The 72,089-nt window shown below is 37.8% G+C and overlaps 2 protein-coding genes and 1 pseudogene across 4 annotated transcripts; 1 reads left to right on the top strand and 2 right to left on the bottom strand.

The window, feature by feature from the left end:
* LOC109241360 (mediator of RNA polymerase II transcription subunit 12) lies at positions 17,498 to 36,916 on the top strand. 3 transcript variants are annotated; one of them, XM_019408237.1, is made up of 13 exons: positions 17,498 to 17,887; positions 20,707 to 20,848; positions 23,143 to 23,202; positions 23,272 to 23,377; positions 24,259 to 24,327; positions 24,489 to 24,542; positions 24,769 to 24,876; positions 26,884 to 27,033; positions 27,128 to 27,475; positions 27,591 to 29,992; positions 31,131 to 33,734; positions 34,120 to 34,447; positions 36,043 to 36,916. In XM_019408237.1, exons 2-13 carry the CDS (start codon positions 20,730 to 20,732, stop codon positions 36,499 to 36,501), a joined length of 6,807 nt encoding a protein of 2,268 aa, XP_019263782.1. In that variant the 5' UTR covers positions 17,498 to 17,887; positions 20,707 to 20,729; the 3' UTR covers positions 36,502 to 36,916. The 3 variants fall into 3 exon arrangements, with proteins under 3 accessions (XP_019263782.1, XP_019263730.1, XP_019263673.1); XM_019408185.1 differs by having other exon boundaries at positions 20,664 to 20,848; XM_019408128.1 differs by having other exon boundaries at positions 20,655 to 20,848.
* On the bottom strand, positions 43,725 to 46,574 carry LOC109241292 (rop guanine nucleotide exchange factor 2-like). Its single transcript, XM_019408045.1, has 8 exons — positions 46,319 to 46,574; positions 45,629 to 45,977; positions 45,432 to 45,548; positions 45,190 to 45,344; positions 45,031 to 45,105; positions 44,626 to 44,934; positions 44,207 to 44,548; positions 43,725 to 44,097 (listed from the first exon to the last, which is right to left on the bottom strand). Exons 2-8 carry the CDS (start codon positions 45,939 to 45,941, stop codon positions 43,975 to 43,977), a joined length of 1,434 nt encoding a protein of 477 aa, XP_019263590.1. The 5' UTR covers positions 45,942 to 45,977; positions 46,319 to 46,574; the 3' UTR covers positions 43,725 to 43,974.
* On the bottom strand, positions 60,737 to 61,101 carry LOC109233139 (annotated as a pseudogene).

The raw sequence follows: 72,089 nt of genomic DNA, 5'->3' as shown, positions 1-72,089 counted from the left end.
AATACACATTCGGGTCAAAATGCACATCCCACCATAATAATACGAAAAATTATTTTAGGATCCGGATGTCACGGAGTACATGAGCATCTATGCAATAATGCGGTCTGACAACTAAAACACTGTCTAGGAAGATAGAACAGTATAAACCAAAACTAAAAGATAGAGAAGGAGATTCGAAGCCTTCGGACGCCAAGGCAGCTACCTCGATGATCTCCGAACTTATGAAACTCCAGAAATCAACAACCACCATGCCTGGAGATACCTGGATGTGCACACGAGGTGCAGAGTGTAGCGTGAGTACAACCAACTCAATAAGTGACAAGATTAACCTTTAGGCTGAAAGTAGTGACGAGCTCAACCAATACAGTACAAATACAGAGTTTAATAGTACAAAAATGTAGACATGCTTACAGGTTTAACAATTAAGTTCAACACGGATAAAATATGTCAAGTGTGACTGATATGAGGAATATGACATCTCTACGTCTATATGCCAATATACATGTCGTGTGTGATGCAACAACAAAAATCTCACGTAATCACACTCTCAGAGTACTCAATTGACTACCTCAATTATCGCTCGTCACACTCAGTCACTCAACACTATACGGTACCTGCTACGGCGTGCAGCCCGATCCACATATAGCCCTAAGGCCAGTTGCGACGTACAACCCGTTCCATATATAGACATAAGGCTCGTTGCAGCGTTCAACCCGATCCATATATATATATATATTCATAAGGCTTGTTGCGGCGTGCAACCCGATCCATATATAGTCATAAGACTTGTTGCGGCGTGCAAACCGATCCACATATAGCCATAAGGCTTGTTGCGGCGTACAACCCGATCCATACATCTCACTCACAACACGGCTCTCGCGCCCCAACTCAGTCATCAATCTCTCCAGTCTCTCAGTCTCATAACTCTCGTGCCAATTAGCCCAAACAATGATATATGACACAACAATAATAGTAACAGAGACTAAGATATGATATGCAAATGATGGATGTGACTGAGTATAAAATTGCTATATAAGCAAATAATTTAACAATAGAAATAACCACAGTGGGTCCCAACAGGATTAGCATATAGCCCAACATGATTCCTTACATGAATTTGCAGCTCAATTAATCTAACACACGGAGATCACATGAATGGCTACAAGGTCTGATGACTACACAATACCATGCAATCAACCGAAATACAATTTCAATGGTGCACGCTTACACGCCCATCATCTAGCATGTGTGTCACCTCAACATCAATCACATAATACGTAATTCAGAGATTCGTACCCTAGAACCAAGTTTAGAAGTGTTACTTACCTCAAATCGTGCAAATCTCTACTCTAATAAGCCCTTGTCTCGCGAATTGGTCTCCGAACACCTCGAATCTAGTCACAAACAATTTTATACAATCAACACGAGCTATAGGAATCAATTCCATATGAAAATGATAAGTTCTTAATCAAAAGTCAAAAGTCAACTCAAAAAGTCAACCCCAGGTCCACGACTCAGAACCCAACAAAAGTTACAAAATCCGAAAACACATTCGACCACGAGTCCAACCATACTAAATTTACCAAATTCCGACACCAAATCGCCACTAAAATTTCCAAATTTCACTCTCCAATCCCAAGCCCAAACTCCCAAAAATTCCACCTCAAAAACACATAAACTAGGTGGGAAATTCAATGGGTGTCACGACCCGAAATTTCCACATTCGGGACCATGATGGCGCCTAACATTCTACTCGCTAGACAAGCCAACGTTAGTGTAAATCATTTGCCATTTCAAACATTTCAAGAAATTAAACCCATTTAAACTGAAATAAAGCTGAAATGATGTGCGAAAAGGTAGAACAACCAAAAACGTCTAAGTACAATCCCGTACCTGGAGTCACAAGTGCACGAGCTACTAGAAATTCTACAAATAGAGTGTGAAATAAGTACAACTATTTCGAATAAAATGAACAATAAATAAGGAAAGAGGAAGGGGACTTCAAGTTCTACGAGCGCTACCAGATCTACCTCGAGTCTCCAAATATGCCAATCTGAGCTGATGCACCTCACCTACGAGCCCGGTTATGTAATTTGTTTCGAAATACGACCTCAATTCGAGGTCTAAATTTCTTTTACAAAAATCCCTAATTATACCCAAATCTCCAATTTCTACCATAAACATCCTAGATTTAAGGTTAAAATCTTACGAAATGTAGTGGATAATTGAAAGGAAGTAGGTTAGAGTCACTTACCAATAAATTGAGGAAGAGAAACTCTTGGGAAAATTGCCTCTAAGGTTTTTAGGGTTGAGAATATGGAAATAGGAGCTAAAATCTCGTTTTCCCTTTTTATGTCCAGGCGCAGATGTCGCAATTGCGACATGGGGTTCGCAGCTGCAAACCCTGCAAATGCGAAAAAATCCTTCGTAAATACGAAGACTTTACACTTCTACTGCCATCGCAATTGCGAACTTGGACTTCTCACAATTGCGACCATTTTGACCCAACCCCAGCCTCACTTCGCAATTGTGAAGTAATTGTTCGCAATTGCGAACCTGACAGAGGCACTGTAACATCGAAAATGCAGAATGCGAGGTCTGAGACCTGCACCAGAAACAGATTTGCACCAGCTATTTTCAATAAAACATAAGAACTTTCATTTTAACAATCGCACGTCTGAATCACGTCAAATCAACTCTGTCGTGCACCAAATTTTGCACACAAGTCGTAAAATACAGTAATAAACCTATACCAAACTCCGAAACCTATATCCGGACACGGTAGCAAGGAAGTCAAACTTCGATCAAATTTAAAAAAATTTTAAACCTTTAAACTTCAAATTTTCATCAAATCATGATAACTTGAGCTAGGGATATCCGAGTTCGATTTCAGGTTTACGACCAGTCCCAAATCACGATATGGACCCACCGAGACCGTCCAAATACGGGTCTGGATCCGTTTGCTTAAAACGTTGACCGAAGTCAACTCAAATGAATTTTAAATCACAAATTCACATTTTAATCAATTTTTCACATAAAAGCCTCCCGGAAAAAAAAACGAAGTGCGCATGCAAATCGAGGAAGGCTAAAAGGAGCTATTTAAGGTCTCGAAACACATAATTAAGGGTTAAAGCTCTAGATGACCTATCTGCTCATTACATTCTCCATCTCTAAAACAAATGTTTGTCCTCAAACGGACATAAAAAAGTACCTGGACTGGTGAAAAGGTGTGGATATCTACTCCGCATGTCCGACTTAGACTCCCAGGTGGCTACCTCGACCGGCTGACCTCTCCACTGCACTCGAACTGAAGGATAACTCTTTGACCTCAACTATCGGACCTGCCGGGCTAGAATAACCACCGGCTCCTCCTCATAAGTCAAATCCTTGTCCAACTGGACTGAGATGAAATCTAACACATGGGATGGATCACCGTGATACTTCCGGAACATGGACACATAGAATACCGGATGGACTGCTGATAAACTAGGTGGCAATGCGAGCATGTAGTCCATCTCACCCACTCTCTCAAGAATCTCAAAAGGTCCGAGATACCTAGGGCTCAACTTACCCTTCTTTCCGAACCTCATCACACCCTTCATGGGTGAAACCCGGATCAGCACTCTCTCTCCAACCATGAATGCAACATCTCGAACTCTACGATCGGGATAACTCTTTTACCTAGACTAAGCTATGTAAAGTCGATTCTGAATAATTTTTGACCTTATTCAAGACATCCGGTACCAAATCTGTATCCAACAGTCGAGCCTCCCCTAGCTCGAACCATCCAATTGGCGAACGACACCACCTCCTGTATAATGCCTCATAGGGAGGCATATAAATGCTCGACTGGTAGTTGTTATTATAGGCAAACTCCACAAGCGGCAGGAACTGATCCCAAGAACCCCTAAAATCCATAACACAAGTGCAAAGCATGTCCTCCAATATCTGAATAGTGCGCCCAGACTGTTCGTCCGTCTGGGAAATGAAATGATATGCTCAACTCAACCTGCATGCGCAACTCACGCTGTACTACCCTCCAGAAGTGCGAGGTGAACTGTGTACCTCAATCAAAAATGATAGACATGGGCACATCGTGAAGACGGACGATCTCACAGATGTAGATCTCAGCCAATCGCTTTGAAGAATAGGTAACTGCCATAAAAATGAAATGCGCTGGCTTGGTCAGCCCGTCGACAATGACTCATACCGCATTGAACTTCCTCCGAGTCCGTGGGAGTCCAACAACAAAATCCATAGTGATACGCTCCCACTTCCACTCAAGAATCTCTAACTTCTGAAGCAAACCACTAGGTCTTTGATGCTCATACTTTACTTGCTGGCAATTTAGACACCGAGCTACATATGTAACTACATCCTTCTTTACCTTCTCCACCAATATGCTACCGCAAGTCCTGATACATCTTGACGGCACCCAGATGAATAGAATACCGGGAACTGTGGGCCTCTTTAAGAATCAACTCACGAAGTCCATACACATTGGGCACACAAATACGACCCTGCATCCTCAAAACTCTATCATCTCTAACAGTAACCTGCTTGGCACCATCGTGCCGCACTGTGTCCCTAAGGACAAGCAAATAAGGGTCATCATACTCATACAAGGAAGACCGAACGACTATACAATCTAGAATACGGCTGGGCTCTAAGACATCTAACCTAGTGAACCGATTGGCCAAATCCTGAACATCTACTGCAAGCGGTCTCTCACCGACTGGAACGTACACAAGGGTGACCATACTCACTGCCTTTCTACTCATGGCATCGACCACCACATTAGACTTTCCGAGATGAAACAAAATGGTGATATCATAGTCTTTCAACAGCTCCAACCACCTCATCTGCCTCAAGTTGAGATCCTTTTGCTTGAACAAATACTGTAGACTCCGATGATCCGTGAATACCTCGCACACACGCCGTAAAGATAGTGCCTCCAAATCTTCAGCGCATGAACAATGGCTGCCAACTCTAAGTCATGAACAAGGTAATTTTTCTCAGGAACCTTCAACTGCCGCGACGCATATGCTATCACCATGTCATCCTGCATCAGTACTGCACCGAGCCTAATACGATATGCATCACAATACACCGTGTAAGATCCTGAACATGTGGGCAACACCAACACTGGTGCCTTAGTCAAAGCAGTCTCGAGCTTTTGAAAGCTCAACTCGCACTCGTCTGACCATCTGAACAGGGTACCCTTATAGGTCAATCTGGTCAATGGGGCTGTTATAGATGAAAACCCCTCCATGAACCAGTGGTAATAACCCGCCAAACCCACGAAACTTCCGATCTCTGTAGCTGAAGTGGGTCTAGGCTAGTTCTGAACTGCCTCAATCTTCTAAGGATCCACTTTTATGCCATCTACCGATACAACATGCCCCAAAAAGGTGACTGGGTCCAATCGAAACTCGCACTTTGAAAACTTGGCATATAACTGGCTATCTCTCAGAGTCTGGGAGTACAATCCGAAGATACTGCTCGTACTCCTCTCGTTTGCGGGAGTAGATCAAGATATCATTAGTAAATACAATCACGAAGAAATCCAAGTAGGGCTTGAACACCCGGCTCATCAAATCCATAAATGTTGCTGGGGCATTTGTCAACCCAAATGGCATCACTAGAAACTCATAATGCCCATACCGAGTCTGAAAAGTTGTCTTAGGGACATCAGATGCCCTAATCTTCAATTGATGTTAGCCAGACCTCAAATCAATCTTCGAAAACACCTTGGCGCCCTAAAGCTGATCAAATAAGTCATCAGTCTTCGGCAATGGATACTTGTTCTTGATGGTGGCTTTGTTCAACTGCCGATAATCTATGCACATCCTCATCGACCCATATTTCTTCTTTACGAACAACACGAGCGCACCCCAGGGCGAGACACTAGGTCTAACAAAGCCCTTATCAAGCAAATCTCGCAACTGCTCCTTAAATTCTTTCAACTCTAGTGGGGCCATACGGTATGGCAGAATGAAAATGGGCTGAGTGCCCGTAGCCAAAAAAAATACAAAAATCAATATCTCTATCGGGGTGGCATCCCCGGCAGATCTGCAGGAAACAACTCTGGAAACTCACGAACAACTGGTACTGAATCCATGGAAGAAACCTCTACACAAGAATCACAGACATAAACCAAATATGCTAGACACCCCTTCTCTACCATATGTCGAGCCTTCACATAAGAGATAACCCTGCCAGTATAATGGCCAAGAGTCCCCCTCCATTCTAATCGAGGCAACCCCGGCAAAGCTAAGGTCAAATGTAATGATCCGACTGGTCGTTTTGCTTTCTAGAACCTCGTTCCCCTAAATAAGACTTCCCGTAGTTGCTTTTACTGATTTATGACTTGCGGGGATGGTTGGTTCGAGATTTGGAAGAGTTTGGGTTGAAATGGGAATACTTGGTTCCTTAAGGTTGGCTTAAAAGGCCAAGTTTGACTTCGGTCAACATTTTGAGTAAACGACCTCGGAATCGGGGTTTAAAGGTTCCAACAGGTTTGTATGATGATATAGGATTTGGGCGTATGCTCGGATCGGGTTTTGGGTGACTCGGGACCGCTTTGGCGCCTAATAGTGAAAATTGGTTCTTGAAGGTTTTTAGAAGTTTTTTAAATTTGGTTTGGAGCGGGTTTTAGTGATATCGAGGTCTGAATGGAATTTCGAGACCAATAATAGTTCCGTAATGTCATTTAAGACTTACACGCAAAATTTGGTGTCAATCCGAGTAGTCTAAGTACGATTCGACGCGTTCAGAGCGATTTAGAAACTTGAAGTTCAAAGTTTGATTCAATTTGGTTTTGGGGTGTGATTCTTGGTTTTGTTGTTGTTTTACGCGTTTTGAGAGTTTGAGCAAGTCCGTATTATGTTTATAGACTTGTTGGAGTTGTTGGACGGGGTTCCGAGGGTCTCGGGTGTGTTTCGGACCACCCGGAGTTGAGATGAAACACCAGATTTGTTGCTTTTGGTTTCCTTCTTCGTGAACGCGATCGCACCCTCGCGTTCGCAGTGAAGGATTTGGGTTGCTGTGGCTGGGAAGATTTTTTCCTTCGCGTTCGCGTGGCCTGGCTCGCGTTCGCGTAGAGGAGGCTTAGTTGGTGGCCGCTGTTGACTCTTCGCGTTCGCGAAGTAGCCCTCGTGTTTGCGTAGGGTAGGCCATGTGAGCCTCCGCGTTCGCGAGTCTTCTGTTGCGTTCGCGTTGAGTAAGCTTCCTGGGCCTCGACCATTTGCCTACGCGATCGCGAGACCTCTTCTGCGATCGCGAGAATACAGACCTGGCAGTGAACTTTTTAAAAACGGGACTTAGGCCATTTTAGCTCATTTCTTCCATTGTGGTGCGATTTTTGGAGCTTTTGGATAGGGGATTTCACTTAGCACTTTGAGGTAAGTAATTTCTACACCATGTGAGTTAAATACATAGTTTATGGGTAGATTATAATATGTAAATTAGTGAAAAATCATGGGTTTAGGTGAAAACCTAGGGTTTTGCTAAAAATGAGATTTAACCACGAAATTTGTTATGGAATTTAGTAGAAATCATATACTTATATTCCTTAGGTTATGGGTAACAACTTCCTTTAAAAATTTCCGGAATCCGAGCATGTGGGCCCGGGGGTAAATTTTAGGAATCTTGCAATTTAGGTTGGGTAATCACTTAAATGGGGGAAATGTGAACTTTTGAGCATAAATTGATTAGTTTATGTAATATTTGACTAGTTTCGAGTCGTTCGGCGTCAAAACTTGAGATTTGGGTGCGCTCTTGAATTGGGAAGTAGGCTTGAGACGAGGTAAGTCTCCTTTCTAACCTTGTAAGAGGGAAATTTCCCCATAGGTGAATTTGATTATAAATATGAGTAATTGTGGGGGCTACGTACGCACGAAGTGACGAGAGTCCGAACGTAGCTACTATTCCTGCTATGTCCGGGTAGTTTAGGATTACACCATGCTTTGTGAACACCATTATCTGATGATACTTGCTATTTGTAATAAATGAAATTAAGTTGAGAATTTCTAAGGATTTAAAGCTTCAAGTTGAATTGCCTTTTTCTTAAAGAAAAGAATTTGATTTAAATGATTAAATATATGTTTGACCGCGTCGCATGAATGATTCGCGAGGGGGGTAAATAGATGCATTTATGATTCGCGTCATTCGACCCTCCGACAGTGCACATTTTATTATTATATTGGATCGGACCGTACGACCTCGGCATAACTTGCGCATGTTATTTATTTAGAACTTCCCGTGATTTGTACTGCTTTAATGCCTTGAATGTAAATTGTTAAATGACATGACTGAAATTGACATTTTTATGAAAGAAGAACTTGTCACTTCCTGATATTTACTGTCGGTATTTTTCTTTATCATATACATGCTTAGCATAACACTTTAATTATATTATTGTTGGCCCTAGTAAGTTTCAAGTCGACCCCCGTCACTACTTCTTCGAGGTTAGACTGGATACTTATTGGGTACATATTGTTTATGTACTCATACTACGCTTCTGTACTTAATTGTACAGGATATGAGGCAGGCGCATCTAGTTATCCACCAGGCGCGCATACTTGATTCGGACTGAGACTTACGGTGAGCTGCCCCCACCCTAGCCTTCAGCAGCATACTGGAGTTTCTCTTTTTCTTGTATCTGTCTACTTATTTAAGACATTATAGTAGTCTTCTTTTGTATATTCTACTAGTTGCCCACACACTTGTGACACTTGATCCTTGTCACATATTAGTAGACTTGATTTTGGGTTGTATTCCTACAATTATGATTTCTTTTAGTTGTTTCCGTTTTTGTTGCCTTAAAAATCCGTTATATATTTCAAATGATTTAAATTTAAGTAAAGTTAAATGTTGGGATTGTTTAATAAAAATGGGAAACTCCTAAGTTGTTCGCTGTTGGCTTGTCTAGCAACGGTGCTGGACGCCATCACGGCCTGATATGAAGTTGGGTCGTGACAACCGTCTTGGTGTGACAATCTAATATAACATGATAAGGTGACAACCAATCCACACCCAAGATGACAATAAAATCTACCATATCAAGAAGTAAGAGATCTACGCTAGTCTCAAGACTCCCAATAGTAACCACGCACGAGCGATAGACACGATTTACAACAATAGAATCTCCCACAGGTGTGGACACATACACAGGAACACTCAAAGAATCACGAGGCACAACCAGATATGAAGCAAAATAGGATGACGCGTAGGAATAAGTAGAGCCCGGATCAAAAAGAACTGAAGCATCTCTATGGAAAACTAGAACAATATCTGTGATAACAACGTTAGATGACTCAGCCTCAGGCCTAGCTGTGAAAGCATAACATCGGGACTGGGCCCCACCACTCTGAACTTTGTCTCTAGTATGGGCCCTAGCTGGCTGGCCTCCACCTCTAATGGCCTGACCTCCACCTCTGGCTGTCTGACCCCTACCTCTAGCTGGCTGAGCGGGCGGTGGAGCAACCGGTGCCGGAACCATGGCACGAGAACCCTGTTGTTGTGCCACCAGCAATCGGAGCAATCAGTGCCACCAGAAATGTACCGGCATGGGCTACACTCTCTATAAGGCCCACCAAACGGACTACAACGTCCTGAAGTACTAGAGTGGCTATGAACCCCTCCGGGACTTGAGTTGGTCCAACAGGCACGGTGTGTGCTGGAAACTCCTCATCAGCATTTACCTGAGGCTCCACTACTGGTGCTACTGCTCGAGCTTTAGGATCAGCTCTGCCTCTGCCTCGGCCTCTGGCGCAACCTCGGCCTCGACCTCTGGCGCGACCTCGGCCTCGACCTCTGCCCCTCGTAGGAGCTGCCACTGGGGCTCTGGCCGCTGTCCAGCTGTAGATACACTAAGTGTTCTTGCCATCTATGAGAGAACAAGAATAGACAAGTTCAATTGTCAATTATAAAATAAAATCGCACGATAGAGAAGAATAAAAGTGAAATTGTTCCTAAACTCCATTGCCTCTGAAAGATAAGTACAGGCGTCTCCGTACCAATCCTCCAGACTCTACTAAGCCTGCTCGTGACTCGTGAGACCTAGGCAGCCTAGTGCTTTGATACCCACTTGTCACGACCCGGAATTCCCACCTTTGGGACCGTGATGGCGCCTAACATTTCACTAGGCAAGCCAACATTAGTGTAAATCATTTTCCATTTTAAACATTTCAAGAAATTAAACCCATTTAAACTGAAATAAAGCTGAAATGATGTGCGAAAAGGTAAAACAACCAAAAATGTCTAAGCACAATCCCGAACCTGGAGTCACAAGTGCACAAGCTACTAGAAGTTCTGCAGATACAATCTGAAATAAGTACAACTATTTTGACTAAAATGAACAGTAAATAAGAAAAGAGGAAAGGGACTTCAAGGTCTGCGGATGCCACCAAATCTACCTCGAGTCTCCAAATATGCCAATTCGAGCTGATGCACCTCGCGTACAACTGGGACCAGTACCAAATCTCCACAAGAAATGCAAAGTGTAGTATGAGTACAACCGACCCAATCCACACCGTAAGGGATCGAGCCTAACCTCGACGAGGTAGTGACGAGGCTATGACAGTACACTCACGTAAGTTAGCCTGTACAAACACAGATATATGTACCAAACAACAATAAATAGAGATTTAGTATGGACAGATGGGAGGGGACATGCGAAAGGGGAACAAGATACGATAATTACAACAGGAATGACAACATAAGACAGTCAAATAAATCCTTAACCAATGAAAACGGATAAACATAATGAATAAAGACGACACGACATCACCTATCGTGCTTTTACTCTCAACCTCACCATGAAACAATAATAATGGCACGACATCACCCTTCGTGTTTTTACTCTCTTCCTCACTGTGTATTAATCATTAAACGAAGCAATAGACGGCACGACATCACCCTTCGTGCTTTAACACTCTCCCTTACCATGTAGTAATAAATATAAGAATAAACAAGAATAAACCTTACGTCAATAATGGTTCCAAGATACCAAACCTCAACTTCCAAGAGTACTCAACCATCACAAATAGCTCATAAATACGAAAAGAACGATCAAGTAAGTAATGAACTAAGCTAAGCATAGATATCATAATTAAAGAAGGTAATAAATTACAAGGAAACAAGTCTCACCCGCCTGCTTTAACCCAACAACAACGCATAAGTACTCGTCACCTCACATATACGTTGTACCCAAGTCTAATAGGAAAACAAGTCCTAATACCTCAAATCAAGGTTAACCACGACACTTACCTCGCTTCGGAATCGACTCGAGGTCCAACCACGGCCTTGCCTTTCGAACAAGCCTCCAAACCAACCAAATCTAGAAAATTATTAACCAAATGATTCAAAATAAGCCTTAAGAACTACCGACAAATGAAAGAGGTTCAATTTATGTCATTATTGAAAAGGTAAACAAAAGTCAACCCCGGGCTTGCTTGGTCAAAACCCAAAATTCGGACAAAAATCCAATTATCCATTCACCCCCGAGCCCGGTTATGTAATTTATTTCAAAATCTGACTTCAATTCGAGGTCTAAATTATAATTTTACAAAAATCCCTAATTTTACCCAAATCCCCAATTTCTACCATGAAATCCTAGATTTAAGGTTGAAATCTTATGAAATGTAGTGGTTAACTGAAAGAAAGTAGGTTAGAGTCGCTTACCAATGAATTGAGAAAGAAAAGCTCTTGGGAAAATCGCCTCTAAGATTTTTAGGGTTGATAATTTTGACGAATGAGCTAAAATTCCGTTTTCCCCTTCTTATGTCCAGGCGCAGATGTCGCAATTGCGACATGTGGTTTGCAATTGCGAACCCCGCAAATGCGAGAACTTCACACTTCTGCTGCCATCACAATTTGCGATGCTTTTTTTGCAAATGCGAACTTGGACTTCTCGCAAGTACGACCATTTTGATCGCAAATGTGAGCTCTGTTGACCTGGCCCCACTTCGCAATTGCGAATCTGACAGAGGCAATGTAACATCGCAAATGCCAAACCAGACCTCGCAAATGCGAGGTCTGAGGCGTGCACCATAAACAGATTTGCACCAGCTATTTTCTTAAGTCTAAATCAAAATTGTGAACCTGACAGAGGCACTGTAACATTGCAAATGCAAAAAGCAGACCTCGCAAATGCGAGGTTTGAGGCCTGCACCAGAAACAAATTTGCACCAGCTATTTTCTTAAGTCTAAACCACTCCGAAGCCTATCCGAAACTCACCCGAGCCCTCGGGGCTCCAAACCAAATATGCACACGAGTTCAAAAATATTATACGAACTCGCTCGCGTGATCAAAATATTAAAATAACACATAGAATTATGAATCGGACACCAAAACGAATAATTTTTTTAATAAAACTTTATGACTTTCATTTTAACAATCGGACGTCCGAGTCACGTCAAATCAACTCTGTTGTACACCAAATTTTGCAGACAAGTCGTAAATATAGTAATGAACATATACCAAGCCCCGGAACCGAAATCCGCATCCGGTAACAACGAAGTCAAACTTTGGTCAAATTTATAAATTCTTTAAACCTTTAAACTTCAAATTTTTATCAAATTGCGATAACTCGAGTTAGGGACCTTCGAATTCGATTCCGGGCTTATGCCCAAGTCTCAAATCATGATACAGATCCACCGGGACAGTCAAAATACGGGTGTGAACTCGTTTGCTCAAAACGTTGACCGAAGTCAACTCAAATAAATTTTAATGCACGAATTCACATTTTAATTAATTTTTCACATAAAATCTTTCGGAAAAAAAACACGGGCTGCACACGTAAATCGAGAAAGGCTAAAGGGAGCTATTGGAGGTTTAAACACAGAATTAAGGGTTAAATCTCTAGATGACCTACCGGGTCATCACAACGGGTAAACAATATCTTTGCATGAAAATGATCAAAAGTGGCTTACCTCCAGAAATCACTCGAAACTTCTCTGAAAATTCGCCTTAATCCGAGCTTGCAAGGTCCAAAAATGATAAAAACATCAGAACCCTTCGGCCTATATTCTGCCCAGTGCTTTCGCACCTGCGGGCCTAAACTCCGCACCTGCGGAATCGCTTATGCGATAAAAATTCCCGCTTCTGCGGAAGTCACTTAAGTCCACAAAGTCCGCACCTGCGCTCCAAGTTCCGCACCCGCGGAAGCGCTCCTGCGATCATCCAACCGCTTCTGAGAAGACAACTCACTCCCCCATTCTCCGCATCTGCGGGCTCTCATATGCGGAAGACCTCTCACACCTGCGACACACTCCAGGCCAGCCAAGCTCTGCTTCTACGCCTCATAAGCCGCACATGCGACATCACACATGCAACTAATCCCGTCGTAGGTGCGATCACACCAGAAGGCAAAATCCATAAATGCTTTAAGTCCAATTTTTGATCCGTTAACCATCCGGAATTCACCCGAGACCCCTGTGACCTCAACCAATTATATCAACAAGTCCTAAAACATCATACAAACTCTCTCGAAGCGTCAAATCACATCAAACAACACTAAAACCACGAACCGCGCATCGCTTCAAGCCTAACGAACTTGTGAATTTCTAACTTTTACATTTGATGTCGAAACCTATCAAATCAAGTCTGATTGACCTCAAATTTTGCACACAAGTCATAAACGAAACAACAGACCTATTTCAACTTTCTAAACCAAGATCCGAGCCCGGTAACCACAAAGTCAACTCTCGGCCAAACCTCTCAACTTTCCAAACTTTTAATTTTCCAACTTTCTCCATTTCAAGCCCAAATCAACTACGGACCTCCTAATCAATATCCAGACACAAAGTCAAAAATCACCATACGGAGCTTTCAGAACCGTCAAAACTCTATTCATGAATCTTTTACACATAAGTCAGCATCCGGTCAACTCTTTCAACTTAAGCTTCCAACCATGGAATTAAGTGTCCCGATTCATTCCGAAATATTCTAAAACCAAACCAACTACCCGGACAAGTGACATAACAGTAACCGAACATAGAATAAGTAGCAAATGCGGGAACAGGACGACAACACTCAAAGTGACCAGCCGGATCGTTACATCAGGTTCACCATATATTTACCTCCACCACTATTAATATCAAACTCAGCTAGGGGTGTATAAAGAAAACCGATAAATCGTACCAAATCAATAATGAAAGTCAAATCGAGAAAAAAATTCGATTGCGTTTTAGTTTGAGTTGGTTTGGTAATGGAAAAAACCCCGATCATACTTGGTTTGGTTTGGTTTAACTAAAAAAATGTCAAACCGAAATCAAACAAACCCGATATTATATTTATACAAATAAATATTTATTGTAATATAGTTTACAAATATTTCTTAAACTTTTTCACAGTTTTATTTTTTAACTTTTTATTGCAAGTTTAAACTTAACATTTTATGAATGGTAAATAAATTTTATAGTCCATAAATATTGTAACTTAAACAAAGTTCAAATCAATACTAATGCTAACAAAAGAAATTTAATTCAACAATAGGAATGACAATAATGTTGAAATCTATTTTTCAGTTTTGTATTGGTTTATAATGAAAATAGATAACTTAGTCTATCTTTTTCTTTAGTGCTTCGTTATGTGATTAATAGTAATTATTAGCTATACTTATTTTAGCATGACCTATATAGTACTTTTAGATTATGTTATTTTTTATTATGACTTATTAATTAGCAATTGCTTTATGCAATTTTATTATCCTTGTTATTGAAAATTTTAGTACAATGCTATGATTCATCTCATATTATTGTGTTATTTTTCTTGAAAAATACATTATATAACTGTATCTTGCTAGGACTAAAGAAATATCTGGAGTACAAGTTACATATTTTGTGCTATGAAGACTTTACTAGAAAAAATCCGAAACCTCGAAAAAATTGAAAAATCCGAGAAAAACCGTGATTAAAATATCCGACTTTGCTGCTTTGATTTGGTTTGATTTATAGATTTAAAAATCCGATACTGTTGGTTTGGTAATTGAAAAATCCGAACCAACCTGACCTATATACACCCTAACCCCGAACTTACCTCTTTGATTCAACCCCACCTTATTATTTTTCGCGCGTTTGGTCTTATGGATATAAGTATTCACGAGATACACTTATATAATTGTATTCAGAAATAGTCACTATGATAGTCTATACGTTTAATTGACAAGTCACGCCAAGTTTGAGAGGCTATTGGATATCTCGATCTAGTAATTATCTAATACTAGGTAATTTCTAAATTAATTATCTATTTTCTTCTTAAACAAAAAAGAGAAATTGAATCATGTGTTAAGATTGAGAGTCCGAGACCAACCATACATTGCTAAACTATTAGCACTAAGTGGGCGTTTGGATATAAGAATTGTAAAATTTCAAAAAAAATGAAAAAAAATTTCAAGTAAAAATGGTATTTGAAATTCAAAGTTGTGTTTGGACATGAATATAATTTTGAGTTGTTTTTGAAGTTTTGTGAGTGATCTAAGCGAAAATTTTGAAAAACGGTTTTTTGAAGTTTTTGAAATTTTCGAAAAATTCTAAAATGCATCTTCAAGTAAAAATTTAAAATTTTATGGACAAACGCTGATTTCGAAAAAAAAAATTCGAAAAAAGGGAAAAATTTTCTTATGTCCAAACGGGCTCTAAAATGAGCCCGGGTTAAAAAATAATAATTTGATGTGTGAATATATTTTATTCTCAAGATTTTTTTTGGCTACTCGATTTAGTATGTGTACTGTGTAAAACTCTTGTTTACAAGGCTATGTTACAAGCATTATTCTCCATATAAGGAAAAATACGAGGTCAATACTTCTGAAGACATGGCAAAAAATTTCAATGAATATTTAATAAACTGAAAAGGAAATATTTTAATTATATCCTTGAAATATTAAGCACGAAATCAAGAAAAATTGAATTAATTACTGAAATCACAAATTGAAAAAAGAAACAGAATGGAATGCCAAAAACAAAAGCTAAGATAGAAGCGTGAATGAAGTAAATATTGAAAATTCATTTTGGAATGGAAGACTAAAGGCAAATGTGACTTTGTTATCGTATGGTCGTGACCGTTACTTTCGTGGCATTAGTTTGTATTATTGCCTTTTGATGATATAATTTAATTTAAATTACTTTTTAATAATATATGGTCTATATTCTTTACATTGAGAGTTTTTCAATCACGTATTAATATGAATTTCATTTTTAGTAGATGTTGTTAAGTGTACGCTTGAATTTCATGAGAAATAAAAATGTTAAGTTTCATGAGTTATATATTTTAGTTCTGTTGAAATTTATATAAGCTTATGAGTTATTGACTATACAACATCTAAAACTCTAACTTGCATAACAAAGAAATGAGATTTTATTGTTTAAAGTATAATAATAGAGTATAGTTATTTGAATATATTACGATAAAATGGTGATTTTAAAGAAAAATAACCATAAATATATGGTTAGGTAATAAATAACTGCACTTATTTGAATAAATATAGTATATAATTGATGTAGTTAATCTTAACAAATAAACTCTAACTTAACTAAAAGATTTGAACTTTCACGCGTCAAAAGTTCAAAGTATGTTTCAAGGCGAGAATGCTTCAACTATGAGAAGTCGAGTTCAATTCTGATAAAATTGCCAACGAATTAATATGTAAATTATAAAGATGACATACTATATTTGAATTGGATATCTTTGTTTTAGATAATAATTTAAAATATATCCCTATGAAATAATCAATAAAAATTTCAAAAAATGGATAGTGTTAAAAGTATCAATCCATTTTCTAAAAATATATTTAAAAAATTCATGTAAATTTCATTTTGTGTTATTTAGCTTTTTGAAGTTTAATTTGTATACATCGGTAACATTATTCAAATGTTTAGATTGCTAAATTATAGCTATTTCATTTCCGTTTGTGTGCATTTTACTTGAGCAAAACCCCATTGCTTAATTTGCACATAAGACATAAATCAAACTTGACAAATAATATGGGAATTTCCACTTCATGTAGATTAGGCATAATATTAAATTTAGAGGGTCTTAAGCTCTACACAAAATCCTATTTTAACTAAAAGCTTATAACCATAAAAATTAAAATGGTAATATTTTTCATATTTTAAGTTTTTAACTAACTTAGTTGTCTCGGATATATCTTTTTGTCTTTCATCTCTTCTTCTAGCTATTAAAAATTATATATTTACGTTAATCTTGGAAGTAAAATACGTAAGAACATTATATATCTAAATTTCCTGATTTGATCATTCTAGGAAGATCAAAATCAAATTATATATAATTTATCCGGAAAAGAAATCCTATCTTATCTAAAGAATTCTAAAATTTAAAAATCTTGTTATAGTAATATTCTTGATTTTTTTTTACGAGTTAAATTCTTAAAATTACCAATAATAGAAGTACAACAAAGAAAACACAAGTGCACACCATCGTCATCATCAGCAAAACTAAAGAGTCAAAACCCCCACCCCCCACGCATTCCTCAAATCCAAGAGCCTTCTTTCTTTCTCTCACTAAAACATTTAACTCAAATCTGTTCCTATCTCTCTCTAGACTTTCTCTCTCTATATCTGTATATCTATACATCAAACCTATACATACAACAAAAATAGTACTACATCTATTATACGATTCGTTCGATAAAAATTCCTATTCAATCCCTAAATCTTACAAAGCCTTTATCTTTCCACTTGAAATCTGAATCTTTTGCTTCGTAATCTTCGAATTTTCTTTTTTTGTTGAGTTGGGGACCAAAACCCTAGCTTTCACTTTCAGCTTCAAAACCCCATCTTTTTTCAAACCCAAGTAATTTTGAGAATCAGCAGTGATTGGCTGTGGTAGATTCCACGGTTCTTGGTGTTTCTTTGATTAATTCAGGTGATCTAATTTGCATAATCAAATAACTGCTGAAAATTTCAAATTCTTAGAGCTCTGTTTCCGGGAATAGCTAATTGAGTTTGATTTTCCCCCCTCGAAATTATGGAAATTTGTGCATTTTAGTAGATACTTATTTATTCAGCTAATGCTAATGAAGCTACTTAGAGGATTGGAATTGATTTTGCCCTCAAATAGTTAGTTACGTTTTTTCCCTTTTGGGTTTAAGAGGATTGGTTTTCTTCGGCGTCAGATTACTGTAATATTAGTGGTCTTTTGTAGCACTTGTGTGTCACGTGTAAGCGTGCCATTTAGAGAACCTCTAGTTAATTTGCTACTAAAAGATATGGAGTATTATTTAGAGTTGGAATGTAATGTGCCTAAATAGAGTGGTAGATATAAAGGATTCATATAGTTAACCACGATTAAGCCTAGTTAATTGATTAGTTGAGATTACTGTAATAATGGGTAATTATTTTGGTAGTTCTGTTATTTATTTACCATCTTTTGGTATTGAGAGAAAGTTTTTGATTACTTAGGGAACAAGAGCTTATTAGTGATTTAGAACTTGTGGGGGTTCTTTGCTTTTCTCTAAACCCTTGAAGTAGACTGCTGGTGGATCTAGTTCTTTCTCTTACTTTTCCAGACTTTCATTGTATATCTTTTGACTGGCAGTGTTATCAAAGGCGCGCTTAAAGCGCGCTTAAACCCTGAAGCGAGGCTCAAAACATGTTGAGCGCTTCGCCTCGCTTAGCGGGCGCTTCAGTATTGTCATCAAGGCTCTATGGCATACTTTCCATTGAGCCTAATCCGAAAGAGGCGACACTAAACAATTGATATTTCACTTTATCGTAAATTTCTTCAATTTCTTTGTCCTTATATTTGGTATTCATGCTTATAGATATTAGTCTTGGACTACACATACATATTTGTAGCTTTTCTCCCTTTGCGCCTTTCTTCGTTAAAGCCCACGCTTTATTTGCACTTTGCGTTTAAAGCCCCTACAGAACTTTGAGCTTTTTTGCGCTTTTCGCCTTTGATAACACTCTTGACTGCAAGACGTCCAATGTGGATTAGTGAGACTTGTTTCTATCATTGGATTGTTGAGAAATGGTTGAATAACTGTCTTAAGATTAACTCAGCTTGCATCAGTTTTGGGATTTTTTATTAAGTAGTTTCTTGGACTTCTGGTGAACGAAATTTTTTGAATTATTATACTACAAAGTTTCTATTTTTGGAGATCATCAACTAACATTCTTTTAAATTGTTGCGTCAGTATTGGCTATGCTAAATTTTCGGTGAATGGTTAAGAAGGCTAACTTACTAGTTGCTGCACTTGCTCCAATTTCTGCTATCTGTGAACTTTTCTTATAGGCCTAAGCTACTACACATAACGACATTGTGCTTTTTTTATTTAAAAATACTTCTAGTGGATTTTCAAATGCTAGTTTCCATTTGAAGCCTCGATTGAAGCCCATTGCTGAATGCACGGCAATACGTGATTGCTTGTAAATGGTTGTCATCTTGAGTTACGAACAACAAATATTATTTTTATATGAGTTCCACATTGTTAATTAATTAAGCTAGAGCTATCAGCTTCATTCTTCTCTTGCTACGTTCATATGATACCTGTATATCATGTAGCATTCCAAACTTCTTGACGATGCTATAGGAGTCCTTAGAATTCTATGGTGGTTCATTTTGTAGTTTCATATATCTTGCTTTTTACTGTTGGGAAAAATGTCTGAATTCAGTTTAACGATTGTAGAGAAGGTCAATTAGGTGGATGTACTTGAACATCGTCTAAGCTGAAACTTCTCAGAGCTACTTCAATCCAAATGACATACTACTTTTTTGCTGTTCAAGTTTTAGCTTTGCAGTGACATTTTATAGTTAATTAACATGTATTGTTTATAATTGCTTGTTGTTTAGGTTTACTAGTTAAATAATCTGGACTTAGAATGGGGTTTTGAATACCATCACGTAAGTTATTAATCATGTGTTAATTCCTTGTGGAATAAGCATCTCTTTGGGACCTATAAAATGAAATTGGTGTTCACTTCAAGGTGTAAATGGTTTTGGAATCACCTGGTGGACCATTGTGTCTATTAGATTTCCAAGTTAAAGTTAGTAACCATGTCAATAAACTTAATCTTGCGGAAGCACATAGAGAAATTTGCAATTCCTTTAACAATGACAAATTTATGTATGTTCATAGTTATAATAAATCTAGGAACTAGAACTGTTACCTTTCTCGAAAAAAAAATAGTAAATAAATCTAGGAATTAGAAATCCATGATCTTCTGTCAAAGTGCTATGGTGTAAAGATATATAATCAGAAGTAGATGTTCATTTTCTTCTACCAATATACCTTTTATATTGTCAGCAGAAAACTTCTAAATTCTAGATTTATCTTGGAATAGGAGACAAACACTGCTCTTTCTTCCTTGCTTGCCAATGAGATTGACTATATCATGCTACCATGTTGGAACTCGTGAAAGCAAATTCTCTGAAGGTTGAATTCAATTGTATATAAGGAAAGGGAGCGGGCTGTTCAAAGTGTTCATAGGGGACGGCCAATAATGTAATACACACATATATTTAAGTTTGTGTGTGTGTGTGTGTGTGTGTGTGTGCGCGTATCACATAACTTAAATGTATATGTATGTTTTTACATAATTGTGCTTTCCTTCAACAGTGAATTTGGCCTTATTTGAAATCTAGCTCTAGCTCTTTTTATTTTACTTTTTGGTAATTTGCGTTGTAATAGTTCTTGCAGTTTGACTAGAATACATTCTATTGTCGTCCGATGCTGGAGGCAGCATGCAGGTGATAGTTTGCAGAAATGCAAAGGTATCATGGTGGCAGCTGCACTAGTGCAGTTAATAACAGCACTATTGGGGGTTCGTCAGCCAGGGATTCATCTCGGGTGGAGTCAGCCTCCCTTCCGCCTAATTTCTCCAGGTAATATCTCTTGTAACGTGGGAATTTTGCAGGAGTAATTTATTGGCATGCTTTTAATAGCATGCCACATGCTCATTTCACTAGTACGTTTGGAGGAAGTTAGCACGTCTTTCCCTTTTGCCCTAGGCATAACAAGACCAGAAACGAGATTTAGTAATAAAATGATTGTCAGTTTCAACCTGGCCTTGTCAGCCTTACCTGTAAAAGAAATCTGCATGTGTCAGCATTGGACATAAAGATCAGCATAAATTTCACCTTATTTTTGCTTATGAATTCATCAAGGCTGGATAAACTGCAGGTGAAGTCAATGAATGCATGATCCTGAATTTGGTCACTTTATTTTTGTCTATGTATTCGTCAAGGTGGGAGGAACAGTAGGGGAAATCAAAGGTAAAGTAGAGCATTTAGTGGCTAATTCTAAATCATGGAGTGTAGACCGAGATAATTAATAGAAACCGAAATGTTTGACACTTTCTCCTATGTTAAGTCTATCAGTTAATATTTTAAAATGTGACTAGAATGGATCATAGGTGTGAATTGAAGTACCTTTTACCATGCGTACTTGGGATGCGGTGTTTGATTGCATTAATTTCTGTGAACTCAGGGTTCGTCTAGTAGAATTTCTATTGTCTCTGCATTATAATCCCGGGATTATGGAGTATAATGATTGGGTTAGTAGTAGGTTTCCTAGCTATTTTAGCCCGAACAGAAATATCCTACAATTGGCACACTGGACTAATGAAGGGATTCCCCCAAATCAAATTGTTATTTGATAGTCATTGGACTGTGAAGCTCTAATTACAACTGTTTTATGTGCCAACTCTACAAGAAAATTTATCTACGTTGGTTATCTTCCCAAATGAACCAATGTAGACTTAGAAAAGATCCATATAGGTGATACCTTCCAGTTAGGAATAGGTTTTAGACTTGTTAGAAAACTTCTAATATTATTATTATTATTATTATTTTATTATATATATATATATATGTATGTATAAAACTTATTTTTCACTTTCAGTTTTATTTTATTTTGGTACATTGAAGAGATGATTTGAGCTTAAAGAAGAAGTCAGGATTCATATTGCTGACTCCAACTTGCTTGGGACCGAGGCATAGTTGTTAGTTATCATCCCGAATACGATCGCAGTTTATCAACTTGTTGCTTTATGCTTCGCAATGGCTAGCATAACAGAACACAAAGAAATAGCAAAAAGATATGAGGTAGTTCTTTTATAACAGATGCAACTAAACTGCCTGTCAAAGAACAAGTAACAAATAGATATAATCCAAAGACTTCTCCAGCCAATATTAGGATGTGGATTGTGGTGGAGGGTTACCGCAATGGAGATGAAGATGGGGAAGGAGATGCAGTGGCCACATTAGGGTTTTGGGGAAGTGAATCGAATGAACCAGTGTACATAACAGTCTCTTACTATCTGATTTTCTTTACTATGGGAGTATAATTACGAATTACGGAATTAGTAGGATGGTTTGTTGATTTAAAAAACTAATTAGTAGGATGCTTATCCCCATATTATCTAATCCTTTATCAGGTTACCAAATGACCCACAAATAATCCCCGTAGTCCTTATAGTGTGGTAATAAAACTTCTTCTATCCAGTGCGACATTTATCTTTTGACCCTTTTGTATTCAAGGTTGAAGGTTGTGTGGTGCATATACTATCATGTAGCCACATTTTGCCTGCTTTCACTACCTTATCAACAAGTCAGAGTTCCTAGAGGGCCGACAGAAAAGTTGAATATCATCTCTTGGTGGCCAGGACGACATCTCGGTGTTCCAGTAATGAAGCAATATTTATGATGATTTTTGTTTCGCTGGGCAATTGCTTGAAATATAAGTTTAAAAAACAGACTATATACTCAAGTCACCTTATTATCTCCTGTTTCATCTGAAATAGGTGTGTTCACAATTCTATGCAATTCTTGGATGTCTTCATCATAATCTTGTTCTGCAAAATAATATTTGTTGTTATCTTTCGCTGTGTACTGACATTACACAACGCGGATATGAAAAAGGGAGAAGTATAGATCGTGTCTATGAAAGACACTAAGGCGTAATTTTTTCTTTCATATTTTTGATTTTATGGAATCAATGCAGCCCTAATTCATCTTTGGCTATTGGTTCTTTGAATAGCTTATTTGCACTATTTCATGTTCTATGCACATAAGAATTGCATTGGACTTTCCAGGAAAGCATGCAATGTGAACTCTTCCTTTTTCTTGCTTAATATTTCCCAAGTGGTAGACTAAGCTGAGCTGATTTGCTGTTGCAGACGTCCCTTTCAACTGACCCCGTACAAATTGAAGTGCGATAAGGAACATCTTAATTCCAGGTAATTTGGCGATTTTGAATTTTGATAATTGAATACTGTAAATTTGCTAATTTTTTGGTTTCTTTTCAGACTTGGGCCACCTGATTTTCTCCCTCAGACTCCTAATTGCCCCGAGGAGACATTGACCAAAGAATATGTCCAATCTGGTTACCGGGAGACTGTTGAAGGTCTTGAGGTATTCCTTCTGTACTATTCAATTTTTTGGGTCTCTTGCATGAATATATATCTTTCTCCACTCGTTTCTGTATGCTAGTCTCTGTTTAAGTGATTCACTCCTTCTTCCTGCTTCCCAAATAAATACATATCTGCATTATGGCACTTTTCTAGAAATACAAAATTCAGTAACATTGAGGTTTTGGTCCACCGGTAAAAGGATACATAAGAGTTGTACTGTCTAATGAATTTGTTTATAGCGGGACTACAATGAGGGTATAGCCATTATGCATGGTAGGGAATAAGAAATATGCTTCCCAATGGTATAATGGTCCACAGTTTAACCAGTCAACCATGATGAAAAAAGAGCCCCTTGCCTATTTCACGATCAAGTGTTTTACGTTATGTTGACTGATTAAGGCATGATCTGGTTCCGCATCTGGGTAATACTATTGGTAACTGGACTGCCTCTTAGAAGAGAGTTTTGATCTGGTGCTTTATTTCCCTGACTCATCCCCTAAGCTTCTATTAGAAAGCAATGAGCATTTGTCATAGTAAAGACTGCTCTTTAATATATACTAGAAACATGATCTAGTTTTTGTTATGAGAATAGGAAAATTATCAGCATCTTTGGTGCAAAGTAGGTGATTGTAATATCTAATCAATTTTGCTTTCCTCTATTTTGCTATCAACTGGAAAATCCACACCTTTTTTCACCAGTATCCTCTTTTCTTTCTTCGTTATTGAATTTTCTCTTTGTTCATTTCTTTTCCTACATTTTTCTGATTCTTTAGCTCTCCTTCTCTATTTTGTGGCCTTATAGCTCTTCTGCTTCCTTGATCTTCCGGATTGGTTGGTTGGTACACTAATTAGCTAACTGGTTTTTGCTTGTCATGTTGCCAGGAAGCCAGAGAGATATCGTTATCTCAGGTTCAGGCTTTCACAAAGCCTGTTATATTTAAGTGCAAGGAGGTAAACTTTTGAGTTTATATAATTGGACTGTGGATTGCTTTTTGTGTTCAATTTAGTGATTATTCTAGTGTAAATGCCTTTTTTGGTTTTTCATTCCGTTGTTGAAGTTGGTATCTCTGCCATTTTTAAATTATTGAGTAGCTGTTTCTGTCTCTTTGCAGGCAATTAGAAAATGTCACAGGGCTATCAATGAGTCTCGGGCTCAGAAGCGAAAGGTAATACATCTTGTCTTGATGGAATTTATCTTGCTTTAGAGCTTATGCCATCAACCATGAATGAATTATATGGAAATCTTTTACTAGGGATTGGGTTTTACTTGAATTCTCTTGATTTCTTTAAAACTTCATGAAATAATATATGTCCTTTCCATAGAATGTAACATGTATTTTTCAGAAAGCGTGATGCTAACCTGGTGATCACATGAATTTATTCGCGTTACAGGCTGGTCAGGTCTATGGAGTTCCTCTTGAGGGCTCACAGTTGACAAAACCTGGTACTTTTCCTGATCAAAGATCATGTGGAGAAGAGTTCAGGAAGAAGTGGATTGAGGTAATCCTTTCACCTCATCAGGAACCCATGAAATGGCTCTCCGACGAATAATGACAATGAAATGTCCTTACTGGTTATTAAATATGTAGTTGTTCAGCGTGGTACAAAAGTGTATGTTGTGTACGTTATGAGGTTATTTATTACGATTAGCTAAGCAGTTAATGTCTCCTTTTCATTTGTGTGCTTATGGTGTTCCTGTCATATATAAGCAATGGAGTTGAGTTCAAGTTCTCGTCTTGGGTGCATGGCTAATGATCATCTATAGTGGTTGATTGTTGACAAAAACCTAGGGGCGTGTTTGGTTTGATTACAAAGTTGATTTGGACTTTCTTAAAAAAAAGGATTTGGATTATTTAGCTAATCTATGTTGGATGATTGGTTGAACATGGATAACAACAACTACTCTGCCTCAATCCTAAACAAGTTCGGTTGGCTGGAGGAATCTTCACTGTCCAAGTTGCTCTATTAGTAGAATATGGATGAGTTTCACTATAAACGTTTTTTTAGCTAATATGTGCCTTTGTCATATACTGTCCGAGCTGTGTTATGATTGTAAAACTGATTTACTGAAGCATCTAGACTAATTCAGGTAGATTCAAGCCAAACATGACGATGGTTCAGATTTTGTACACAGAGATAGGGAGGGTGACCAATAGTTATTTGATCATAGATGTCGTGTATGTTCTCCTGTGTGTACTGCATTCTTCCCTCCGGATTATAGCATCTTTACTTCAATTGCTATATCAACTACACCTCAGCCCCGAACTAGTTGAGATCAGCATATGAATATATCTGACCATTCGGCTCTATTTTAGTCCATTTCATTCCAATACTAAGCAATTTGTCCTTTTAAGACAAACTAGGGGTTCTCTAAGAGTTAAGGTTCTCTAAAGTAAAAACCATGGAGTCTGGATTAGAATCAGATTTAAAACTTTAACTGAATTCTCTTTTAATAAACTGGGTGAATTTCAATGTAAAAGAAACACTGAACGAAAATTTCCTTCTGATTTCATGAGATTTATCTCTTGGGAAATTGTGGTCAAGCCCTCTTTTTTCCCTTGGAGTATAGTGTAAGTAAGAATTTGAATTATGTTCGGTCTTCTTCTGATTTAAGATAGTTCTTAGTTCGGTAGAATATGTGTATGATTGGATTTGGTTCTATGGCCAATCGTATTTCCTTATTTCACTTTCATTCTACTTCTTTTTCCTAGGGATTAGAGTTTCTGGGTTCGGAATTCTGAAATATTTCTAGGCTTTTTCTTGCTCGAGAAGATCATCCCAGCCTTTATAGTATCTAATCACATGTAGTCGGCATTCTTTCTCTACTCTATTACGTTTCTCTTTACTGAAGACTGGAAAAGTACATGTTTGTAGCTTTCAACAGCTAGAGGAAAATACTTAGATCTGAGTCTCTGCTTTGTTATTCATCATTTTAGATCCGAGTCTCTGCTTTGTTATCCATCATTTTCTTCGTGTGTTGGATGCAATATTTTTTATGTGATGACTTCATTACCTTTTCCCCATCCTTAGAGTTTAGGCAATATGGTGCAACAATACTTGCTTTCCATTCTTGGCCAAGAAAAACTTAAGTATGTGTGAGATTGCATGTAGATTCATACATTACCAGTCAGGTTAATATTCTATCACTTGCGTTTACTTGCTCATTTTGCTTGATTCCTAGGTTAATGCACCAATCAGAAGTTAATAGCAAAATATTGCTGAAGTCATTGACTTGGGTCGTCCTCTTACTTTATGCTTTCTATTGCTGTTATTATGCTTAATATTCACTACTATCCTTGCCAACACACTGCCTGTTTTTAAAAAAGGATTAGCTTAAAAGGAAAGTGCGTACATTGTTGATGTGGAAGTTCAGTTATTACTTCTCTTCTAGTTGTTTTGGTTGTAGTTATAGCTTTTATGATATAATGTTTGATGTACTATTTGCACAAACAAATATTTGGAAGTATGAACGGAATTTAACTATGAAATATTTGCACTTATTCTCAGGGTTTATCCCAACAGCATAAACGGCTAAGGTCTTTGGCTGATCATGTTCCCCACGGTTATAGGAGAAAGTCGCTTTTTGAAGTTCTTATCAGAAATAATGTTCCATTACTAAGAGCGACATGGTTTGTCAAAGTAACTTATCTCAATCAGGTAATGGTCTTCGTTGATAGGTGATACTAGATTCATAAACTAATTTGACTTTTTGTACCGTTGGGAAGGATCAGATTGTAGTTTATTCTTGCAGGTTCGTCCTGGCTCTTCCAGTATGTCATCTGGGGTGCCAGACAAAACTCATATTTCCCGCTCCGAGCAGTGGACAAAAGATGTAATTGATTATTTGCAATATTTGTTGGATGAATTTATTTCAAGAAACAGTGTTCATTCTGCTTTGCATATCAGAGATCGGTCGCCACAAATGGGTTATGCAGGATCAATTCAGCTCAAGAGTGATCCAACCTTGGGGACCATCGATTGTGAGGAGCCTTCACTGCATTTTAAATGGTGGTATGTTATGCGCATTTTGCAATGGCATCAAAGAGAAGGGTTGCTCATTCCATCGCTTATTATTGATTGGGTGCTCAACCAACTACAGGTATTGTCAGCTTAAACACTGTTTCAATCTCAATAAAAATGTTAAATGAATCGCTAGTTAGTTTCTGTCCCTTTTTTTGATGAGATTATTATGCCTCCTATCTTGTTCTTTTCAGGAAAAGGAATTGCTTGGGGTTTTGCAGTTGTTATTGCCTGTAATTTATGGTTTCATAGACACTGTTGTCTTATCTCAGTCCTATGTGCGCACTCTGGTGGGAATAGCTATTCGTTTCATCCAAGAACCTTCTCCTGGTGGATCTGACCTTGTTGATAACTCTCGTAGGGCTTATACGATGGCCGCTCTTGTTGAGATGCTTCGATATCTGATGCTGGCTGTGCCTGATACTTTTGTCGCTTTGGATTGTTTTCCTATGCCACCATGTGTGATGACCAATGTGGTGACCGATGGGAGTCTTTACTCGAAGGTAACTGAGGATGCCCGAAAGGTTAAAAATGGCCCTTTTGAAGTTGCTTACTTTCTTAGAGATAAAGGCCCTGAGGTACGGTCTGATTCTTACTCCATCAGTCGTGTTGTATCTTCAATTCAGAAGCGAGCGCAGAATCTTGCAATGGCTGCAAGACCCGGCCATCCCGGGCAAAATGTTGCCAAAGCTTTACATGCGTTGGATAAGGCTTTGGCACATGGGGATTTAAGAGAGGCATATAAGTTTCTTTTGGAGAATGTTCATGATAGTTCTATTGATGATTGTTGGTTTGCGGAAGTCAGCTCCTGTTTGCGTTCCTCGCTTAAGTATATCCGGAGTGTTACTCTGTCGTCTATTTGTTCCGTCTTCTTCATTTGTGAGTGGGCAACATGTGATTTCAGGGATTTTCGTTATGCACCACCCCGAGGAATCAAGTTCACTGGGAGGAAAGATTTTTCTGCTATATATATTGCTGTTAGGCTTCTGAAACTGAAGATGAGAGAGGCAGGACTTTCATCAAGGCTCAGGGAGCACAAAATTGTGAAGAATGACCATCTTCGAACAGATCCTGGCCAGCTGACTAACTATTCTGGTAGAAGTCCTGGTAGTGGTGCTTCTGAACCTCTCTGTTATAAAAGGCGTGCCAGTGGAAAATGTGGTGATTTCCTAGGCATGTTTGATAGCCCAAGCCCTTTGCATGATATTCTTGTGTGCTGGATAGATCAGCATGAAGTGCAAAATACAGAAGGTTTCAAGCGTCTTCAGCTACTGATTATCGAACTTATACGAGCTGGAATTTTTTACCCACAAGCATACGTGAGGCAGCTGATTGTTAGCGGACTAATGGATGGGAATGGACCTATTTCCGATCCAACGAAGCAAAAAAGACACTGTAAAATCTTGAAGCACTTACCTGGTCAGTATGTTCAGGATGCTTTAGAAGAAGCTCGAATTGCTGAATCCCATGTACTTTCAGAGGTGATGAATGTCTATTGCAATGAACGTAAGCTAGTTCTTCATGGGAAGATTGATCCCTGCAGCACTACTTTTGGTAGTTCTTACCATAAGCATAAGCCTCGTCCTAACTCTGGTGAGAGTCTATCCGCACCCTCCATTGATCAGTTGAGATCTTCTGAATCTGGATCCTTTCGGTTGTCCAAAGATGTTGGTAGAGGTGCTGAGCTTGAAGAGTTAAAAGGGTCAATTACAACATTGCTGCAACTTCCGAGCTCGTCGTCAACAGATACTGGAGTTGATGAATCTCAAGTAAGTTTTAAGAAGGCTGTTGTTTCTGGTAGCAATGGGATGGATAACAGCGAAGGAACACCTGGGTGTGAAGAATGTAGAAGGGCAAAGAAACAAAAAATAAGCGAAGAGAAAAGCTCTTACAGCCAGATTTATCCACTAAATCCATCAGATGATGAAGAGACTTGGTGGATGCGAAAGGGCCAGAAGTCCATTGAATCTTTTAGAGCAGAACCACCTCCTAAACCAGCCAAGTCGGCTTCTAGAGGTCGGCAAAAAGTTGTCCGTAAAACTCAAAGTCTTGCACAGTTGGCTGCAGCCAGGATTGAAGGTAGTCAGGGAGCATCCACAAGCCATGTTTGTGATAGTAAGATTAGCTGCCCACATCATAGGTCTGGCATTGAAGGCATTGCTCCAAAGTCAGCAGATGGGACCAGAATGCCTAATGGAGATGTTGTTTCGATAGGGAAAGTTTTGAAGGGGCTACGTTTTATGGAGAAAAGGACCATAACTGTGTGGTTGATAGGTATTGTAAAGCAGCTAGTGGAAGAGTCCGAGAAGAATGTGACTAAGGTTGGTCAATATGGTCGACCTTTCTCTGCTGCTGATGAACGGGGTTGTGTGCGATGGAAGCTTGGAGAAGATGAATTATCAGCAGTGTTATATCTGATTGATTCGTGTGATGAATTTGTTTTAGCAGCCAGGTTTCTTCTCTGGTTGTTACCTAAGGTTCTTGGCAGCTGCAGTGCTACAGTTCATGGTAGTAGGAACATTCTAACAATTCCTAAGAACACAGAAAACAATGTATGTGAAGTAGGCGAAGCATATCTTCTATCATCTATGCGGAGGTGAGCTCTATATTTGTGTCATTTAGGATAGTGACCTTAGTTCTTTATCTGCAGTTGTTTTCTTGTCAGGTTTAGAGTATGTTGATTGTTAGTTAGTTGGATTGGTTATTCTATGCATTGTGAAGCACTGCTGCATCTGGCGTATAGGGTAGAAAATACATTTTCTCAATGTAAAGGGGAAATTAGCAAAACCTGACTGCGATAAGTTAAATCTCTTATATTCATGTGAAGCACTGCTGCATCTGGCGTATAGGGTAGAAAAAACATTTTCTCAATGTAAAGGGGAAATTAGCAAAACCTGACTGCGATAAGTTAAATCTCTTATATTCATGTGTATATCACATTCCAATTCTTTTGGCATTATTATTTATGAAGTTTCTTGAGTATTGGTAGATCAATTTGGATGGTGGAGTCCAGTATGTACAGATAAAACTCGTTTTCCACTTGTTACATGACTTTGATATGAGATGAATGCATCTTTCTGGATTCTTAGAATGATAAGTTTGTGCCGTCATGTACACCAAAAATCTTGTGGTGCAACTTAGTGTATACTTGAGGCAAAAATATATTTTCTTGTATGGATGCTAAATGCACCTAAATTAGCATATCTTTTATTCCGCTTTTGTCTGCATTTTTGAAAAGCTTTTTTTCTTCCTTTATGTTGCATGTCACTTAGGTTGTTTATGCCTTGAGATAGTTTTCATTCTCATGTTTTTTTTTTTTGGTGCAACATTCTCATGTTAGCACTTATATTGGATTAAATTGAACAATTTTTTTTGGTTGGTTTTTCCCTGTTTCCTGTCGAAAAAACAGAAAGCATATCCCAAGGTTGTCTGGCCTTGCACTAGCTTATAGTTTTATTCTTAATACTTTATGTGTGGACGTTCCATATGCAAATTTGTTCTATTTGGCCGTGTTGTGGCTTTTACATGTTATCCATGTCTCTGCCATATAAGCCGGCACCGTCTGTAATTATTTAAATAAATAACTATTTTAGTCTGCTTCATTAGCTGTGTTATGAATGAAGTCAGATCTATGGTAAATGTCACAAGATATATGTTTCGTCTTCTGTTATCTGGTTGAATTATTCTGTGGTTTCTTCTGTTTAACCTTACCTCCTATTATGTCTTTGGTTCAGGTATGAAAGCATCATTGTTGCTGCAGACCTTATTCCCGAAACATTGTCAGTGGTAATGCGTCGTGCTCAAGCTATTCTTACATCAAATGGAAGAGTTTCAGGTTCACCAACCGTAATCTACGCGCGGTACCTCTTAAAGAAGTATGGCAGTGTCGGGAGTGTTACTGAATGGGAAAAGACTGTCAAGTCAACCTTCGACAAGAGACTTGCTTCTGAAGTTGAATCTGGAAGACTGCTGGATGGAGAGTTTGGATTTCCACTTGGTGTCCCAGTGGGAGTACAGGATCCAGATGATTACTTCCGGCAGAAGATAACTGGTGTTCGGGTATCTAGGGTTGGTTTGAGCATGAGAGACATTGTGCAAAAAAAGGTTGATGAAGCTGTCAATTATTTCTATGGCAAAGACAGAAAGCTTTTTGGGCCCAACTCTGGGAAAATTCCTGGATTCCAAAAATGGGAAGATGTCTATCAGATCGGTCAGCAGATAGTAATGGGATTAATGGATTGCATGAGGCAGACAGGTGGTGCTGCTCAGGAAGGAGATCCAACATTGGTTTCCTCTGCTATATCTGCAATTGTTTGTAATATCGGGCAAGTCATAGCAAAGATACCTGATTTGACTGCCAGTAATAATCACCTGAGCTTCTCTTCCACTTCTGCTTCATTGCATTTTGCACGGTGCATCTTACGCATTCATGTAATATGTCTTTGTATACTTAAGGAAGCTCTTGGAGAGCGTCAAAGCCGTGTCTTTGAAGTTGCTCTTGCCACAGAAACGTCCTCTGCCCTTGCACCAGTTTTTGCTCCTGGAAAAGCTCCTCGTTCTCAGTTTCAGCTTTCTCCGGAATTGAATGATTCTAATGCGTCCAGTGATATTCTAAACAATTCAAGTAGAGTAGCTCTTGGGCGGGCTGCAAAAATATCTGCAGCTGTGTCTGCACTTGTTATCGGGGCAATTCTTCAGGGAGTGGCTAGCCTAGAGAGGATGGTCTCTCTCTTCAGATTGAAGGATGGTTTGGACGTTGTCCATTTTGTGAGGAGTATGAGGTCCAATTCAAATGGGAATGCACGTTCAGTTGGGACATTAAAGGCAGATAGTTTGGCTGAAGTTTCTGTCCACTGGTTTAGGGTGCTTGTGGGGAACTGTAGAACAGTTTCTGATGGATTTATTGTAGACCTTCTGGGTGAAGCTTCTATTCTGGCCCTATGTAGAATGCAGCGGATGCTACCTTTGAACTTGGTCTTCCCTCCTGCATTTTCAATGTTTGCATTTGTTCTGTGGAGGCCATTGATTCTAAATTCAAGTTCTGGGACTCGTGATGAGGTTCAACAATTACATCACTCTTTATTGTTGGGTTTTGGTGATGTTATAAAGCACTTGCCATTTCGTGAAGTATGTTTGAGAGACACTCATAGCCTTTATGACCTCATAGCTGCAGATACTGTTGATTCTGATTTTGCATCCCTGTTAGAAGCAAGTGGTGTTGACTTGCGCACGAAGGCTTCTGCCTTTGTGCCACTCCGTGCACGGCTTTTCCTAAATGCCCTTATTGATTGTAGAATACCTCAGCCAATTGTTAAACAGGATGATGGAAATCAGGTGGGAGTACAAGGAGAGTCAAAGTTTCATGGTGCTGAAAATGAGACAAAACTTCTGGATAAGCTCGTATACATTTTGGATACCTTGCAGCCTGCCAAGTTTCATTGGCAATGGATTGAGCTCAGGCTCCTCTTAAACGAGCAAGCTGTAATTGAGAAACTGGAGGGCCATGATCTCTCTTTAGTTGAAGCTTTAAGATCCCTCTCGCCCAACACTGATAAAGCATCGGTCTCAGAGAACGAGAGCAACATTATTGAAATGATCCTTACCAGGTTGCTTGTTAGACCTGATGCTGCTCCACTTTTTTCTGAAGTTGTACATCTTTTGGGGAGGTCACTTGAGGATTCTATGCTATTACAGGCTAAATGGTTTCTAGGAGGCCATGATGTTCTTTTTGGAAGGAAATCTGTTCGTCAACGGCTCATTAATATTGCTGTAAGTAAAGGTCTTTCAACTAGAGCTCAGTATTGGAAGCCGTGGGGATGGTGTCCTTCCAACTCTGATCCCACAACAAGCAAGGGAGAGAAGTTCAAATCTGAAGTTTCCTCCATAGAAGAAGGAGAAGTGGTGGATGAAGGGACTACCTTGAAACGGCCTGTGAAGGGGTCTGGCCATACTGTTGATGTTGAAGGGTTCCTTGTCCGACAGCAGCATGTCACTGAGAGAGCTCTTGTTGATTTAATTCTCCCTTGTCTTGATCAAGCCTCAGATGATTCAAGAAGCACATTTGCTAGTGATATGATAAAACAGATGAACCACATTGAGCAACAGATTAATGCAGTTACTCGTGAAGCGAGCAAGCCTGCTGGAACAGTTGCTTCTGGAATTGAAAGTCCAACAACTAAAAGCAGCCGCAAGGGTACAAGAGGTAGCAGTCCTGGGTTAGCCAGACGAGCCTCTGGTCCGGCAGAAACAGTACCACCTTCACCTGTGGCTTTGCGAGCATCATTGTCATTGCGCTTGCAGTTCATCCTGAGATTATTCCCTATAATATATGCAGATAGGTAAGAATACATTGAGGGTTGAGTTTATGCCATTGCTCAAAATACCACTGTCTGCAATAATATTGTGTCACTCTGTCCTCTTGTTTTCTTCATTGAAGCCCTTGCTATATATACTAGTATACCACGCCCTGAGAATTCAATATTGTTATTAGTCGATATGCTAGCTTAGTTTTATGCGATTAAATAAAGTTTCTATGTTACTGCTTATCTACTGTAGCGATAAGAGTGTTCTGGTGGTATAAGTTAACTTCATGTAACATGCATAATTGCTTGCCATTAATTGCCAATTTTTGAGAATATATCCATTGTGGTGTGCAGATATTGTCTTTCAAAGTAAGAAGATTTTTGTGTGTACAATGCTAATCGTCATATTTGGCTGTGTCAGGGAACCATCAGGGCGTAATATGAGATACATGCTTGCCTCAGTTATATTACGTACCCTTGGAAGTAGGATTGTGCATGAAGATGCAAGCCACTTCTTTAATCAAGCTTATAGTTCGAAGAGAGAATTAGATTCACTTGTGGAGGCTTCTTCTACTGCTTCTGTTGTTATGTCCTTGGAAAGTCTTTTTGATCGTTTATTACTGTTGTTGCATGGTTTGCTGAGTAGCCACCAACCACGTTGGCTCAAGGGGAGATCTAGCTCTAAATCATCCAGTGAATCTAGCAAGGACTACTCTGCATTTGAGCGTGAGGGAGTTGAGAATCTCCAGGTCTGCTTTTTGTTTGACCTTTAATTGCTGAATCTGGTAGAATTAAATAGTACCTCTATATCTTGAGTCAGATAACCTGATGATGAAGGTAATCTTTGAAATGGAAATATTTTACAAACTGAAAAAGCATGTAAATAAAATGTTGTCCTCCATATTAACCTGCCATTGAAAATAATTTTTTAATAGGATATAGTATAAGTAGTAGTACAACGAGACTTCAGGTGTAAATGAGGACTCCTTTTATCTATGGGGTTTACTAATTGGGACATTTGTAAAGAACCTTGCATGCAGCCACCACCAGTGCATATTGAAATGGGAACTACTCAAAACGAATACTATTATATAAAGGATTTCATTTCTATAGGATATATTATTGGCAAGTAACCTTCTATATCCCTCTTTCGGAAACAGCCTCTCTACTCCTTCGGGGTAGGGGTAAGGTCTGCGTACACACTACCCTCCCCAGAGCCCATTAGTGGGATTTTACTGGGTTGTTATTGTTGTTGTAACCTTCTATATCTGGTCAAATTTCACTGCCTGTGTAAAAATTCATTTACAATTGTTAGTGATTATAAATTAAATCCTTATATAAATTAGAAAGTGAGGTACTTGTATCCTCTGCTGTATAGGGGTAGAACTACAAATGACAATACCTGCTGTATAGGGTAGAATTAGAAATAGCAAAACTACCTATTAAGGGAAAAAAAAGAGACATGACAAAACCCACTCACAGGTTCTTTGGGAGTTTTTTTTTCATGTGCATAACAAAGAGGGAGAGAGGGTCTTAAATCATGTAAATAGTTTTGAGGGTGGCTATAGCGATGGAATGGGATTTCTAAAATTGTAGTGTAGGTGAAATAATTTGGATAAAGGCTTACTAGTCAAAGAATAAAAGATAATTTTGGGTAACAAGTCAGTTGGTTTTGATGCGCTATTTTCACACAACTCCTCTATGGAAAGTGTCTTTAATTGTTGTGTTTTTTTGTGATGTGCTTGTAATTTAGTAGTTGATTATGTCACGGAACAACACTCATTTTTATGGGATTCTCATTGTTGAAATATGGACCACCTTATCTAAAAGTTTAGCTGCTAGAGGGGTTGTTTTTTAGATTTATCTTTTGTCTTCAACACGCCTCCTCACTTGTTGCCCTGATTTGCTTCTGAGAGATCTTGATTTGTAAAATATATTTGTGAACCTCTGGCATTAACCTGTCTTCCCGAAGCCCGTGTTAGACAGTTATCAATTGCTACCAATAAAATGGTTAACAATGTCGTAGTGTTTCAAGTAAGTCTAGTAACTTCTCTTCTTAAGCAAATCACCTCTCTTCTCATAGCTCATTGCTGTATCCCATGCTCCCTTTCCGTAGATTCTTGGCTGCGCTTGATGCTTTTTACTTATTTTGACTCAATAAATGATTCTTTCAAATTGGTGAATTTCCTAACAAAACCTTTCCCTGGATCTTTTGAAATGGACAATTAACCAATGTTTTAGAATGTCTTTATTCTAGATGTTATCCATTCCTTGGCTGGCTCTGATGTATGTTTGTCAATTAGTTAACAAGGCAGTGCTCCATTACTATTCTTGATTGGTGCAGAATGAATTGGATCGAATGCAGCTTCCCGAGACAGTCAGATGGCGCATCCAAAGTGCCATGCCAATTCTTTTCCCTTCTGTTCGGTGGTCAATATCTTGTCAGCCCCCATCTGTAGCACCTGCTGCTCTCAGTTCCCTTCTACCCAGCAACCCAATATCTGTATTGCACTCGTCCAATGGTTTGAACCAAACTCAGAGGACTCCAGTTTCTTTATTACGAACTGCCACAAGTGTGTCCGGGAAGGCCAAGCACGTATCATCACAGCAAGAGAATGATCTTGAGGTGGATCCATGGATTCTTTTAGAGGATGGGGCAGGGTCTAGTCAATCATCAAGTAACTCTACCTTAGTTGGTGGGAGTGATAATGCCAATTTGAAGGCATCCAACTGGCTTAAAGGCACTGTAAGGGTTAGAAGGACAGATCTCACGTATATAGGTGCAGTAGATGATGACAGCTGATTTGAGTTACATAATCCTTTTTGAATTGGAGGAGGAGCAAAGCCGAGACAGGTCTTTCATTAACCCTACACTCTTTTTTGGTATCTGGAATCACCATGTCAGAGCGTTTCTCCGCTTGCCTTTAGCGGCATATGAAGCTGCTGGGAGGCCCATTCTTTTCTGGGGCATTGGGTTGCAGACAAAACCCTGAAGCAGCGTTTCTCTAGCCTGCCCATCCAACTGCTCTAGAACCCAGCTCGACTACTAACTTGTTCATTAAGCCCCTTCGTAGATTGCCCAAATCATGGCGCTGTCCGATGGTTGTTGTACATATTGGAACTATTGTTTCCTTACGTTGAGCTGATTAGAATATTCAAAGGAATGATAATGTAGCTGTTTCATGATATGCAATGTCATTTTGTATCCTCGAAATCAAGTAAGCTCCTCACAAGCGATCTGTATGCTCTCAATAATTGTTCTTGTTCTTCCCAGATTCTAACACCCCCCCCCCCCCCCCCCCAACAAAAAAAAAAGGAAAGGAAAGCGCACAAACACACACGCAAACACGTAAGAGGGTTTGATGCTGTTGATTAGCATTTGCTTTCCACAATTGCAAGTATTATCGTATATGTCAAGTCCCAAGTGCTTGTGTAAGTTCACTGTGGCTATGATATTTTGTTTTGTATGCCATGGTTGTCTGAAGAGTCTATACAGCTTGGGGTTTGAGTTTCCTGATTTGCGCTAGTGCATGACTAACACTATTCTTTGTGCAGATTATGCAGGGTTTCATCTATTAGTTATTGCTAAAGATGAATGTGTAAGGGCTGTTGCTTTATCTATTTTATTATTTTTTGAATTCTCTTAATGTTTTTCGTTCTTTTGATGTTTCTGAAAGTTGTTGTTTGGGGTTTCATAATTCTGTTGGGTTACAAGGGAGGATGGAGAGCAACTTTTACCCGTATCTAGTGACCGTGCCAAACCAATATGAGACATTTCATTCTTTATTACTTAAAACTTTCATCACTTAACTATAGCTATTTGAAATTTATTTTGCAGATTATTAAGTTAAAAACTAAGTAGACAGACCTTAATGTTGATTACGCTTGTAGTTCATGTATATAACGGCATGACATATTGCTGTTACAAATGTGGAAACTGCTAAATCTCAAATATTCTATATTCATAGTAAAGATTCACAACCGAGAGAAGTGACAATTTTAATTCACCATAATAGACTTGCCTAATCAGGTTACAAAATACTGAGGAAGCTGTATCGATCCATTGTTAAGAGAAGTGTATTTTTTATTTATATTTTTCTCTTAGTTTCCTTTTAACTTAATTTGAGACAAAGGCGTAGTTGTCTTTATTGTATACTAGTCTTAGGGTACGCGCTTTGCGCGTGAACCTTATCTCGATGGATACACAGTTTTAAAAAATCACATAAATATTATTAAACAATATATCTGAGTTATAGAATACAAATTAAAGAAAAAAATATAAGTTCTTGAGAATGATGAATATTGATCCTATTTAGCTAGATCAATAAAAGAATAAATTTTACCCCACAGAAATCCTCTGATGCCTCTTTTGTATTTTGAAATACCAAATATTAGGAAAATAATTAGATGATTATTCATAAATATTAGAAAAATAATTAAATGACTATTTTATCTAGTGCCAACTCTATTTTTAAAGGGTAAAAAGGACGAACAATATTTCGCTAAGGCCGACTCATATCAATAAATATAATATTTTAAAAATTATGTAAAATATTATTAAATAATTTGTTTGACTTATAAAGTAAAAAATAAAGAAAAAAGTATAAGAATCATGAAAATAACAAACGCTAATCTCATTTAGCTAATTTACTTTTAAAAAAGTCTGGCCACAGAAATCCTCAGACCTTATTGTGACTTATATCGGAATATCTATAAAGATTATTGTTATTTTTTTGACTTAATACATAAAAAATAACATAAAATTTTTATCAAGAATTTTCAAACAAAACAAATTAATATTTGAATCTTTTAAACTTATGGAAATGAAAAAGTTGGCCTTATAGCTCTTAAAAATTTGATAAGCGATAATACAAAGTCTAGAAATGACTATAAAATTACTAACCTTCATATTTTATAATAAATAATTAAATATATAAATGATATATATGAAATTATCATTTGTTCGAATAAGTGAAAAAAGGAATAACGGTAGTTCGTTTAGAATGGTGTTTGTCTAAAGTTAAGTATGTTTTCGTTCTTTGGTTATAGAAGCAAATTTCAACCTATGCTAAACCTTAAGTTGTCTTTACCTTAAAAAAGGAAATATTTTGTTTTGATTCTTAATGTTTATAGTATAGGTGAGTCGTAACTACTAAATATTAGGACTAATTAATTACGTCAGTAATATCATCATGACTCTCGAAGTCATGTGCGGTAGCAATACCAAACCAAATACGACGAGCAGTGGGGTCCTGAGCTAAGCCTTGGCTAAATCTTGGAAATCGTAATGCCATAACGCTTTTCAAATCCTCCTAGCCATTATCCTACTGCAATAATTCTTGCTAAGAAGAATGCCCATGTTGTGACAATTCCACCCAGAAGGTAATGAGTTGCTCCTACAGCACGTCCTTGTATAATGCTCAAGGCTCTCGGCTGAGTAGCAGGAGCAACTTTTAATTTATTATGAGCCCAAACGATGGATTCAATAAGTTCTTGCCAATAACCACGTCCACTGAACAGAAACATTAAACTAAAAGCCCAGACAAAATGAGCACCTATTAAGTAAAGAAAGATTTAATATGCAAATTTTTTTATTGATTCCAAAGTCCTAAAATTTAGGAAAATAATAAAATGATTATTTTGCCTAATGTATAATTAATTTTTTAAAGGGTAAAAAAGGCGAACGATATTTCGCTAAGGGCCTTCATGCTTTTAATATAGTATAGATTATTCTCTTAGGTTATAATGTCTCACTTTGGCATGAGCTTTTTCAAAGCGAGTTTCGAGCGGGAACTCATGCTTCTAATTTCTTAAACGTCTCGCGATTACCTAATTTGAATGATGGTGGTTAAAATTATCTAATTCTTGAAGTGTTACAATTAATTTATAGTTTTGTTTTGTTAACAATGTGCTAATAAATGGTCTATAGGGTGATGAAATTGAGGTGCACTTGTTAATTTAGGTATAGCATCGATAATTTAAAGTGAAGTCTATAACATTACCTATAGTTTGTTTGGTCAAGTTTTTAAAAAAAAATGTATTCTGAAAAATGCTTTTTGAAAAAATAATTTCGGAATAAAGCAGTTTATGTTTGGCAAATCAGTTTGACATTCACTTTTGAACAACGGTTTTTGTTTGACTAAGTTTTTCAAAAAGTGCTTTTAAGTGTCAAGATAAGAATTAATGTGCCACTGAGACTTAAAGGTAAGTTCTACAAGGTTGTAGTTAGACGGACTATGTTGTATGGAGCAGAGTATTGGCCGGTCAAGAACTCGCATACCCATAAGCTAAAAGTAGCTGAGATGAGGATGTTGAGGTGGATGTGTGGGCATACCCGGTTGGATAAGATTAGGAATAAAGTTATTCGGGAAAAGGTGGGAGTGGCTCCTGTGGAGGATAAGATGCGAGAGGCGAGGTTGAGATGGTTCGGGCATGTTAATAGGAGAAGTATAGAAGCCCCAATTAGAAGGTGCGAGTGGTTAGCCTCGGTGGGTAGCAGGAGGGGTAGAGGTAGGCCTAAGAAGTTTTAAAGAGAAGTTATTAGGCGGGACATGGCGCAGCGGGAGCTAACTCAGGACATGGCCCTAGACAGGAGGGTGTGGAGGTCAAAGATTATGGTAGAAGGTTCGTAGGTAGTCGAGCATTTCTCTTTGTCTTACTCTGTTCACTAGCATTAGTGTTAGTATGTTATCTTTTATCCATAGATGGCTATTACTACCTAGAGTTTGACTGCATTCTTGGATTCAATCTTATTTCATCTTGCTGTTATTCCTACTTGTTGCAATTACCTTTTCTTTTTCAGTCGTTCTCTAGCCGAGGGTCTATCGGAAAGAGCCTTTGCCCTTCCAGGGGTAGGGGTAAGGCTGCGTACATCTTACCGTCCCAGACCCCACTTGAGGAAAACTACTGGGTTTGTTTGTTGTTGTTGTTGCTTTTAGGTGTCAAGTTGTGAAGTAGGACATAAAAGATTTACTTAATAGTTAATATTATTGAAGTAGATAAATAATTCAAATTACTTATTATGAAAGACTATAATTAAATATTTTTGTTACGCAAGATATGAAAATAAAATTGAAAGTATTTTATTCTTTCAATGGTTTAAGTATATCGAAACATTATTCAATAAGTATAAAAGTATTCATCCTAAATGTTACCGGTCATACATTAAAAATCTATCCTAAAAAGATACTTACACTAGGAGAGTTGCTTTCAGAATAGTTAAATATTAGGTTAAATTGGGTAGGATTATATTGGTATGTATAACTTTTCGATAAGGGTTATTTTCTAAAAGAAAATTTAAAACAACTTCAGTTTCTACGGAAAAGTAACTTATTAAGCTTTTTAAAAACAATTTCTGCATCTACTTAAAAATATTTTTTTTCTTCTAAAAGTTTCACCAAATACCTCAATTTTAAGAGAAAAATAATCACTTTTGATCTCGGAGAAACTTGGCCAAACATGCTATATTTAATAATAATACAGACATCAACTCAGACTCCTGATCATGATGGGGGTGGTAATGAAGTTATCCTAACTTATTTAGGTTTGGATAGGACAGTAGGACACCTTTAGTTATATATGTAAATATATAATGTCGCACAACTTGACGAAGTGAACATAAAAATCGGGAAGCAAGAAATACCAAGAAGAAGTCTGATTATCATGGCTTCAACAAGTAAGTATTTCTCTTCGTGTCCTAATTTGCATGCAACGACAAAAAGGTCTGCTTCTATATTATTTTACTTTATTTCTTTTAGATTAGAATCTTGTGTTAACAAGTAAAAAGAAATCTACAACTGTAAACAAGAAAAAAGGTAGAGATGATTAGAGAAAGATGAGAAACAGAATCTCGCAAGTGTTGTTACAAAAGGAGAAAAAAGACAATTATGTTTAACGTGTTACCTGCATGCAAAACAGTAACTGAACTCTGAAACTGAAACCAAGTTAGACCAAAAGTGCTTTTATATGGATTCTTGTGGGAGCAAGAAAAACACACCCCACATCCTGTTGGACTAAAGGATGGTATCACGCTTTATCCCTTTTATGTAGTGGGGTGAAATTTGAATACCGAATGATTAAACAGTAAATCTGTGTTTTCTAGCATAGAACTTTGTGACATTAGGTTGCGTACAGATATTAAATCAAAAGAATGTAAAATTATGCTAATCCTCTTATTTAAAATTTTAAACTTGTAGAAAAGTTCTTTTTATATAAAAACTATTTTATGTGGAAGAAACTCTTATGTCTTACCTTAATTTGGTGATGGATGGTGATAAACTTCAAACCAAGGACTTCCCTGTCCCAATGTCAGAAGTTTGATTTGTTAAAGAAAATATTTTATTTTTTTATTTATCTTAAACCTGCAATAATTCTTTAAAAATTACATAACATAACTAATAGTATTTAAGTTATATACCAGTATAAATCTCTTACACTATAGATTGATTTGTTAAATTATGTAGATAACATATAACTTAAATATACTGTAAATTATATGAAAAAAAGAAAACTAGAAAAAATTTCACCTAAGTACACTTGTGATAAAATAAGTCAGCAAGTGATCAGATCCATGTCAATCACCTCTGTGCAGGGTCCCACTTTTAATAGATTCCCAAACTCCCTAAAACAGCCAAAACAGAAGCTGCCACAAAAATCCTATGCTCCTTTTTTTTGCAGTTTAATCACACAATTCATCATTGTACAACTTGTTGACTCTAAAATTTCCACGATCAATTTTCACTTGTATTAGTATATAGAGTTCAATCTCAAATTTCTAGTGATTCTTTTTTTGGATTTTCTTGGTTGAATTTTGAAGAAATGGATAATGATGATGAGAAAAAGGAGAGTGATGGTGCAGAGAAGAAGGTGGATGTGGCTGATATTGAAGCATTGAAGAAATGTTTGGAGGAAAACAAAGGGGACAATACTAAATGCAAGTCATTGGTTGAAGCTTTCAAGTCTTCATCAAGAATTAGGCCAATGAGGCTCAGAACTGGTAGTTGGACTGATGTGTAAAAAGCTCTAATCTTTCAGCATAAATAATAGTATACTATAAAGCTCCAATCTTTGAAAAAATGGTAGTCCTTTTTTCCAATGTTTATATAAATTCTGTCCATAGTGGCTTAGGATGATGAAAATTATCCTTTTAGGTCTTTCATTTCCAAGAAGTACATATGGTATTGTTTTACTTGATTTCAGCAGTGGAAAATTGATCCTGAATTGTGGATTGGTTGATTTTTCTTTTTTGTTATTTGTTTGGGGGTGGATTTAGGGGCGGAAGCCGAAAAATTACACTTTATATAAAGATGAATCTGTTTTTCACCTCTATATATTAAGTTTTGAATCCCCTTGACACAACCCAAAAGTGAAGCTTAGTGGTCAAGGGGTTCAAAACCTTTTGTAAGGTCATAAATTCAGTTCCCATTAACTACAATCCTTTTTAACTTTTTTTTTTTTGAACCCCTTGGCGGAGAGCCAGCCTCCGCCACATTGTTTCTCTAGGTAAATACTAAGTAGGGAATCAAGAAACAGTTCTTATGACAGTAGTTTGGTGAATGATAATTCTCACTGGGCTATATGCTCAAGTAATATGTATGTTTTTTTGACTTCTCATTTATCAAAAATAATTCCAGTTTCTGAGGCTTAAAGAATTTTTGAGAGGTCGTTTGGTTGGGAAACAAGTTATCCTAAGATTAATTATCTCGGGATTAGTTATTCCACCATCCCATGGGGATAAAAAAATGCTGCAATCCCGGGATTAGTTATACCACGATTTTATTCCAACCATACATGGGATATACTCATCTCAAATTTAATCCCGGGATTATACCAAACGAGCTATTACTTCTTTTTTCCCTGAGAGTGTATGCTATTATTTCTTTTTTCCCGCTATTTCAAATCAGATGGTAGTCTGTTGGCATTTGTTTCGCGAACATATGATTCTTTGACAAAATGCAGATGGAAGGGAACCAAAATGCCCTCATTGAAGGATCTAAGGAATGAGAATAGCGATAAAGAATAGAAAACTACAGAATTTGACTCTTGGATATAAAATCATGATAAAAACAGATTTCCAAGTTTGAATACTTGTCTCAAATTACAGAATCAATTTGCTTATCACGTAGTGAATTTGATCCTCCATCTGTTCAAGTTCTCGACTTGGTGCTATTCTATTCAGTAATGATCCTTTGTTACAGGAAGTTTAACTGTATTTCCGGAGGAGCTGAAATTTGACTCCTATTTTCAGAAATCAAAAAGGCTTTGCTTACTGCTGTGCCTACTCTTCTTGGTTTTTCATTGTCTTATCTACAAAAAGCACATCTTCAATCCAAGCAACAACGTTGAACGCCAAACTTTCCAGTACTCTAGAATAGCTCTCCAAGATTGCCTTTCCAACATCCTGCAACAATCAGTAGATATATTTTTGTTCACTTATCTATTCAAGTCTAAGGCCTAACAATTACATTGTTCGATCAAGTATTCAAGTTATGGATTCATTGAAATTTTACCTTATTGAAATGGATCTTGCTTGTGTCCAATGTTGTTTGTGAAAGTTCAGGATACCTTTGCTTCAAAGAAAACAACAAACTTTCTGCTCGTTCTGCTAAGACATGATTCTTATCAGTCCGATCTTCAGAGACAAGATCTTTTACCATGACCCATGATGATTTCGATTGAGGCATGCATGTTTTACGTTTCCATGTATACATTGAAGCTTCAACCTTGTCAGCAAGTTCAAGTGCTTCATGTTCTGAGCTTATGTTTAGACTGTCAAGGAGATGTTCAGGGGAAAATTTCTCTGCTGAATACATGTGGCGATAGATTGAGTCTCCAACACTCGCCTTTCCACTCTGTAGTAAAATTATCTCCTCATTAGTCTGCAATTTCCATGTTTCTGTATTGTATTTTGAGTATGTTAGTATGTTACCTTAGGGAGTGATGCCATGTATGATTCTGGGATTTCCATTTCAGAAAGAATGCTGCTATTGATGGCCATTGCTGCTTTATGAATTTGGTTGGCACAGTCGCGCTTGTGTCTCAAGTGCTTCCTTGCCTTCTCGGAGAGGCCACCAGAAGGAACACAAACAACTGGTAACCACCACTTCTCTTCTTTGCGCTGAGGTTGAGGCTGAACCTGAATAATCTTCCTAAACGATCCAGCACGTGTTGAGTTGCTTGACATACTTCCTTGCTCAGCATACCAGAACTCAGTGGCCTCAAAACTGTCCAAGATTTCCTATAAAAGAACTCATTTTTAGCTTCATGTTGCTAAAATAGAACTTGATTTTGAATGAACATTTTGATTTTGAGGAGATTATAGTTGTGGTCTTACCAGGAGCATTGCGTCGAGTTTTCTCAATGCAGGAAGGTTGATGTAAATATCTGATCTAGGCCTGCTTGTCAATGCCTAAAAGTAGTTGACATTGTGTTAATACTCTCAAATATGCAAAAGTGAAAAGAGAGTAAATCTTCTGCTAAAAATAGTTTTTACCTCAACAATGGTTCCATCTTGTAACTGTTGTGATGTAGTAACAAATTCTACAATGTAATCACATATAGATAAGAGACAATTCATCTCTCTCTTCCACATTATTTTCTTGTCAGGATTTAAAGGTTCCAATCTTTGGTGTTGACCAAACATAGATGCTGAAGAAGAAAACAACAATCAGTAAACTAAAATTAGAACAAGAATCATATTAAACTGGGATTTAGAATGTTATTTGAGAACCTTACCATAAAGATTTGTGATAGAATTTGAGATTGTCACTGCTGTTGAAACCCCTTTTCCCCCTCCTGACATGTCCTCTCCTAATAACAACTTTGAAAATCTCTCCTTCATCAATTCAAGCTCTACAAAGTTTTCGATACCAAAGTTAGCAAAATCATGTATGAAACTTAAACTTGTAATCCTATTTAGTTTATTGACTTACCTAAATCTATTGTTTCAGGATCATCTGCAATAGTCTTGTGCTGTCTCATTCCTAGTCTCGAAAGAACAGCACGAGAGGGAGATTTCATGCCTCGCGAGCTCATAGGAGAACCTGTCTCAGACCAACTATTTTCATCTGTATGTTCTGAAAAGGCTGAGGTCTCTGAGTTTGTTCTGCAATAGGCAAAAGAATCGCCACTCAACGTCGAAAAACCTGTGTTTTCAGTAGGTGATTGATCATCCACAGAAGAAGGTGATGGTTGATATCCATATCCAACATCAGGACTTTCATCAGGACTTGAAATATTTTCCATTTTGACCCTCTCTTGCTGTAAATTCTCTGGTCAAATCTGCAAAAAAATCAACAAAATGCCACAAGTTGTTTCAAGATTTGTAAGCTAAAGTTTCAAGAAAATTGATGTCTTCATTCAAATCCAAAAGCTTTTTAACTACCCGGGAACTAAACTGAAATTAAAAATAACAGAATCTACAGCTAAAAGAAAAAGTAAAATGATTTATACTTTTTTTTGGACAAAAGCAAAAGAAAAATAGCATGTGTCATTGTTAACTGCAACTTTAAATAACTCTCTGAATATGCAGCAAAGTTTGTATACAAAAGCAGTCTAGAAAATGAAAATAAAACTGAAATTTAAACATTTAAAGCAAACGGTAAACTATTCTTTTATGTTACCTTTTAACAGTCGCAGATTTTTGAATTTGAACAGTTGAAGGCAAAGCTAATACTGAAGGCAGTTTGAAACTGTTCCCTCCTTAAATCTTCTTCTTTTCTATTTACAAAAAGAAATCTAATTTATCTAAAGAACAAAATCAAATCTTGACCGTCTGATCAAAATGCAATCAAACAAAGAACATCCTTTTGCTGAAAATGGTTTTCAGAATTGGCCATAAAGTTCTGTGCTTTTCTTGAAAATGTACAATGAGGCATGCATTATATGGTACTCAGTAAGATTATAGTAATACATGGTTTTATACATATTTAATGTAAATTAATATTTTTATTATTATATTTTTTTCAATTGCATAAAAATTATATTAGTCTTGTACACACGAATGAGCTGGTCCATTGGATGCTTCCTTGAACTCAAAGGCTGTATTGGTAAGGTCAATAAGAATTTAAAATTATATTTGATGGGAATTTAAAAAGGGAAAAAAGAAAAAAGAAAATAGAGATTTGTCTTCAATTAATTTCTTACAATTTGATAATCAACTTCTTAATCAAAAAAATGGGATTTTTAAGAGAATGACAGCAAGTCCGCATGGATTGAAGGAATTTGAATTAGTGGGGCGGTTTTTTGATAAATTACAATAAGTTTGGATTAGCTTTAAAATTAGAGATATGCTGGAATTTAGTTGATTATTAATTAGTTAATTAGGTGTGATTTATTTGCCTGTGATTTGGCCCACAAGCTAACTACAAAAATGAGTTCTTGGCGACCAATTTGTTCAAATTTTGAGATAATTTTAGAAACAAAGAATTTATTAAGATGCAATTAAAGGCAATACAAAACAACAACAACAACAACAACAACTACCCTGTAAAATCCCATCAGGTGGGATTTGGGGAGGGTAATGTGTACGCAGACCTTACCCCTACCAGACAGGGCAGAGAGGCTGTTTCCGATAGACCCTCGGCTCAAAAAAATGAAAATAAAAAAGAAAACAAGAAAAGACAATTTATTAGTAACTGCAATAGCAACCGTAATAGTAATGGAAGCATAACAACCAAAAGATGAAAGACATGCAATAACAGTAACCGGTACCTAAGGCCCCGGGCTAAGATAAACAACAATTACAGAGTGTATTCAGCCTAAACTGCAAGCTATCTAAGATCAACCCTAATCCAACCCCGCCTCACACCCGGAATGAAGTAAGGAAAGTGCTACTACCCCCTAACCTACAACCCTAATGCTAGACCTCCAGACCTTCCTATCAAAGGCAATACAAAACATTACTAAGAATTAAAATAATTATTAACGCGCAATTGGGTTAACTAGACTTTTACCACTAATTTTCTGTTGAAATTATGATTTTTTCTAATGAGAGGTTGGATTAAAAGCAAATTTCATTCAAAAGTACAGGAAAAAAATTAAGTATTAAAATAGAAAAATAGAAAAAAAACAAAGTAGGAATTCTCAGACAAGTGCCTATTTCATATAAGAGGGTAGTTACTGTTGTCGGGAGTTAAGCAATGAGGCATGTGAATAAATCTTTATAAACCATTTGTTTAATTATGGAGTTTTGAGGGAAAAAATATAATTATGGAGCAATTGGAAAAAAATAGTATGAAAATAGGAGAAGGGGATGAATCATTCTCTAACGAAGAGATAAGTGGTAGACGTGCTTGCAACTCTTATTTTCTCTCATGTGGAATATAGTCTCTGACTATATGCTATAAAATATTGAGGTTTAGTCAAATAGTTCTTAATATGTATGCAAATACATGAACTATAGTGGAACTTGTCACCAACATTAATGTAAAATATTGTATAGTTAGTGTTAAAATGTAATTAGCTAATATGTTAGCTTAGATAGTCAGTAGTGTTAGTTAGTTAGTTACACATGTGGGCCCAGTAGCTATTTAAGTTAATTCTAATATATAGTGTACTCCTCTGTCTCATTTGAAAATATATCAAAAATCATTTTCTCAACTGCTTTCTCTTCCTCTCTCGATTGCACTGATCTCACATGCAACTCCCATCACTTGGTGAATCTGAGAATTGATCTTAGATTCATCGAACTCACATGGTATCAGAGCGGTGAAGAATCATAATCCGCAATTCAGTTCAAATCCGTTGAGATCTCATCATCGTCTTCCTCGAGAAGGTGCAGCAGAAGATCGTCAATGGCGGTTGAAAAAATTGACCACACACATCCTCTATTTGTTCATCCTTCAGACACTCCTAGCTCGATTCTAATCCCTGTTAAGCTCACAGGTACAGAGAATTATGGTTTGTGGCGTCGATCAATGAAAATTGCGTTACAAGCTAAAAGGAAGCTAGGTTTTGTGCTTGGGACTTGCAAAAAGGATTTGTTTAAGTCTGAATTACATGAAGATTGGGAAACATGTAATGCGATAGTACTTTCATGGATTATGAACACTGTTTCTCCAGATCTACTTAGTGGTATTGTGTATGCTTCCAATGCACATCTGGTATGGGAAGATCTGAGGGAAAGGTTCGACAAGGTCAATCGAGTGAGAATTTTTCAATTGCACAGAGAAATTGCCACTATTTCGCAGGGAAATGAATCAGTTTCTGCGTATTTCACTAGGTTGAAGGAACTGTGGGCTGAGTATGATGCCATGGTACCTGTACCTAATTCGAAGGAGTATGTTGAACATTTACAGCAGCAAAGGTTGATACAGTTTCTGAGTGGCCTTAATGAGACATATGAGCAGGCAAGGCGACAGATTCTAATGAAGACCGTGGAGCCAACACTAAATCAAGCTTATGCACTGATTATAGAAGATGAGAGCCAAAGTGCAAGTACTCACATAACTTTGCAAAATAGAGGGGATCCAGTTGCTATGCAAGCAGGTAGAGGACAAGCACCTATTCAAGCAGGTAGGGGACAGTATAAAGGAAAAAAGCCATTTCTGAAGTGTGATTATTGCAACAAACCAGGACATTCCAAAGATGCCTGCTACAAATTAGTTGGTTATCCGACTGATTTCAAGGCCAAGCGACCATATGCAGCAAATGTGACAACTGGTGGTCAGGAGAGTGGAAAGCAGGCAAGTCAGGATGAGGAAGGAAGTAACCTTGATGGATTGAAGATAGGATCATACTTCACTGAAAATCAGTACAAGCAAATCCTAAGCATGTTGAACAAGGAAACACCAAAGCATCAAGCTAACATGCAAGTACTGCAACAGGTACTGCAACCTCCTTAATGGCAAATTTTAATTGTAGAGAATGGGTGATTGATTCTGGAGCTACACATCACATAGCTGGTGAGCTAGACATTTTAGACACTAAGAACAAAGTAGACAAATGTAATGGTGATCAAGTACATTTGCCCACAGGAGGAAAGTCTAATATAACACATATTGGAGATGTTGTCAGAACTGATGAATTGAAGCTGGAAGATGTGCTATTTGTACCTGAGTTTAAGTTCAATTTAATCTCAGTGTCCAAACTAACCAGACAACTATGTTGCTCAGTGAATTTTTCCCCTCATTTCTGCCTGTTTCAGGATCTCTATAATGGCAAGGTAAGGGGGATTGGTAGAGAAAGAGGTGGTCTATACATTTTGAAGAAGAATTTCAAAGGTGATTTGGAGAGATTTGTCAAAGAAATAAAGAAGATGGCTTCATCTGCAACTGCACAAAACATTGTAGAAGATGGAATTTTGTGGCACAAAAGGCTAGGCCATGCTTCAGTCAGTGCTATGAAAAAGTTAGACCTGTTTCATAATAATTCTGCAGAAATAGTAGTGAATAATGATTGCCCTGTATGCCCATTAGCAAAACAAACTAGACTAATGTTTCCCAGAAGCATGAGTAGAAGTGAAAGTCCCTTATCTCTTTTGCACATGAATGTTTGGGGACCATATAAATTTCCCACATATGATAAGAAGCATTTCTTCCTAACAATAGTAGATGATAATACAAGATATACCTAAGTGCATTTACTTCATTTGAAAAGTGATGTTGTTGTAGTACTGAGGAAATTCCTTACCATGTTGCACACTCAATTTCAGTTTAGGGTGAAAATAGTTAGAATAGATAATGGCACATAATTCTTTAATAAGCACATGAATGAGCTGTTTGATGCATATGGTATAGTTCATCAAAGCAGTTGTGTTTACTCTCCACAACAAAATGGAGTAGTGGAGAGGAAGCATAGGCATATTTTGGATACAGCTAGGGCGTTGAAGTTTCAAGCAAACACTCCTACAAGGTTCTAGGGTGAATGCATTAAAACTGCAGTGTATGTAATAAACAGATTGCCTACTGAGTTGCTGAAGGGAAAGACTCCATATGACCTTTTGTACAACAGAACACCCTCACTAGCTCATCTTAGAGTGTTTGGATGTCTGTGCTATGCAACTAACCTGGTCAAGGAAGACAAATTTTCACCAAGAGCAATAGCTGCTGTATTCCTTGTGCAGAAACACAAAAGGGGTACAAGCTTGAGGATTTGAATACTAACAAATTTTTTGTTTGCAGAGATGTTATATTCAAGGAAAATGTGTTTCCTTTTCACAATGCAAAAGAACAAATAGCTACTGATGATGCTGCAGGTCAATCAGAACCTTTACAAGGTTCATCTGAGACTATCCTACAAGAGTCCACAGCTGAAGGAAGTAATTTGGAGGAACCACCTGTTGCAGAAAGGGACACTGATAACAACACAGGAATTTACATTGCAGAACATGAAACTGATGATGCTGATCCTATCCTACCAGAAATACCTGCAGACATGCAACATGAAGCAAGTGAACATTCACTAGAAGCAGGACACACTGATACTGCATATGCAGAGATAGAGGAGGAAAATATTGGAATGCCAGAACAACACTTGATAATAGAGACAAATGAAGTTCAACCAACAATTGTTCAGGAAGAACTTACTGAGGCAAGAAAATCCAGAAGAACTACAAAGGAACCTATTTGGTTGCAAGACTATGTGACCAAGACAAAGGAAAACTCTTCTTACCCATTGTCTAACTATCTGTCCTACAACAGGCTAACTGACAAATGCAGAAGCTTTGTGGCAAAAATCTCAGAGCTGACAGAGCCAAAAACCTTCAGTGAAACATGCACGGACAAGAGATGGGTTGAAGCTATGGAAGCAGAAATCAAAGCCTTGGAAGGCAATCAGACTTGGGAGGTTGTTGATTTACCAAAAGACATGAAAGCTATTGGCTCAAAGTGGGTATACAAAATTAAATATAAAGCAAATGGTGAGGTAGAAAGGTTCAAGGCCAGGTTATTAGCCAAGGGCTATAGCCAAAGAGAAGGGTTGGATTACAATGAAACATTCTCACCTGTTGCCAAAATGGTAACTGTGAGGTCAGTCATTGCCTTAGCTGCTTCTAAAGGCTGGGCCATTTCACAAATGGATGTATATAATGCATTCTTACAAGGGGATCTATATGAAGAAGTGTACATGGAACTTTCTCAAGGTTTTAAGAGACAGGGGGAGACAAAGGTATGCAAATTATCAAAGTCCTTATATGGACTTAAACAGGCATCTCGTCAGTGGAATATTAAGCTCAGTGAAGCACTAACAGCTGTAGGATATGTTCAAAGTTTGCATGATTATTCACTATTCACAAAAAGGAAAGGAGATGATTTTGTAGCAGTGTTGATATATGTGGATGATCTATTGATTACTGGTAACTGTGAAGAGTTCATTAATGAAACCAAAGCTGTTCTCCATCAGAAGTTTAAAGTGAAGGACCTTGGTGAACTTAAGTATTTTCTAGGGATTGAAGTTATGAGATCAAAGGAAGGGATCTTGCTAAATCAAAGAAAATACTGTCTCCAGCTCATTTCAGATTTGGGATTAAGTGGTGCTAAGACAATCTCTACTCCAATAGATCTTAATCAAAAGTTCACCTCTGCTGAATTTGACAGACAAACAGGAACTGCAGGAGATGAAGTTTTAGCAGATGCATCAGAGTATCAAAGACTGATTGGTCGACTGATATATTTGACTGTTACACGACCAGATATTGTATTTGCAGTTCAAACACTCAGTCAATTCATGCAGGAGCCAAAAATATCTCATTGGGATGCTGCAATGAGAGTAGTCAAGTATTTGAAGCATGAGCCAGGCATGGGTATACTGCTAAGCAGTGCTGAAGCAGACTGTTTGACATGTTTTTGTGATGCAGATTGGGCTAGTTGTCCAAATACAAGGAGGTCTGTAACTGGATATTTAGTCAAGTTTGGGAATTCACTCATCTCATGAAAATCCAAGAAGCAACATACAGTGTCGAGAAGTTCAGCAGAAGCAGAATATCGCAGCCTAGCAGCTGTAATTGCAGAGGTGGTCTGGTTGTTAGGATTGTTTGCTGAACTTGGAGTGACCATCAAACAGCCTGTAGAAGTCTATTGTGATAGCAAAGCTGCTCTTCAGATTGCAGCCAATCCTATTTTCCATGAGCGTACCAAACACATAGAAATTGATTGTCATTTTATACGCGACAAGATTAAACAAGGGGTTCTTTGCACACACTATGTGGGAACTAAAGACCAGCCAGCTGATCTTCTTACCAAAGGCCTTAGGCAGTTGCAACATACATTTTTACTAGGCAAGCTTGGAGTGCTCAACATATTACACCCTCCAGCTTGAGGGGGAGTGTAAAATATTGTATAGTTAGTGTTAAAATGTAATTAGCTAATATGTTAGCTTAGATAGTCAGTAGTGTTAGTTAGTTAGTTACACATGTGGCCCCAGTAGCTATTTAAGTTAATTCCAATATATAGTGTACTCCTCTGCCTCATTTGAAAATATATCAAAAATTATTTTCTCAACTTCTTTCTCTTCCTCTCTCGATTGCACTGATCTCACATGCAACTCCCATCACTTGGTGAATCTGAGAATTGATCTTAGATTCATCGAACTCACAATTAATAAAAAAAAAAGAAAAGAAAGGAGTTTGTTATTGAAGTTCAGTGAAATATATTCTCTGGAGAAAGTCATGTATCTATTTCTTTGAAGGTCACCCAATTTTTGAAAAATATGTTTTATTATTAAAAATTAAATGAGTTCAGTAAAAAAATATTAAATAAAGGAATAGAAAGAGGATATTCCCATAAACTTGGATGATAATCCAAGGAAATTACTCTTTCAACTTGGGCACACTAATATATTTAAACTACGAAATTGCATGACATTCACCCTCCAATTAGGGAGTCAATTACTAAAATGGACACTCAACTATCTCAAATTATCTCCTAAAGTCACTTTTCTTTCGTTTGTAACAACAAAGTCACTGAACTATGCTTATTGCACTCAGAAAGTCACTCAACTAGATTTTCCAAATTTTGGATTGCCAGATACGTATTTTACCCTCTAAATTATAAATATTTATCTTCTTTTATTTTTTTTAAAAAACTTTTTAATATTATGATTTTCCTTTTTTAATTTATATTATGGACTTACCTATAGAATAAATAAATATTATTTATAAATTAAAAAAATAAAAAGTATTTAAGCATCTATAATACTTTGAATATATATTTTACAATATATATTTTCTTTCATTCTGAATTGTGTAAATATATTTTGAATTTTTGTTGTTAATACTAAAATTATTATTACTAATAAATTATTCTAATTAATTTTTTTTACTATGCTCATTATTTTGTTATTCCAGCATTATATATGCTTAAATACTTTCTATTTTTTTAATTTATAAATAATACTTATTATTCTATAGGTAAGTCCATAATATAAATTAAAAAGAAAAAATCATAATATTAAAAAGTTAAAAAATAAAATAAAAAGAAGATAAATATTTATAATTTAGAGGGTAAAATAGGTATTTGGCGATGCAAAATTTGAAAAATGTAGTTGAGTGACCTTCTGAGTGCAATAGGCATAGTTCAGTGACTTTGTTGTTACAAACGAAAGTAAAGTGACTTTAGGAGATAATTTGGGATAGTTGAGTGACCATTTGAGTAATGGACTCTCCAATTAGGAAAAGAAAGAGGAAAATATTATTTTTCAGCCTTTTAATGCAACTTTTGTTGTAACTTTGTGTAAAGTCCTGATGCATGTATTTTGAGAAGTATATAGAAGAAGGAAAAAAAGCAGATTGGTCATGACCAAGACTGCCTATTGATTTAGTTAGACCGCATATGCGTTCAAATTCCTTAACATCGAGATCATTGCGGAGGAAAAAGACTTGGCCAATAGCACAAGTGATATTCCTCAGTGAACATTTTCCTTGAAAATTACATTTACATCACTTTTACGCAACCAAACAACGAAAATTATTATGGGGAGAGCAAACACAAGTAATAGCATTTCGTGTACTACAGGTTGAGGTCTCTTTATTTGGTCAAAATGATTTCTTCATACTTCATGTATAGTTCTCTCGAATGAGTATTGCGCTCATAGAAACAAACACATGCATAAAACATTCAAAAAGGGGATGAGGAGTAGAAGTCAATCTCAAGTTAAAAAAGGCATCGAAAGAATAATCAAATGAAAAGATAATTCCTGCATCAGCTATTTGCAACGACCCGACCGGTCGTTTTGAGCTTTTGCATTTCGCTCGCCAGTTCTCGGGCATGACTAGCCCCATGTTATGTATTACGACTTATGTAAATCGTCGACGACTATACTTTCTGAGTTAGAACATTAGGAACCTTACACCCAAGAAAGCAGCCAAAACAATAGAGAAGATCAGAGACGGGTTTAGCGAGAAAGTCGGTCTTGGTTTTCAGGTTAATCGGAATAGATATAGAAGGATGATTCTCAGCTTGAAGCTTTAAATTTGAAAGGTTTGGCTCAGTCTTGACTTTTTAGAATTTGATCTCGGATTTGGGTTTTTATGATTTGGCTAGCTCCGTTAGGTGATTTGGGACTTAGGAGCATGATTGGAATGTAATTTGGAGGTACGTTGAAGATTTAGGCTTGAATTGGCGAAATTGAAATTTTGGCGTTCTCCGGTTGATAGGTGAGATTTTGATATAGGGCTCGGAATGGAATTCCGGAAGTTGCAGTAGGTTCGTTGTGTCAAATGTGAAGTGTGTGCAAAATTTCACGTTATCCGGACGAGGTTTGATAGACTTTTTGATCAAAAGCGGAATTAGGAAGTTTTTAGAGTTCTTAGGCTTGAATCAGATGCTGTTTGGTTGATTCGATGTTGTTTGAGGTGTTTTGAAGATTGGTATAAGTTTGGATAGTGGTATACGACTTGTTCGTGCTTTTGGTTGAGGTCCCGGGGGCCTCGGGGTGATTTCGGATGGTTAACGGGAAGTTTGGAATTGAGTTGTGCTACTGATTTCTGCTGTTCATGTTATTTCCACACCTGCTGATTGGGGACCGCAGGTGCGAGGACCGCATAAGCGGTTATTGAGCGCAGGTGCGCAGCAGGGGTCGCAGGTGCGGTTTGGTCCCCGCATCTGCAATGACCGTAGGTGCGGTCTGGCAACCGCAGAAGCGGAAATTTCCTTCTAGTGAAATTCCGCAGAAGCGGAGGATTTTACGCAGATGCGGCCCCGCAGATGCGTAATAGGGACTGTAATGAATACTACAATCTCAAAGTATATTGATAATAACTAACACTCTGTTACAATTACTAGTAGCCGAACTAACACTCAAATTGCAAGTTAATGATTGGAATACAGAGATTGAGATAGTTGTGGATATAAGAGAAGACACACGATTAGAGAAGGGAGATGAGAAGCTTAGAGTCAGACAAAGGGGTTGAGGGGAACAAACATTTTTCTTCACAATATGCATCATCGTGTTCTATCGCAGTGCTAGTCCTTTTAACCATTTGCTAAATGGGCCTAGATCCCAAATAAAACTCTCCAATATTTTACTCGGCCCAATAATTCCAACTGACTCAGCCTTATTCACCATTTCTAGCCCATAGGCCCTTATAGAATAAGCATGGCTTACAACAATACTCTCGCCCTAAAAAAGAACCTTGTCCTCAAGGTTCAAGTCAATTATGTGAACACCATCAAGTAGGTTTAGCTTATCAACGTAATTCCCGAAAGCAGAAAAATTCTTGTCCAACTCGTACCAAACAAGAGGATATGTGTCAAGTACAGAAGCATACTGGCAATAAAATTGCTTCGACCAATTTGTTTTCACTAAATCTATGTCATTATAAAAGATGTGGCACTTCATTGCCAAAATAGTTGCGAAGTAGTCCCTTGTAAAGTATACTGTAAATTCTAATTCACTAATGGGAGAAGTGGCTTTCACCGTTGTTGCACCCAAGTCCAAGTATTTTTGTAAGAAAATGCAACTGGTGCCTTTCTGCACATGCAAATGTGCCACCATATATGCATTGGAATTGGCAAAAATGTCAACAAAATCTTCCTGGTGTTCAACCATTGACTTAATTACTGTAATTTTGGTGCCCCTGCCAACGTTGTCACCAAAATTATCCCTCATAACTGTGAATGAACCACCAACATGATATTTCAACACATATTGTTCAGTATCGACACCAGCAACAAGCGCCTCCCTAAATTCCATGACCCATATCCTAGAAACTTGATCAAGGTTGTTGTTCGGGATTGACTTTTCAAGCTCGCAAAAGATGGTAGCACGCTCTCCATAAGTCGCCGCCAAAGGAATAGCAGAAACAACACGTACTAGTGCAGTGTAATGAACTGAAGTTGCAGCAAGTATACCTACCATCTTGAGTAGTGCATCCTCATGTGCATTCTCTGTGTCGAATAACTGTCAGCTTGCAAGGTGTAAACTGTGATTAAGACACCAAATGGATATTTTAAATCCAAACTTATAACAATGCAACCCTCCTTTTGTCTCGTGCCAGTAAGAAATTCAGCAGTAGAAGAAAAATTAACATCCAAAATAGAACTATATATGACAGCAGTCCAAACAGTGATGTCGCAAACTGGTATTTGAAGAAGATTCCATACATCTCTATGTAGAGGGTGAGCATGACTATAAGTGGAAAGCAAACAAGGTAACACCTCTAAGAATTGAGCAAGCCCCAGTCCAAGTCAGAGTAGTTTATACTGTCCAGCAAGCAATTGGTAACAGCAACCATCCAGAGCTTTGTGAATATCAAACATGACCAGGTCACGGGGAATAGAGAATATAGAATTAATCTCTAATGAAGCCTTCTTTGTGATTGCAATAACAAACTCTAGAGGTTCGACTCCGATGGTAACAGTTTCATTAATCCATAGTACCATTGTGAAAGTTAAAGCATGTAATAACGCACCTAGCTGGAGAGCCCTACCACTCGAAAAAGACCTTAGCAGATCAACTATGTATTGCTCCTCAATTTGACCGGTAGCATCATCAAAAGAACATATAAACAAATTTGCGATAGACTCTCCTAGTAGCTTGCATAGTGCACAAGATTTTATGAAATTACCATTGTGTTCAACATGCATATCAACTCTACCTAAAGAAACCTTAAATACCTTCCCAGTGTCGAACCACTTGTCCACATAGCTACAAGTTGGTAAGCCAGTATCCCTTGCATTATTACTAGAGCAAATGCAGTTACTATATTTATGTGCTATTATGGGGACTGCTAACATGGGCAATTTAGCATAAGCAAGACAAGGACCAGGATCAAAGACAATATACGTCGAAGTAGACCTTGCTTTATGAACTAGACCAAACAGAGCAAACAACAGTCGAGCATCTTTACTGACCCGAATATGTGGTGAATGCTTGGAGTAAATTTTAGCAAATGCCTGGAGCATCACCTGTATTTTCTCCTCCCTAGCCTGCACTCTCAATTTGCACAACAAGAACCCTGGAAGATTGCACTCCTGCCTAGTATCACACCAACAGTCTAAATAGATTTTGCAATCATGGTGGAACCACAACATATTTTTAACATCTTCCTTCAAAGTTGGTTTACAGTGAAAGCCTAAGGATAGAAAACTTCCTTCAAACTGTCCATCTTCCAAATTCTCCAAGTTCGAGGTGATGACTTTTGTCTTTGAAAACTCCTGATTTCGATATAAATCTTTTGGTTCACCATATAAAAGCACACATGAATTATCCTTAAAACCTTGCCCTGTATCGAACCAATTATCCATACAACTCCAGAACATGATAATCTCTCGTGTTGATTCATAGGCACAGTAAAGATATGCGCAAGCACACGCCCTCGTATGACAATAATAATAAGTGTCACGCATATGACCATTGTTCAAATGGACACGAACAAGCACAACCAATATGTGACCAAAAGAAAACTTATCACCTGGGACCAAGCTAGCAAGATGATCCATATTCAGAGGTGCAAATTGAATGAGTTGTTCGCCGGCATTTCGTTGAGGATTTGTAGCAAACACCTGATCTGCCATGTTGCGTGAATTGTCCTCCACCTTAGTGTAGCCTTGCTGGTCTTCCTCTAAGCTTTCATCGTCTGAATCAGATTTTATCTTCATTGCATCTAAATGTTCCGTAGAATTTATAGACAAAATCTCAAATTGTTCAACCGATTTAGGCACAAAATAATCCCCTCCAACAGGAAGAACTAATAAAGCTTCATCATTTGAAACTTGAGAATGCATAGCAGTTTCATGACTGTGGGGATTTTCATCAAACACCTTGTCTACGACAATGGCATACTTGTCTCCATCAACTACACGAGCAATGGGTTCAGGAATTTTAGGGATTTGAGTAGAGGCAGACTCATAAAAGTTGGCAATACGACTATGAGCAGGAGACACATAGGTCGCTGGTGGAACCACTGTAGCGCAACTCAAGTAGTTAACACAAGATCGTGAAGTATTTGCCATTCTCGCAGCATCACTGAAGGCCCGTTTCTGAAAATGCAGAAGAAATTTCTCCTTGAAATGGTTCCAATCATAGAATTGGTTGTTGCGAAATAACCAATTGAACCACGCGAGGGCATCGCCTTCTAGGTAGAAGGAAGGAAGAGGCAGCCAATCCTTCTTGGAGAAGCCAAGGTATGTGAAGTATAACTCGGCTCGAAAAATCCAACTCTCGGGGTTGTCGTCACCACTGAATCTAGGGAGAAACATCGCCGCTATTGGAGTCCGATGGATGAAAGAACCAATGTAACAAATGGGCAAACTCCTTACTATACCAATATGAACTAGAACTCAATTACAAATTCGGATAACAAGGCAACCTTCAAACAACTGAAATACAATAAGAAACACTGGAATGTAAAAGTAGCTAAGGATAAAGATAAGAAGGAGGATGAGAATTTAGACTCAGAGAAAGGGGGACGAGAAGAAGCAGATACTTTTCTTCATAATAGCATAATCCTGTTCTATCTCCCTGCTAGTCCTTTTAACCATTTGCTAAATGGGCCTGGATCCCAAATAAAACTCTCCAATATTTTACTCAGCCTAATAATTCCAACTGACTTAGCCTCATTCACCATTTCTAGCCCATAGGCCCCTTATGGAATAAGCATGGTTCACAACAAACAGATAGTAAATCTAACTAAGAACTAAGTAAAAATTACCATTATAGAAAAAAGTTAAACCCTAATTTTGATTCTAATCCCGGACAAATTCAGCTCATCTTGCCCATTTGCCAACCCTAGTCACACCCTAAGACCAGTTTTTTGTTTGGTAAATCTACAATAAGAGCCCGTTTGGCCAGGAAGAACTTTTCACTTTTTCGAAAAAAAATTCATTTTTTTTTGGAAATTAGTGTTTGGCTATAAAATTTTCATTTTTCACTTGAAGATGAATTTTGAAATTTTTCGAAAATTTTAAAAACTCCAAAAAATTATTTTTTCAAAATTTTCACTCAAATCACTCACAAAAATTCAATAACAACCCCAAAATTATATTCATGTCCAAAAACAATTCTAATTTTCAAATACCATTTTCACTTAATAAAAAAAATTCACTTTTTTCAGAATTTTACAATTCTTATGTCCAAACCCCACTAAATTACATATGGTATGAGCTGAACGTTATGATGTAACTGAAAACATGTATATTGTTCTTGCCAATGGAATTGATATCATGAATACTCAAAATCTTTTCTTTTTTAATCTGTTTTTTAAGCTTTATACTGCGACATTATCAAACTCTATGTTGCCTGGACTCTTTAAAAGTGTGTCGCACCAGTATCGGATCCTCAAAAAAACACTAAATTTGAAGGACCGACACATGCCCAACAACATTTTTGAAGAGTAACATAGATCAAAATACACACCAAAAACGAAAACAGAGAAAAAGTAAAACAGAAGATAAACAGGAATAGCATGCATTATATAATATTAAAATAATTAGTACTACTATGCGAAGGTGCTATTATGGAGTAATAAAGAATTACTCATATCCTTTTGATTAAAAGAGAATAAAAGTATGAGATAATCACAGAAGACAACCCAGAAAAAACACACACACAGTAAAAATAAAAAGAGGAGAAAACGATTCAGAGGCGAAATCAACATTTAAAGTTTATGAGTTTGGAATCTGTCCTTCAAGAAACTGAATGTGATCAAAACCAAACTCCTCCTCAGACTCTTCTTTCTCTTCCACATTCTTTTCCTCCTCCTTCGCTTCCGCCACTGCACCACCACCACCGTCACCACCAGCGGCAACTGCAACACTGCCGCCACCAGAAGGCACAGAAGCAATCATCTCTCTAACAGCAGCAATAAGTTCAGCAAGGTCTTTTCCTTTAACTTGAGATAATAACAGTTCAATTTTTTCATTATCAGCTTCTGCACCAACAGAAGAGAGAGAATTGCCTTCAAATCCTCCGCCGTAGGGCTGGCGTTTCCACCCAATGCGGCCAACAAGTAGGCGGCCATCACCTTCATCGTTTCTCCCTGAGAAGAAAAGAATGGTTACATTAGAGCGGATTACTAGGAGAATTGAGATTCTTGTTATACTCTTCCACTATAGACTTAACTCATATGTACACACTAATAATGTAAAAGCTATAGGCATGTATTTTAACCTATAGTGCAGTGTTGTCAAAGGCGCGCTTAAAGCGCGCTTAAGCCCTGAAACGAAGCTCAAAACATGTTGAGCGTTTCGCCTCACTTTGTGGGCGCTTTAGTATCGAATCATGTCCATGCCAATGAGTGTAATCCTAAAAATGTGACATTAAAACATTTGATATTTCACTTTATCGTAAACTTTTTTTTCAATTTCTTTGTCCATATATTTGTTATTAATGCTTATAATTATTAGTCTTGGACTACATATACATATTTTTACTCTCTCTCCAATTGCGACTTTTTTCATTAAAGCCCACGCTTTATTTGCGTTTTGCGCTTAAAGCCCCATCAGACATTGCATCAAGTAATCTATACTTGTGTGCAGAACCTTTTACACTGAAGATATGTAGAAATTAAACTCAATATCTATTTAGCAAATTGTATAGCCTGATAACATGCAAAATCATTCCATACAGTGGCGGAGCCAATATTTTCATTAAGAGGAGTCAAAATATAAAGAAATAAACTCACCAGAAGTCAAGGGGTGTCATTATATAGTATATATACATATTTTAAAAAAAATTACCGAGCTAAACAATATAATTTTTCGACGATGGGTATTACTTTCCACTGTGAAAGTACAAGAGGGGGGGTGAATTGTAAATACTTCAAATTAATTACTTATAAATTGACTTAAAACTTAAGTAGTCGACTGAATATGATAATATAGCAGATATGGTAACGGAAAGTAAAATGCAGAGAATAATTGCAGGAATTAAAAACACGTGAATTTTTATACTGGTTCGGATTCAATGTGAATCCTAATCCAGTCCCCTTGGGTTGCAAGGGAGTTCTCTTCAGTAAATTAGTTTCTTCCAAGTACAGATATGGTGTATATCGCTCAGTTTCTCTAGCACTCGTTTTTTATACAATGCCTCACCAGTTGTGTGCTCTCTTTCTATCGCTGACTTGTTACACAGCAGATCTCAGTGAACTACAATGCTTGTTTGCAGTAGAATAAAGAGAGTGATTTGGTTTGATCAAAGTATGTCTAAGCTAGGGTTTACAAGGGTGTATAAATACTTTGATGGATGGTAGAGGCTTGACAACCCAAGAGATTTGATCCTTGGAAAGAATTGATTCTTTCCAAGAATAAGGAATGAGCCATTGCTTCTCTTGATTACTTTCCTTTAGCAGAAGATTGCTTCACTTGATTTCTCCTTGATTGTTGGATCTTCCAAATGTGGTCGCTTTCCAAATCTCCTCGTATCCTTTAGTCTTCCGTGATTCTACCCATGATTCGTGCGTTTGACCAAGGCTCATTTTATTTTTTTCCAGCTCAGCTAATCATTGTTATTGCTGATTGATTCGATGATTAGATTGCGCCCAGATTTACGAGACCAATCCAGATTTACTGATCACATGCTGATGATTTCTTTTCTTGTACATCATGAACCATTCTAGCAGTCTTCTTTACTTTTTGAACTTGATTTCCTGCACATGTATATTATTTGCATCATTAAAACATGATCTAACAATCTCCCCCTTTTTGATGATGGAAAAATAATATAATAAGGTAAAGAAGTAAACACCAGTCGACTTCCCTATGTTTTACTAGTCGACTTGATTCCCCCTCAATGTATGTACGCTTGACTCCCCCTCAATGTATGTACGCTTGACTCCCCCTCAATGTATGCAGTCGACTTGACCTGTCCATGACTCTCCCCCTCAATGTGTGCAGTCGACTTGTACCTGTACCTGTACAGTATACAATATATGCTACCTATACACATATAAAATGTGTGCAGTCAACCTGTACACATACACATATAGACACATAGTCGACTTGTACCTGTACATATACACTTGTACCTGTACATATACACATAACAGAGGCAAAATAACATAGGCTTTTTCTCCCCCTTTTTGCCATCAGCAAAGAGTGATTATAAACATAGATAACACTAAAGCAGAAAAGGTAAAGAGATTATCCGGCGACTGGTGAAACAGCCCATAGTAGCAAAAAAAACAGAATTATCCAAGGGCTTAAACCACAGCCCACAATACCACCAAAACAAGTTGTCAAAAAAAACATAGTTTTGAAAAACATCCACACTAGCGGTGCAGAAAATAGGTAAGGGTGTTGCAGATGGCCTCTTTTAATTGTTCGAAGCTAGTATTTGCAGCGACGCTCATACCATCCAGCCTGTCGTGAACCTCCTTGAAGGCTTTGACAGCATTCTCCCTTACTCTGAGAACAGCAGCTCTGATTTTTGACACGTCAGACCCTGTTTCCTTTGAAATAGCATGAATGTCACCCACAGTGGACTGAGTGGCGGAAAGAAGATTCTTGATGTCAGAGAGTTTGGATTCAATAGAGCTAAGCTTCTCACTAAGCTCAGAACTGACAAGAGTAGGAGGAGGAACAGCTGATGAAGGTTTAGTTTCCATAGGGGCCTGCTTTGCTTCACTCTCACTTTTCTTAACGTAGGAGCCCTTGATACTCACATAGCCCATACTAGCAAAAGCTCTAGAATTATAGGACTTGAAGACAGTAATGAAGGGATAGTTGGATAGAGAAATTTGATGGGCTTCCAGAATATGAGTGATTGCCATGCCATAGGGTAAACTAGTGGGATCTTTAGCACTTTCTATCATGAAATTGATGACCCAGGAGGAAAGCTTGAGTTTGAGTTTGGTGATGAGGCAGTAGACAAAGAATGTATCCCTTTGAGAGAAGGTTGAAAAGGAACCAGTACGGGGAAGCAGAGTGGTTGCCACAATATGGGCTAGAACCCGAGTTTCAAAACTTACATCACTGGGGCCCAATTGGTTTGGAAGAATTTCAGAGGGACACTCAACAATGCACTGTTTGGCTTGGTCAAAAGAAATTTCAAAATTCTCAGGCCACACATTTTTAAACGAGAGTAGGGAAACCAGAGCAATGACATTGGAAAAGAGAGTCAANCTGGTGTCATATATATATATATATATATATATATATATATATATATATATATATATATATATATATACACGGGATGGATCTTCCCTAGGCCGTACGAGCCATATACATTACTGAGTGGACGAGCATCGAGTTATTGGGCACATGAGGTACTTGGCATAGTGCATTTCATTCAGCATGTGCATCGACATGTAGATATAGCGGAGCTTATACTCCTTTATCATGTCCATACTTGCTCTATTTCCCTGTTATGAGCTGTTTAATTAAATGAAAGCATGCCTACATTTATGTACCATATTCCTGTTTATCTATGAAGAGGTTGAGTTCGTCACTACCTCTCAGTCCATAGTTTGGACTTATTACTTACTGAGTTGGTATACTCACGTTACCCCTGCACCTTGTGTGCAGATCCAGGTATCTCGGGCCACAATAGCGGCTGCTGATTATATCATCGTGGACTGTTCCTTGGAGATTGCGAGGTAGCTGCTTGGCGACCGTAGTCCCGCCTTCTCCTTCCTTATCTTTCTTTAGTTATTGTTGGATATTCTCAGGCCGTGTTGGTCATGTTGTTTCGAACAGTTGTAGTAGTTGCTTATGACTAGTGACACCTGAGGTTGGGCTTGTATTTTGTTCCGCATTGTTTTAGGCCTTCACTTTATGCCTTTTATCGAATTAATGCTAAAAACCTGATTTTACTTGAGTTTAAATGAATAATGGAAATGTTTGGTGGTGAGTTGGCTGGCCTAGTATCACGATAGTCGCCATCATGACCGGTCGGTTTTTGGGTCGTGACACTATTGAACCCAATACCTTCAAAAACAAAAATATGGAGCACATATGAAAATGGAGGTAAACTACCAATCAATATCAATAAGTATCATGTCAAGAAGGACCCACTTGAAAACGTCTACCAAATACCATTCTAATACTAATATTAGAAAACTTAAGACTACATGAAGTGTAACTTAACGTAGTTTTACATCAAGTTTCTAAGCCAATTCTGTTTGATTTGTGCCAAAAAATTACAACAAGAAGAGAAAAAGAAACAGATAACGCCTCGCTTCCAGAACAATAGAACCAATTATGAGAAAAGTACAGAGACATATGCAAGGAAGAATTAAATGTGCTACAAGAGAATCTGATTCTTTGAAGTGTTTATATGTCTCACACCCTAATTTGCTTACAACCTGATACATGGTGATGTCTTACAGGTTGCTACCAAATATTCCAGAGCTCCTTACTGACTCAGAAGATCAACAAGACATGTCTATTCGGGGAGGCTCTTAACTGGTGGAATGGAAAAGTTTCCTTTATTAAAATATCATATAGGCAATGCCTTATTTACTTATTATCTGCAATATCTCCACCTAAAACAGTCATGGATCAGATTGAGAAACATATGGCAAATTTATTTTGGGGCTCTACAAAAGGATGGGATAATCATTGGGTGTCTTGGAAGAATTTATGTTACCCATGCAATGAAAGAGGGATTGGGTATTTGGCTTCAGAAGAATAGGGGAGATCACCAATGCAACAATAGCGATGTAATATTTACATCGATAAGAAAATTCAAGTTAATAAGATGTTAGCCACGTATTTACAATGCGTTACGTTGGATCATATTGTAAAAAACGTTATTACCAATATAAAGATTTAAGTAGCTTAATTTAAAGTTCTAAAATACGTTTATTTTAAAAAAAAGACAATCTTTCTTTTTTTACTTTTATAAGATTTTTGTACTTTTTTTCTAAAGAACTTCAATATTATCTAAACGAAAATAAGATAGGAATTGCAACTAAATATATTTTGGGCCCCGAAAATTTAGAGGGACTAAAAGCAATAGCTTTATTAGCCTCCTCCGTGAGCCGCCCTGAGCCCAGATACATAATACAAAAAATATAGGCATGCACGCGTAAGGGCCAACAACTGGCATCAAAGACGCATCACATCCGTTGAAGTTGAGACGATCAACAGTACAAATTTAATTTCTGACCATTTGACTATCCCTCTTCGTCCTTCGCTTGCAAATGTTTGGCGCTGAGGATTTCAGAACTCTCTTCTTTCTCTGTTTGTTGTTTCTCTCATTTTTGTGCTCCTGAACACGTTAAATTGCAGAGTAACAACGAGAGGTCTCATCATATCCGGTATCACCTTTTACAAATTTCTAAGATAATTCTCTTAGGGTTTTTGACTTATGCGGCTAGATGTATGGCTCTTTCAAATATTCTTTCTTGCCTCCACATCTCATTTTACCATTTTCGCACAATAATCTCTCTTCCCCCGTCGACGTGCATTTAATTTGGAGCAAAAAGACCTTTGAGTCTTAAATTAACACTTATTTCATCACTTAGGATTCCCGTCCTATTAATAAATAATCTCTCGTTTGATCACTTAGCATTTGTGTCAAGCTATTAATTAAAGGAGCACTGATGTTATATCTATATATATTTACATATATTTTAATTTTTAATTTCACTATTTTGAATTTTGTTTAATACACCAGTCAAATGTCTATATCATATAGCGTGAGGTTTCTAGCATTCAGCTGTCTTCCGTGCCCACAATCTTTTCTTTCTTAACATCTTCTTCTACCGCATTCCAATGACTGTTTAACCAGCAAATAGTTTCTGTGGTAAAAATAAATAAAAGAATAATTCGGATTTCTAACAATCAATTTTACTTCACTTTTTAAAATAAAAAAGAATAACAATAATATAAAATAAGACTAAAATAATAAGGAAATAAAAATATTATTGATGATTGTTGTGTTCTTTCAATAGGAAATAACAAGATCTTTCGGTGGAAGAGAATAATAAAAATATTGACAATTGATAGTATAACTCCTTAGTTTTTGGATGGGGATACAAGATATCAAAATGGGAGTTATATAATGGTATAAATTATAATTGCTTGCCAAAATTAATTTTTGCATAATATTAGTATTTATTATATTAATTACCCATTACGTGGGTAATTTATAACGGTTAAAGCAGTAATAGCTGATCGCGCACAATTAGGGATTAAGCTGATTTCTTTTCATATTCGTAACTATTAATGATCTTTTCATTTCTGTGGCTTCCAATTACCTTAACTATCAGCCTCATACTTAATTTCTTTTATTCAAGTAACATGAACGGTATCTTCGTAGGCGATCCCGTTGTTAGGGGTTTTCTCTTATTTTCTTTCCATGTTTGAATTTTATCTCTTCTTGAAGAAAGAGAAAATAGTTTATCATAATCGATTTTTACTTTTCCTACAAGAAAAGTATAGATCTCTTCCATATTTGATAGATCTCTTTCTTGATGGGAAAGGTTGTGAACCTCTGTAAGTTGAGGATCCGTCATTTAAGGAAAATATAACGACAACATTCACAATATAGTCTTTACGAGAGTTTTGTTTAGAACAAGAATTGATTTTCTCATAAGTTTTCTCTCTCTTTTATAATAGTAAAGTATATGCAGGTCACTTTACCAAACCGTATTATAATATTATGTCTCTTTTAGAAAATATTATTTTGTTGTTTGCTTTATAAAATTTCGCATGACATCTTATTATATTCGATCCCAACAAGTGGTATCAGAGCTAATTAACGACCCGACCGGTCGTTTTGAAAAATAATGCCCCGATCCGTGAAGGTCCGTAGTGTTGAATATGATTTGTGTACAAAATTGGGGGTCATCGGACATGGTTTGGTTGGTTTCGGCATCGGTGGTAGAATTTTGAGATTTCAAGTTTATTAGGTTTGGATTGGAGGGTGATTCGTGGTTTTGGCATTGTTTGATGTGATTTGAGGACTCGAATAAGATCATATGATGTTTTAAGATTGGTTGGTATGTTTGGTTAACATACCGGGGGCCTCGGGTGAGTTTCGGATGCTTAACAAAATTGCGGATTTTGGACCGCAGGTGCGTCACCGCATAAGCGTTTTGGTTACCGCAGATGCGGTCTAACGCATGGGGTCAGTCGGTCGCAGATGCGGATCAAAGACCGCAGAAGCGGAACCGCATTTGCGAGGAATAGAGCGCAGGTGTGGTGCCTGGGGACTTAATTGTCACGACCCCGGTTCGCCCTCCGTGAACCATCGTGACAACACCTAGTCTTTACGACTAGGTAAGCCTAACAATGCGGTAAATAAACAAAAAATGCGGAAGAAATATTTAAAAGCCGAAATAGTGAAATAAACCAGTGTTTAAAATGCCGCTCGGCATACACAATATCAACTCTCGAAACTAATAACATTTCCCAAAATCCGGAATCTCATGAACACAAGCTTTTGAACGTCTACAAGTATCTAACTCCAGAATATCTAACAAAAAAAGAAAATACAGAAGGGCTAATACTTAAAGGGAGAGTAGAAATGGACTCTTTGGTCTGCGAATGCGGTAGATATACCTCGGAGTCTCTACAAGCGCCTCGTCTCACGCGTGATAAGTCTGAGTGGAGGTACCTGGAACTGCACATGTAAACCATGCGCAGAAAGAGCATGAATACACCACAGCGGTACTTAGTAAGTGCCAAGCCTAACCTCGGTCGGATAGTGACGAGGAAGGTCAGGGCCCTACTGAGATTAAATGAAATATAAGGTATAACAATATAAGATAAAACAGTACAATTGAAAGCTAACAGTAAGAATTAATACAGGATAATACGGATAACAACAACTAAAACAGAGACAAAAACAATCACAAGGAATACCACTCTTAACAAAGGTAATAACCCGGGATCTCTCAGTATCTCGAGGATCTCTTAGTATCCTCAATATATGCCAGGGATCTCTTGGTATCCCGAGGATCTCTTAGTATCCTCAATGTACGCTAGGGATCTCTTGGTATCCCGAGGATCTCTTGGTATCCTCAATATAGGTGCTGGGATTTCTCGGTATTTCGCACTTCAGTTCAAGCCAAAAATACTTATAGGGGATCTCCCGGGATGCCGTCCCGTAGTCCCAAAGTAAAACACACAGCAATAACACAAATAATACTCAATTAAACTCAACTTCATACCAAGGTAAAACAGATAATTCTAACCTAGCATGCTTCATATAATACAATATAAGGCAGTTTAAGCAATAAAGCAATTAAGTCAATTATCTATGCTTCTCTAAGCTAACAACAGGCTTAAATTCCAAGTAGTATAAGCAGGAAAGGAAACACACAATTAAAACTATTTTAGTGAAAATAGGATTTTTCAACAATTAGCACAAGTACGCACTCGTCACCTCACGTACAAGGCATTTCATTTATCACAATACCAATCCTAAGGGGAATGTCCCCCACACAAGGTTAGGCAAGCCACTTACCTGGAACAAGCTCAAAATCAACCCGAAACCACGCTCTTGCCACGAGTACTCGACTCCAAATGGCCCGAATCTATTCAATTCAATTGCATAATGTAAATAACACTTCAAGTAACTGATTCTACAAATAAATTCTAAGCTAATAAGCGAAATTAGATAAAATGACCAAAATGCCCCTCGAGCCCACGTATTGGAATCGGGTAAAATTTATATTTTTAGATCCTCATACTCTCACGAGTTCATGCATACCAAAATTATCCAAATCCAAGGTCAAATTTCCAATCAAAATTTGAATTCTAGGTCTAACAACTTTCTTCCAATTTTCCCCAATTTTCATCTCCAATCCGAAATTAAATGATAAAACTAATAATAGGTTAGTGGAGTACAACTAGAGAGGGATAAGGAATTGTTACCCAATGATCTTCTCTTCAAAACCCCCACAGAATCGCCCTACCCCGAGCTCCAATTTGATTTCCCCAAGTTTGAACTAAACCCACGATTCTGTCCATTTTCTGACCAGTGAAACCGCATCTGTGGTCCTGGGACCGCACCTGCGGTCCCGCTTCTGCGAATACCCTGTCGCATCTGCGACATTTCATTAAAGGGGGACATCCGTACCTGCAAGTTCTTTACCGCAGATGCGGTGCCCTGACCGCATCTGCGGTCAATTTCCTTTCTTCCTCAAATCGCTTTTGCGGTTGATCCATCGCTTCTGCGGTCTCGCACCTGTGGTCCACAAGCCGCAGGTACGGTTATGACAACAGACTTATAGCTTCAGCTGCAATCTCTCAACTCCAAACCTTTCCGTCAAACATCCGAAATCATCCCAAGGCCCCCGGGACCTCAACCAAAAGCCCGAACAAGTCATATACCACTATCCAAACTTATACCAATCCTTAAAATACCTAAAACAACATCAAAACACCAATTTAACATCAGAGTCAATCCTAAGAACTTCATAAACTCACAATTTATGCTTTCGATCAAAAAGTCTGTCAAACCTCGTCCGAATGACCTGAAATTTTGCACACATGTCACATTCAACCCTATGGAGCTACTCCAACTTCCAAAATTCCATTCTGACCTTCGGATCAAAATCTCACTATCGAACCGGAAACTTCAAAAGTTCAACTTTCGGCATTTCAAGCCTAAGTTAGCTACGGACCTCCAAAACACAATCCAAACATGCTCCTAAACCCGAAATCACCCAACGGAGCCAACAGAACCATCAGAATTCCATTCTGAGGCCATCTTCACACTGTTCCGACTACGGTCAAATTTCTAAACTTAAGCTCTCATTTAGGGACTAAGTGTCCCAAAACTCTCCGAAACTCCAAATTTTCCTCCCGACAACTCACAATAGCAGAAACAAATACGGGGAAAGCAGTTAATAGGGAATCGGGGCGTTAATTCTTAATACGACCGGCCGGGTAGTCACATCCTCCTACACTTAAACATTCGTTCATCCTCGAACGAGCATAGAGACATACCTGAAGTAGTGAAAAGATGAGGGTAACGGCTGCGCATATCCTGCTCGGTCTCCCAGGTTGCCTCCTCGACCGACTGACCCCGCCATTGAACCTTCACTGATGCAATGTTCTTTGACCTCATCTTTCTAACCTGCTTTCCAATAGTGCCACTGGCTCCTCAACATAGGATAGATCTTTTTCCAACTAGACTGAACTGAAATCCAACACGTGTGACGGATACCTCCGGAGCCTCGAAACATAAAATATCGGATGAACTCCTGCCAAGCTGGGAGGTAGGGCAAGCTCATAAGCAACCTCCCCAACACGCCTCAATATCTCAAAAGGGCCAATAAACCTCGGACTCAACTTCCCTTTCTTCCCAAATCTCATAACACCCTTCATAGGCGAAACCCGAAGCAGAACCCGCTCTCCAACCATATAGGAAACATCACGAACCTTCTGGTCTGCGTAACTCTTCTGTCTGGATTAGGCTGTACGGAGTCTATCCTAAATCACCTTAACCTTCTCCAAAGCATCCTGAACCAAGTATATGCCCAATAAGCTAGCCTCACCCGACTTAAACCAACCCACCGGGGATCTACACCGCCTACCATATAAAGCCTCATACAGTGCCATCTAAATGCTGGACTAATAACTGTTGTTGTACGCAAACTCTGCCAATGGAAAGAACTGATCCCAAGACCCTCCAAACTCAACCACACACGCACGGAGCATATCCTCAAGAATCTAAATAGTGAGCTCGGGCTATTCGTCCGTCAGAGGGTGAAATGCTGTACTCAACTCCACCCGAGTACCCAACTCATGCTGAACAGCCCTCCAAAATCGTGATGTGAACTGAGTACCTCTATCTGAAATGATGGAAACTGGAATACCATGCAGACGAACAATCTCCCGGATATAAATCTCCGCCAACTGCTCCGAAGAATAGGTAGTACACACAGGAATGAAATGCATGGACTTGGTCAGCCAATCCACAATCACCCAAATAGCATCGAACTTCCTCAAAGTCCGTGGGAGCCCAACTACAAAGTCCATGGTGATCCGCTCCCACTTCCACTCCGGAATCTCTATCTGCTGAAGCAACCCACCCGGTCTCTGGTGCTCATACTTCACC

The sequence above is a fragment of the Nicotiana attenuata genome, chromosome 1 (genome assembly GCF_001879085.1).
Source record: "Nicotiana attenuata strain UT chromosome 1, NIATTr2, whole genome shotgun sequence".
NCBI classification, from domain to species: Eukaryota; Viridiplantae; Streptophyta; class Magnoliopsida; order Solanales; family Solanaceae; genus Nicotiana; species Nicotiana attenuata.
This window is presented reverse-complemented; position numbering and strand designations above follow the sequence as displayed.

What these genes read in the sequence shown, in the direction of transcription:
- LOC109241292 (XM_019408045.1), bottom strand. Translation starts at nt 45,941, where the DNA reads ATGGAAAATATTTCAAGTCCTGATGAAAGTCCTGATGTTGGATATGGA. An exon ending in TCCTGAAACAATAGATTTAG is followed by an intron (nt 45,549 to 45,628) that starts GTAAGTCAATAA and finishes AAAACTTTGTAG; the next exon opens with AGCTTGAATTGATGAAGGAG. An exon ending in TTCTATCACAAATCTTTATG is followed by an intron (nt 45,345 to 45,431) that starts GTAAGGTTCTCA and finishes TTTCTTCTTCAG; the next exon opens with CATCTATGTTTGGTCAACAC.
- LOC109241360 (XM_019408237.1), top strand. Translation starts at nt 20,730, where the DNA reads ATGCAAAGGTATCATGGTGGCAGCTGCACTAGTGCAGTTAATAACAGC. An exon ending in CTTCCGCCTAATTTCTCCAG is followed by an intron (nt 20,849 to 23,142) that starts GTAATATCTCTT and finishes TTGCTGTTGCAG; the next exon opens with ACGTCCCTTTCAACTGACCC. An exon ending in GGGTGCTCAACCAACTACAG is followed by an intron (nt 27,476 to 27,590) that starts GTATTGTCAGCT and finishes TGTTCTTTTCAG; the next exon opens with GAAAAGGAATTGCTTGGGGT.